At 40.7% G+C, this 65,142-nt stretch overlaps 1 protein-coding gene across 1 annotated transcript; it reads right to left on the reverse strand.

Moving 5' to 3' along the window:
• Positions 1 to 27,333: 27,333 nt before the first annotated feature.
• On the reverse strand, positions 27,334 to 57,265 carry LCP2 (lymphocyte cytosolic protein 2 (SH2 domain containing leukocyte protein of 76kDa)). The gene is made up of 21 exons (XM_010154341.1): positions 57,188 to 57,265; positions 53,550 to 53,612; positions 49,868 to 49,914; positions 43,360 to 43,425; positions 42,404 to 42,435; positions 41,548 to 41,582; positions 40,001 to 40,199; positions 39,067 to 39,167; positions 38,205 to 38,274; positions 37,915 to 37,998; positions 37,123 to 37,148; positions 37,023 to 37,042; positions 36,682 to 36,786; positions 35,885 to 35,915; positions 35,222 to 35,234; positions 34,132 to 34,252; positions 31,871 to 31,920; positions 30,928 to 31,031; positions 30,020 to 30,097; positions 28,747 to 28,902; positions 27,334 to 27,456 (listed from the first exon to the last, which is right to left on the reverse strand). Exons 1-21 carry the CDS (start codon positions 57,263 to 57,265, stop codon positions 27,334 to 27,336), a joined length of 1,602 nt encoding a protein of 533 aa, XP_010152643.1.
• Between the last annotated feature and the right edge of the window lie 7,877 nt (positions 57,266 to 65,142).

A 65,142-nucleotide genomic window follows, 5' to 3' on the forward strand; every position in this document is an offset into this window, starting at 1 on the left:
TGATAAAAGGTTATGTGCATAGCCAGTAGAAAGTATTGTATGTTCTCCCTTAAGCTGTTATGGGCATCTTCCTAGTGAGGTAATAAGGGAAGTTGCTGTGGTCCTTAACCACAAGCAAAAGGCAGGAAGAACCAAAATATGTTTGCACAATCAAAAACAGTTTGTCTTGGAAAGAAGGTTCTGTCAATGAAGAAAAATAGAGAAGGTGCTGAGAAGATCTTACATAGAGAACTTGCCCTATGGATTCTTACTCATTCGTGCTGCACTGAGGCATGAGAGTAGTTGTGAATTTCCATATAAGGAATATTCAGTACACATACAATACTGAGAAAGTCGAAGCATTGCTTTACTCTGAAAACTACTACAAATTGTACTTCCTTATCAATCAGACCTTCACAATGTGCATTTTCAGTTGTAACTTCTTACTTTAGATGTAGAAAAAGGATTAAAGAAATATTGCTTCAAACAATAGTCCCACAGACCCAACTCAGCTAAGAATTTAGGGAGCTGGGTTCATTTCCTATTGCAAGAGCAGCATTTCTCATGAGGTTCTAGATGGTAACATGTAAGCAGAAGAACCTCTCATCAGCACAGAGGTGATGGAATCACTGCAGCCTGCACATCTCTCCTGGTGTTGGTGTCAGGACTATAAAGAACTCATTTGAACTGGCAGTCTACACGTGTGTGTGACATAGTCATAGTAACAATTTAAGCACTTTAAAGACGCTGTTTGAAACAGAAAATGTGTTGAGTGTGAAAAGAGTGCTAACAAACCTGATGCCTTTTCAGAGTCTTGAGGAAATACATTATACAGACTGCATACTTTTTTTCTCTTCCCTTCTAGTTGACTCTCCATTCAATTTTTCCTCTGTGATTATGAGTCAGCCTTGGCTCAAGTGTCCTGGAGGACATGTCATGGTCCTTAACAGAGACAGACATCTAACCACGATTTTAGGTAAGCATTTGCAGTCGTATAGATAATCCACCACACAACTTAGCACATTCATTATTTGGGCAAAATGGAACCTATTTACATTAAGATTGGATTATTAGTTAAAACCTTTCTGCAGTATGAACTTTGTTCACGCTTCATGACAAGTAAAATTTAAAGTTTTAAACTCAGGAAAATCTTTTGAAAGCATGAAGTATTTCTCCTAAACATATGTTTCAAATATTAGATCATGATGAAACATCATCTGTATGTGACCTTCTGAAGGTTATGATGAAGAAAAGACTTTTAGGTTGTTTTGGTAACAAGCGTATCACCAACAATGGCAAAACAGGACATACTGAACTGATAAACATTACATCAGAGCTGTTGCTAGAGATAACATGTTTGCTAAACTTCTCAAAATGAGCTGATACCACAAGTCATCTCATTGTGATCAGTGCTAGGACTATTTCCTGCTAAGACTGGCTAGCAGACTGGTGTATTGTTGCTTGCCCAAAATATTGAACTTACGGAGTGAGGCTGTCTTTATTTTGTGTAAATAAGCACAAGCGTTCTCTCCTGGAAGGACAAAAAGGTTGCTAGCAAATGCAAATAATGAAAAATACCAGTATGCTAATGATAAAGATGTTTGAAGTTAATATATTTTTAAGGAATTATTTTAAGGAATTTTAAGGAATGTAATTATTATTACATTGATAAGTGGAAAATTTATTCCTTTCAGTCTTTTCAAACAACATCATGTTTATATTTTGAATTCAGCAAAATTGGTCTTAGATATTTAAATAGGTTCTCTTATCATGCCACAGGATGTATCTTAAATTTTGGAAGTTCAAAACACACTAGACTTAGTACTCGATGAAACAGGATAGACATTTGCTCAGGTTTTACTGTGTGGTGTTCATTGTCTTCTCAAAGATGCCTTCACGTTTTGGAAGTTTCCAAAAGCTAGGGAAAACAGTGTAGTCCGCTTAATTAGGGACAGAGTTAAAAGGAAAGTGGAGAAATAAATCTCTAAAACTATGTCAGAGCATTTCCTGCATTTCCAGAAGGAAATAACTTGAATTAGTTAATGATATTTTTATAAAAATGTATAAGTATTAAAAATATCCTGTAGATACTCGGGCCATTTTTCAGTGGGCTGTAAAGTCAGACTGTACTGTTACAAGCCTGTATGGGCCGATGATGAGTCTGTGGGAATAACATAACTTGGCAAACCAAACAGTAATCATGTTGCAAAAGTTGTTCCAGAAGAGAAGTGTCCCTATTCCTTCCTATTCTTGAGAGAGACAGCAGCACGCAGCGTAAACGCTCTGTCTTGGTTTGCTTTACTCTGGTTTTAGTAGACTTGCACGGCAGCCTTCTGTACAGAGCCACTGAGCTTCGCAAGCAGCGGTTCTTTGAGGGGTTCCATGGTGACACGCTGTCCTGCTGCAGAGCCCCAGTTTGACAGTGGCTCCGTCAGCAGAGAGGGACTCACAGAAAAACAGCACTGGTTTGTGGATAATTAAGAGAGGGCAATTAATGCAAGTCAAATTGAACAGATCTTTCAATTTTTATTTATAGTGTATGCTGCAGTCTGTTGGGATCCTGATCTGATTGTGGTTCTACTTGTCTGGCACTGAAAACCTGCAGGGAAGACTAGTTTACTGAGAAGCAAGATAGAATTTTATTCTCTAGGCTCTGTGCCTAGGTCCTATCCACTACCTCAGCCACCTCTGAGTTAACACGGGTGATGCTTTCATTGTGCCTTTCCCTTGGTTTTGTTTCACAAGTTGGAAGCTTTCTGAGCAAAACAAATGTCATTTCTAACAAGCAAAACCCATATTTTGCATATTTTGGATGTAAAAAGCTGCTACTGAACAAAATTACAAGCTAGACATTAAATTGAGCACTGCTTCTGCTGAAATTTATGACATATCTCTTCCTCACGCCATGCACAGAAGCTCTCTGCACTGACAGCAGAACTGCTGCTGTGATGCAGCAAAGCAAATGAGTACTTTGTGCGAAGGCTCAGGTCAAAGTCGGTGGTGGCTCGTTGTGTGCAAAAGGTGTTCCGATATGTGATTAGGCAGCGCTGTAGAATGGAACAGGTAGCCTGAACGCGTGCTCATATTTGTTTTCAAATTTCAATTGGGTCATTTTGGAAACCATTAGGTGTAAGGATCAGCATTATTAACATTTCTTATGTTACAACAGAACCTCAGCTACACAGAGAGCAGATTACCTTTTCTAGGAGCATATGCTAAATACCTTTAACATCTTAATTAATTTCAAATAAAAAATGGATTATATTAATGGAGTTAAACTAAAAGCAAGATAACTATTTTTCATATCACAGAGCAGAACTCCTGAGTACTTTGGGAAATGTCAGTGGTAAGCAGGGAATTTTCAAATGAACTTTAAAATGTTGTAAGCAAAATCTTCCCTTCTCTAGGATTTCATGACTCAGTTTTGATTTCTGTCCATATTTCTGCTTGTAAAGAATTATTACAAAAAGTGTTTGCCAAAATTACTTAGAAGGAACATGGGCCAAGTTCAGAGGGTTAAATTTGCACTTAAATCCAAATATTTGGTTCTCTTTGGCTTTAAATTGGAGGAGAGCAGAATTTAGCCATGACCTATTATTACGTATTCTGACTATGTTGAGCAATTACATTTTTGTCGCCAATTGTCATGAGACTATGACAAATGGAAGTGTGTGCTGCATGTCTGCAGTCACAGCAAACCAGATCCTGCCTGCAATCAGTTCTCTTCAGCTTCAACAAAGAAATATTTTGCTTCATGATCTCTTACTTCCTAGTTGCTAGAAATGGTTCACTAAAGAAAAGTAACTGGTTTGAATTGTATAGCCTCGTAATGATTATCTGCAGCATTATGTTGCCAAATCTTGTTTGGCAGAAGGCATCGAGTTGTCAGGAAAGTTGTTTGGCATAATGGAAATAGGACACGTTTTTCCTATGGGGTACATTTTCCATATTGACAGGATTTATGTACTTATAATGAAATGACACCACAATGATCTTCCATGTCTCTAAGCATCAAATAGTTATTTGAATTCCCTTGTCTATGCACAAAGTAGTGTTTCCTTCCCCCTCCTCCCTCCGGCCCCGCCAAGCCCTTTCCCTATTTAAAGAATAGGAAAATAGCACCATCATTTTTTCCCCTGCAACTACAAATAACTGCTGAGGAGAAATGTAGGCATTTTGTCCTGGGTTTATAGACGAACTGCTTTGGGTATTACCCTGAGCCACATGTTAGCACACAGGACTGCACAGCCATAAATCTTCTGAAGTCAACCTAAAGGTGTTCCATATTGTTATCTCATACATATGAGAATTAAGGTTGCACTTATCTGGCTGTTGCTATGATTGAAAACTTTTCTTCTTCCATTTCAGAATTCAAAGAAATAATGCAGTAGTCTTGCAGTAAATCCACTGGTAAAAAGGTTTCACTATTTCAGTCACAGTCAAATTAAGTACTTGTGCATTGTCATATTAAAAACAACATTGCTGGCCTGGCAAAAAGGACATTCTTCTTCTCCTTAGGTTCCTCCAGTTGACCATTTGTCCAAAAATAAGTAAAAATGTTTACAAAGGCAGTTGTATGTTACTTCCAAAGGCAGCGGTGTTCAATCTCCACGTTGTTCTCATGGTGCACACATTTAATTAATTGCTTCCTCACAGATACAAATGCTACCTTGAATTTGTCGGTCCTTACAAGTATCTATTCCCTTTATTTAATTAGACTGTATTTACATTTCAAATCCTGTCATATAACTTAATCCATTTTTCTGGTGCTAGATTTCCATTTCATTCAGGATTTGAATTATTCTCAACCTCATTGTTCCAAGTAATAGAGTTTATTCGGATGGATATACACAATCCTGCACATAATGAAAACGTGAAAAACAGAATGCTAAATTTCAAAGCCAACAGTGGAGGAGAAAAAAGACTAGCAATTCTGGGTGACTCCGTTTTGGAAGGCCAGTGTGTTTCCAAGGCCTCCTCTTCAAAAAGTGTCACTGCTGTTTCCCCCAGTGCCAAGAAGACCTGTTCTCATTTCTTACTAATCAGCTTAAGTCTGAAAAACACACCCTGTATCTTTATTTACCAAACTGGTGTTAAATTCCTTGACTAATTGAAAAGAAAATTAAAATCTTCAATTCTCAGGAATGTTGTGGCTTTCTTTGCATATTTACTACACTAAGATAAGACAAACTGCCCTAGAACTTAATGTTTGGTACCTTTAGGAAACACGTCTCACATTAATAGAACTGTACTAAACCTTAGGAGACTGCCTTCTCAGTTGCTTACACCTATGAAAGATTTTTGCCATTTGGTGTTAAACATAGACTTTGTAAAGTAGGAAGAACAAGAAAAATATCTTTATAAATTATCTAGAAATTGATTCATTTAGTGAGACTAAAAATGAAATGAATGAGCTTTTAAGGCACGTAAAAAAGAGGATGTATTTTTAAGAACAAATTAAATAACCACCAGATGTGGATCAGTATTTCTTTAAATAAAAATTAATTTCTTATTTCTAGATCCGTGGCTTAAGATTGAAGAGAATTTCCAGCTACCTGTCTTATGCATCACTAAAATGTAAAAGTAAGTAAGATCAACTTAATTACACACATATCTTCATGCATTAGAAAACATTTATTAGCTAGAGCACAATTTTCTTGCCCTCCCCCTTCCCATCCTTCCCATGATTTAAAGCACTAATTAGACCAAAATATCTTAAGATTACTTTGCATTAGGAATATTCACCCATGAAAATTACTTTTATGATATAGGTCAACTAAAAAAATCACTTAGAAATAGTCTTCCTGACTTGTACTCCAAACTCATATCCAGAATTCGTGTTGAAATAACCTTCCCATAGATTCAGCCAGTAAACCACATTGAAATGCCATATGATCACCTGTGTCACTGCATGATGTTATCCCAAGAAACAGGGCTTTCTCAAAGTGAGCTTGGTGGATCTTTTCTCTGGGATTTATACAATGCAATAAAAAATGACGAAAAACACAAATGCAAATATATTTTAAAATATAATATTAGCATTGTCAACATGAAAGACTTTATTTACTGCACAGAAAAAAAAATATTCAGAATAGTGTAACTTGTTTCGGGGAATGCACAAAAAAGTTTCAACAACTAACACACAGTGTTTCTTTGCAAAATAGCCCTTTGCATGATGCTGAAGCTGAAAAGGGTTTTGCCCACTGGCATCTACATCCTTGTAAAAGAAGGTCATTAGCCTCTACTGTGACTGGTCCGTTTGGATTACCTGTCTTTGCCTTTACGCAAGTCAAACAATAAATAAAGGTAGTCTGTTAATAGAGATTAGAGGTTAAACTGTTATTTATTGCCACCTTTTACGGAGACATTCGGTAGAGACTGTTACTGACCTTCTCTGCCTACAAAATGAGAGTCATATATTTATCCCAGGCAATCCATTTGCAATGAAAGAGAAATTATGGTCTTCCTGAAAGGAAGAAGCGTGCATGCAGAAACTGAGGTACAGTGATAAATCCTGATGAGGAACAGTTGCTGAGTTAAAGTGCGTCACAAATTCTCATCATGTTATGTCTCTGAGCATATTAAATGAGGAAATAACTGAGAAACAACAGATTTCCTCCTGCGATTTTTGAAGTCTTCTTTTAAACATTGTCTGGGGTTTGGATAGAGTTGAGCATGAAAAAAGTATATAGCACATTTGTATTCCTTGGAGTTCACGTAGCAAAGAGCTATAAAAGTAAACAAAAAAATGAATATTCTCTTTCATGTGTTCCTATAAGTAGAAATAGCTGAAGAAAAATCAGTGTAGCAGCCAGCCACTTACTGTGCCTTAATCACATGAACAGCATACCCTGACATTGCTTTGTGACAGAGCTGCAACATTGCCTGGGTCAGAACACACATCAGAAATAGTTCAACAAGGGTTGCTGTAAGCTTGAAACCACAAAAGTACTTTCTGACTGCATATAGTATGGAAGGTTCTTGTTAGAATTAAAAGAAGCTCCCTATCATCCTAAATAGTGAGGGTGCCAGAAATCCAGACTTAGCCTCCCATAATGCTAAAAATGGAGAGAAAGAAAGAGGAGACCTCATAAATTTTTCTTTTCTATAAAGCCGCAGGAGTCTCCTGTTTCCTCCCCCAGTATGTGTTTCAGACACAGTCCTGACCAAATTCTGACCATTTAAAAGGCTGTAAAAGCCACTTCCTCCTGTAGCCCTTCCAGACTGCCTAATTATCACCTCACCTGTGGCCACACCACAGTATTACAGACAGAACTCAAGGAACCACAGTGCCTCTCTGAAGAAGAAATTATATCCCTCTAAGGCATAGTCTTCTTTCTAGCCTGACTTATCGAAGTGTGGGAAAAAAATGCTCAGAGAAGGCAGCAAAGTCTTATAGGCAGCTGGATATTATCGCTCCACATCATAGGAAACACAGAGCGGGGAAGGGACTGCTCTACAGCCAAGTGTGAGGTAGGTTAGAAGTGGTGGCAGAGTCTAACACTGCTCCTGCATGATGTCTTTGTGAAGGATTACATGACTGCATCATTCCCTTGTTGTCCAGAAATAAACAACCTGCAGAACCCTGGTTAGCTGCTCAGACTAACAGATGTAAGAGGACAGTTGTTTTGCTTATTGCATTTGCCTTGTTTCAAAAGCAAAACATTTAGGAAGATTAAAATATTTAAGGCACTTGAAGAAGTAAGATCATGCTTCATTTCCCAACTGATGTCTGGGTAAGTGACTCTAACGTCTGCTGCATTTAGCTACTGGAGAAGGACTCTGATTAGTTTAACATACTCATTTATTCTTCAGAGTAAACCCCAAATTCTCAAATTCATTAAATAAAAAACAGAGAGAAATAGGTCCTTACATCAGAAGGATGTCGACAGGTTGGAGTGAGTCCAGAGGAGGCCACAAAGATGCTCCGAGGGCTGGAGCCCCTCTGCCATGGGGACAGGCTGAGAGAGGTGGGCTTGTTCAGCCTGGAGAAGAGAAGGCTCCGGGGAGACCTTATAGCACCTTCCAGTGCCTGAAGGGGCTACAAGGAAGCTGGGGGGGACTTTTTACAAGGGCCTGTAGTGACAGGACAAGGGGTAACGGGTTTAAATGGAAAGTGGGGAGGTTTAGATTAGATATCAGGAAGAAGTTCTCCCTGGAGAGGGTGGGGAGGCACTGGGACAGGTTGCCCAGAGAAGCTGTGGATGCCCCATCCCTGGAAGTGTCCAAGGCCAGGCTGGATGAGGCTTGGAGCAACCTGGTCTAGTGGAAGGTGTCCCTGCCCATGGCAGGGGGTTGGAACTAGGTGATCTTTAAGGTCCCTTCCAACCCAAACCATTCTATGATTCTATATCTATCCAATGCTTTCTTCCAAATATCTTTACAAAAAGTATATGAAAAACACTAGGAAACATCACACAGAAAGGAAGAAATTGTAGCATAAAGATATGACAATCGCATTTTCCAGAAACTTCTGAAGTTCTCAGGAGGATGTTTTTCTGGGAACAAACATTGCTGTAGAAGAGAGTAGGTGAGCTCTGACTGTAGTAATCACAGCCCTGGAGAAAAAATAACGTAAGAAAAATGTGAGATTAAACTTCAGGTCCTCAACAGCCCTTTAGTGGTATGGTCCTGCCAAAAAACTTACTCTGCCTAGAAGTTTGTTGAGTTTGATTGTGTTGCCTGCCTTGCAGCATGTATTCCAGGAAGGAATGTCTACACATGGGCAAGGTTTCAATAGTCATGTATTTTGGGGACAAAACTTACCATATCTAGTATTGATATTTTGTTTGTGGATGGATTGGATGATGAATTGCGGATGGATGGATTATGAAATAAGCCTTACTTTTCATTTTTATAACTGCCTTCTTGGAAAATCAGTCATTTTAATGACCAAAGGTTTTCTTTTATCCCCACTGAGTCCTGGAAAAGACTAAAATCTCCAAATCTTTTCATGAGAGCACACTGGTTTGGACTTGCACTGACTATTGTTTTTAGACTCCTCAAAGCATGATCTGATGAATATCTCCTAATTTTGGTTTTGTTTAACATACAACAGATTTGTTACTTCTTGCATATCACACTTACACTTTAAATTGAATCCTGTCACCAAACACCTTCCAGTGTCCCCACAAATTTCTTGACAGTTCATCCTTTATAGATACACCTCTGTTTCTCTCTGAAGTATCCAAGCATTTATGAATAAGTAAATTCCATCCATTTTTCAGAAGTGTATCTTAATTTAGTCAAACTGCAAGTCCTGTAGCTGACAAGATGTTAACTGAAGAATAAAATAAACAGAAATGCTTCGGTGAAAGTGATTACCATCATCTAAAAGTGACAACTTTTTTGTGAGGTGCATGTGGTTCTACATTTCTTGTTAAACAGATGAGTTGTATGACAGCATTTTTTTAGTGTACAGTAGGTGGTGAAGGACGTTTAGTGAAACAGTGCCCCTTGCTGGGAGTTCGGTGGTATTGCTCCTGATTTTCTTGGTTTTCAAAGCTCATGTGGAGATCATTTTATCATCTTACTGAGTCCATTTCTGGAGTGGATATTAAAGACATTATTGCTAACAATAAGCACTAACTTGCTTTTGTCACTGAATTATTTTAGTAATGTCTGTAGAAAGAGGTGGATGAGATTGGGAATGAAAGGAGATAATGGTTTCAGTGACATTTTAACATCCCCCATTCACAAGTATTCGTGTTAAATCTGTCAAAGTGTACATCTGTAAAACTGAGTCTCAAATAGCAGTATGAGCTTCTGCCCTGACTGTGCCACAGCAATCCAGACTGCTTGTATCACCAGCTCCCAAACAAGACCATTTTATGCCTGCCAGCTTGAAATTCAAGAGCTAGAGTGAGTTCTTCTCTGCTTGCAAATCATGAACAGTAAAGACACTACCATACAAATGTTTTCTTGAAATAATTAATCCTGTTGGTGATGCACAAGCTGGCACAGAATCCAGTTTACATGCTGGTTTTGCAGGGAACAAAAAATAGGAAAAATCTGTCTTAATGAACAAAGAGCTGACACAATTCTAAAATTTCAGCAAGGAGCAATTTTGTTGGGTGAGGAAGTATGCTCTTTATATAGTTCATTTCAGATGGCAGCCTTGCTTTAAAGGAGGGTTCTTTTTGTCTTAGGTAGCTTGGATGCACTGATGTAAAGAGGTTTAGAAATTATAATTAATTAACTTTTCCTGCTGTCACAAAAGACAATGCCTACTTCTCATTCTTTCTTACTTTCTTTATTGAGGACACAGAGAGAATAATCACTGCTGTGAGCATGCTTTGAAAAGTGCAGAATACTGGAATAAATGGATGGCTTTTTTTACATAGGAACATAATCCCTGAAAAAAAAAATTAATTTTTTTCCCTGAAATCCTTGAAGAAGTTTAAATCCATAAATCAGTTTAACCCCTTTTCATTCCTGTGGGAGAGTCACAGTGAGCCAGACTGCTATACATACTGTTTCTGGCCCAAGATCTCATTGCTTGCATAGCTATCTACATTGTACTATTAGAGTGAATAGTTTCAAACACAGTCAAATTAACATCTAAACAATTCAGTCCAGAATGCTTCCATTTACTCGTCACACCAGTGAGGCTTAGCGAAATGAATAGGAAAGATAGAATTGCTAATTGTTAATACATGATACGTCCTGGCACATGTATTCCTTAGTAATGTCCATCGTATTTTATGTACTCCCACAGACACAATGAAAACTCTATGTTTTTCAAACCCAGCAAGATCATTCGAATATGGCCATAAGGCTCATTTGTTCTGCTGTCCATATTATATCCATGTCATAGTTACATATGGATTATTTTTTCCCTCAAATATATTTTATTATTTAGTTATTTCTAATATAGCTCAGCCTTTCTTTGACCTCAAATACAGTCGCATTTTCCTGGCAGGTTACCAGTACTACTGCAGTTACTCAGATTGATTCCTTCTGAAAAGAATTAAACAGGTTTTTACTAGGCATATTAGCCAGGTTAGCTTTCACATCATGAGCTCTTTGCACTGTCCAAAATTTTTAGGCATCTGACAGGTGAACAGAGCTTTATTGACAGTGACTTTATGTCACTTGCCCAGCTACTGTATCCTGCAGTCACTATGGTACTAGTGGCAGACTTGCAAGGCCTGCAAGCTCTGCAGAGAGACTAGGTGTGAGTGCGTCAGTGACTCCTGCTCTTCCAGTCAAGCTGCACCTTAGACTGAAGTACATCAGTAGGTGGAAGTTTAAATTTCTTCTGCGTCAGCTGTAATATTTTATCTGCTCATTTTCAGGTTGCCTAAATGCAGCCAAGTGAAATCAAATTTAGGGAGCTTTTTAAAGCAAGATTTGCATTTCTGTATTCCAAAAGCTCCAGAGCTTCACTACACAGAATGTTAAAGATGCTTCGTTGCTGCCAATTCTGCTTCCCAGCAGATGAGAGTGCCTGGCCAAAGTGGTAACTCATGCAGCACTCTCCAGCAGTGGGCAACGCCAGTCTGATTACACACAGTAGACTACATCCAAAACATTAAAAAGACCTAACAGACCTATATTTTATTGCCCCAGCAGTTGCCATCAAATCCTTTCTAATGCGATCAAAGCATTAATGAACAATGACGTGAAAGTTGCTTCTTGCAGCTTTTGCAGAACGTGACCGAGGCTGTGCTACCACGCTGCTCATGCAGGACTGATCACCTGTTGACTGACCTTCGAGTCGGAGGAACCTTCAAGAAGGAAACAGGAAAACAACCGCACATGGATCATCTCGGTGAAGTAAACAGACCTCCTTATTTTGGAATGACTACATATTGTGTATTTGTGAATGTTTTTATGGCACTTCTAGTCTTTTTTTCCACTGGTACAGTTATCAAAATCAAATATGTAATAGTTAGGAGGCAGTCTTCTTGAGAGTAAAACCAACAAGTAAATAATAAAACATTATCAGAGAACTGATGAAGCTTTGCTTCGCCAAAGGCTGATTTGCAAGAGGGGCTCGGATTTGTTATCTGTACACAATGCACATTGCTCTGATGAGATATGATGATTGAAGTAACTGTCAGCGTGGGATTTTACACTTCTGAATTCCTGTCTTTACTGATTTTATGAACTTTCCTTAAACATTTATTTTGAAAGTTCTTGTTAGAAGAAAAATCTATTAAAACCAGCCACTGGAGGAATACATAGGGTGTTATAAAAAGCTTGGGTGGTAAAATGGCATCATTTTTCTCCAAGAAAATAAATGCTCCCATGTCTTTCAGTGAAAGTCTATGGCTTGGTGCAAGTGGAGCTAGGAGAGGCTGTGGCTAGTGAAAGAAGATAAAGTGGTGAGCAGCGAGCAGTGACACTGAAATGAACCTAAAGTTAGTGATCAGTTTAGTTGGTGTCAGCCATGCCAAGGTAGCTAAGACCACATCTTGGGACCATTTGATAAGACATAAAAATTAGTATGTAAATTACTGAGGGATATATGCAGACTAATGTAATTATCTAAGCAGAGCCCTTTTATGCCATGATTCTTATTCTTCCTGCTTTCTTTTTTGATCTGAGACACATACAGTGCTTACTGTTCAGTGGCTGAAATGACACTGCCCTTAGCGAAACTTTGTTGTAGGCAAACCTTTGCTAGCAGAAAGCTAAAGAGAAAAATGCTGTACACCTGTTTGAATAGCATTTTTGTGCTCTCATGGATTTAGTTCAGGTTCTTCTGCTCTTTAGCAGAGTCTGGATTCCAGCTCCTTAGGGTCCATCTTCTCGTAGGCAAAGCCCAGGCTGGAGCCTGGTCCTGGCCTCCACTCTGAGATAGCAGCTGGTTTCCGTAACTTTTCAAGTCAAGAGATTTTGTGGCTTCTTGGACCATTTCCTGATTCAACCTCTGGCTTTTTTGGCCTCTCTCTCACCTGGGCAAGAACTAGCTAGGTTTGTTAAAAGTACCGCTGGACTTGGGTCATTCTTAAAAGCATTGGTTATCCTGTGGCAAAAGACGCTGTTATTTACCCCACTTTTGTGTGATGTTTGCTTCGCTGTCGGTGCTGTGAGATACTGGGCACTATTGAACAGACTGTTGGTTCTGCGCATGCAGCACGGGGTGCGCTGCAGAATGCACTCAGGAGACCAGCAGTGGACAGTTTATTGCATAGCTACTAATTTTTTAAATAATCTCCATTGCAGGGGTTTAAATTCACAAGAAAATGTGTGATACTGATTCAAATGAAAATTACAGGAGGGAGTATGGGAATAAAATACTGAGATCAGTTTGCTCAGAAAAAGCAAGTATTTACACAGGTAAGGAAGTTTTCAATTTCATAGGTTACTTACTTGTTTAGAGTTAGGTCTTATGATTGTCAGCAACAAAAAGCCTGCAGTATTATGCATAAATTGGCAATTAATGCCATAATATTCTTACCATTTCTGTTTTACTTAATTCCAGTATATCTCATTTAACTTTAGAAGGTAATTAATGGTGATTTACGTGTCCCAGAGGTATCAAAAGAGATATTAAGTAGCATTTAGGCATAAGGACATAATCCTGCTTTATTTTCATTCCTTCTGCGGACCGTGCAGAATAATAATGTGAATGGTGTAATACCTGTCAAGTAATGTTATGTGTGAACATGTAGGAACTCTCAGAAGTTAAACTGACTATTTTATATTAAATTCCTCAAGTGCTTGAGGAAGAAAGGAACAAAAATAACCTAATGTCAAACTGGCTTGTAAAGATCCACTTTCCACTGGCCGCTTTTATTTTTTTGGTGCATACAGAGCCTAATCCAGGGCTTTGTAAAACAGGTTGTTTCTGGCTGCACCCAGAACTCTTTGCTGCATCTTCACTGTGAGCCAAGCAGAAAAAGCAGTAGCTTTGGACACGCAGTTTCAGCCTGTGCAGCCACATCAGAGCGCGAGGGTCTGCAAATGTTTGAGGGTACACAGTTATACGGGCACAACAGTACAATTGTTAATACTGACTTCTTTTTTTAACAGCTAAAGCCAACTCCTGCATTATTTGTGGGAACTGGAAGCACCCACCCTTCCTTTGTGCTGCGATGCTGTTTGAGTGTGTGTCTGTAGCATGCGTCAGTCTGGTAAGCAAATTGCAAGGATCCTTTTTATGATTTATCTAGCTTCCAAACTTACTGAGAAAAGAGCATAATAAAAAAGGGTTGTGAAATATTGCGGTGGTTGAATGTCAGCGCTAATATATCAGAACGCACAGAAATGGGTATAATGTATAACTGTAGACATTTTGCTGCACTTAAATGTGCTTGATTTGTCATAAAATAATTTTTCTGTGCTTCCAAAGAAATCCAGTAATGTCATTAAGAGTTTTCACCCGCTTAGAGTTTACAGGAGAAATTATCAACTCTCAAACTGGCTCCTGGAACAGTCTAAATTCTCATTTTTGTCTTTTTGAGGGATTTTGGGTTCTTTTTAGTTTTCCTTATACAGTTTGATGGTACGTTTGGTTTGGTTTGGTTTGGTTTGGTTTTGGTTTTTGTGGGGTTTTTTGGTTTGGGTTGGGTTGGGGTTTTTTTAGAAAAAAATTGAAGCAATGGTTTTTATGTGAAATGAATCTGAGCAGGATGGACCCTGAAAAGAAGCATAATTATAACATTCATTTTTATTGAATTTCTTAGCTATAAACCAAGTGTAGTGAGGCAATGGAGAGAAGGGCCTCACTTCCCATTTTTGGGAACACGATTACAGAGATATGTAAGTGTTCACTTTACATTTTAGTTTGTGTAACAACTTCAAGAGAAGCCTTGACTTTGACATGTACAAGCATTTGTTAAACACAAGCTGCCTACTAATGCTCATCACTGGAGTCTGAAATACTGGGAGTATGATATTATCATAACTTAATTGGCCTGTGAGCCAGACAGAGTTCTGAGATGTTAATGAGTCCATTTGTCCTTTGCAGGAGTTGAAGCTTGATTAGGCTTTTAAAGATCTCTTTTGTGTCTTATTTCAACTGTTTTTCATGTTGACATCCTTTCAAAACTAACCAACAATATGGCACACTTCCTCTCTTGTGATACATCCAACCAAGTTTTCCTCTTTGCTGCCATCTAGACCTGCCAGGCCTTGTTCCTCACGTGTGAAGTTCATTCAGTTGGCACCCGCAGCTCAGTAACGTTAATCGTGCAGTAGCACAGTCGTTCTCTTGCTCAATGATGCCAGGTGCCAAATGCAGGGGAGACAGAGGCCATCGTTGTTATTTCTTTTCCACGGTCCCTCCGCTGCTAAGTGATGTCCATGCAGGTACAACCCCCACAGCATGTGAGGGCTTACAGAGTTTCAGGTATTGGGTCAGAAAAACATTGAGAGTGGTATCTACTGCATTTCTACAGTTATGTCACATTTCTGTCTCCACTTCTCACATACCCAGTGCTCTCTCTCACTGAAAGTATTGCTAACATACATACTGACTTTTATTTCTGTTAATAAATTCTGGGTTTATGCTCTGTTTTGCATATTTGTTTTCAGACTAACGTTCATGTCCGAACTCATTGAACAAAATGTGGCTGTTGTCCTGCTGTAAGGAGTCCTGGCCAGGACTTGGGGAGGTAAGGTCTCAGTCTTTGATGCTAAGTAGTTGTGATAAAATGAGAACAGCTGATAACTTGTTAGCTTATGTCATAGTTATTTCAGAGCAGTCTGGTTCGTAGTTGAAAGGCTCCAGTTGAAATAACTGATTTCACACTTTCGTCTGATAAAAGAATCCAAACAAAACTGTAGTATTTCAGTTTACTTACTTGTTTCAGAAGATACTGCAATTTCATCCATGTGTGCATGTACAGTGGTAGGCACATGATGATTCTTGTGCAGACACAGCCAGGATATGTAAATATGAGATTTTCCACAAGAAAAAGGCAAAAACTGGATCAAAAACTATCAACTTAAAGTTTGTTACAGGCAGGAGTCCTCTAAACTTGGTGCTGTTTCCTGCAGTTTTATTTACACTGTAAACACAGATAAAACACAGCAAAGCACCTTTGTGTGTGACATGACACCAGGAGGAGTTACTCTTCAAGAGCTAGCTCTATTGAGGGGAGGTCCAGTTCTCTCAACTCCCCCTCTAGTCAGCAGAAAGGAAAAGGGGGTTTTTTGAATAAGCCGGAATTACCTACTGTGGATGGCACAGTGAGGGATCATGGTGCTGGCAGTACGGAGGGAGCCTGGTGTGAGTAGCTTTTGTCAGTGTCTTCTTTCCCCTTGCTACATCCCTTCCTGCTGTGTACTTTGGCAGTTCAGCTGTGGGAAGGAGAGCCTCCAGTGACCCGCCGTTCTACCACTCCGAGACTGTAATACCTAACCGAGGGGGCACTATGTGGGATTTGTGACACAGCTGTATTTATACAGCTCGAACATCACTGCAAAAATTAAGTCTTTTGTGTTTTTTCATTCCAGACAGCCAGTTTATGAAAAGCCTTATTTACAGGGAAGTGCCCCAGTCGAACTGCGGAGACAGGAATTGTTTCAGGATCTTTTTTTGTGCCTCCTACTGGCCATTTCCATGAGTTAATAAAAAAAATTCTTCTGATAAAGCAACAAAAGCAATCAAGCCTGTAATTTAGAATAATTATAGAATTTCCCTGAGCAGATTGTTATTCTTTTGTTCATTTTAATTTTCATTTCTATACCTCTAATGCTTAGAGACTATTTCATGTAGTAATGTATGCAAGTTGGCAAATGAGAAATAATGTAGATAATTATAATAGGAACAGCTAATAGAAGCTGTAATATCTACATTGTGTCCCTAACCATTACATTTTATAGTAGCAAATGAATTTAAGTGAAGAAGGAATAATTTGTAGTGTAGCAAATGATAGACCTGACTTACTGTTATTAGCATTCTCCCTCATTTCTCTCAGGAGAATTTCAGCCAGTGTGCTCTTACCGCTGTGGAAATCTAGGGAGATTTTCCAAAAGGCAGTCTGGAATCTCTGATTTCTTAGGATCCGATTTCACAGATGATTTCACAATTCTTTGCTTTATAAACTTATTTTCCCTGTGCAGATGAGAAAAACCTTACTGAATGGCATTTGGTATGTGAAAGGAGGCAGCGAAGTGTATGTGAGTTTATATAAGAGCTGGAGACTACAAGCAAAAATTCACCACCTAATCACCTGACTTCACTAAGAACCTGAATGGCACAAATGTTATATATGAAAAAACTGCAGGAAATACACTTTTATTTTTACATAAAAGTTATTCATACCAACTAAGCAGTTTCAGTGGACAGTTCTGTCTGTATTAGCATTATACATGCACTGGTCTTCAATCACTGAATGTTCACATCTTCAGCATCCCATACAGTGAACTTAAATACTACATTTAAAAACTCCTTAAAAGCTATAGTTCAAAACCTATTACCACATAAAAGAACTTTCCAGAACACCAAGTGGAGACCTTCCAGAGTATCTACGAAGCATAAGCTTACGCTGCTTATTGTTTAAAAATATTTTTCTGAAAAATATTTCAGAGCAACAGGAAGCACCTTGTGGATTTAATACAATAATTTAAACTGTCCATGCAAACAAACAGAAGATAAGAATATCTGAGGTGTTAAAACCTGATGTGCCATGAGTTTGAAAAACATAGCAGTGACCAGAAAAGTATTTATTGGTCAAGCAGCAGAAGGAAACAGGGCTCTATATAGTGATGTCCATCTTCCACTCAGATGCCCCTGTGTATTTTCTCAGTGCTCTGCTCACTGTAGGGAGGGTATTAAAGCAGATGCTCAGGTAGGCATCCTCATGTATCACCTTCTATAATCTCTTGCTGTTCAGGGTCTCCTTCCATGAAAATTAGGGTCTAAAATGGAAGGCTGATATGTGCCCCTGAGTCTGGTAATGGTGTGCACACAGCAATCAGCAAACCTAAGTATGCAGGCAAGCACTTCCTAAATTAAATGCAGGATTTTACATGGTCTGAACTGTCATTTGGGGCTTTTTAAATGCATGCATCTAATATAATCAGTTTCTTAAAAGCAACACAGACTTAATTACATGGCTGCTGTGAAATGCTGTAATGGTGCTTTCTGTAGGTGGAACATTAGTTTTTTAATGTTTCTTAATCAAGTAATATTAAAACATGACCAGAAAAGTATCTTATGTGTTACAGAATTTCTTGCAGTTTTCTGGCTAAAAACTCCTTAAGAAAAGGAGTTTCACAATCCAATACGCTATGTCACAAATTTTAACTCAGCATTTATTCCTCCTGGCTCCTGAGCATGTGTTACGGCGAGTCAGTTCACTTTGCAGTCTTTTCTACCTGTCACTCTTTGCCTCAGCTAATTGTATTGTAAATTTTCGAGGCAAAGTCTGGCTTTTGCTTCACTGTTTCGGCACCGTGATCTGCTCAGGCTTTCTTTGAGCTTCAGCATTTACCAGTTACCATCAGTGAAAATCCTGCATGTGCTCTAAAGCTTTTGAAACACATTATTTCATCAGAAATAACTGTCATATGTTGAGGTTGCATGATTTTCTCTGTGTGTTCGTTTGGTTTCTATTTGACTTTCCTTGCAATCCGGCTTCACACTTTTTTACGCTCAGACAATGGTAAAAGAGCACTTCCTCTTTTGTTAGCGCTTTTTGGGTGCGAGTTTAGTAACATGCACTGAAACTTCAGACTCTCCTATTAGATCCGCTAGGAAATATTTAATAAACCTGAAGCTTTCAAAGTAACAGCAAATGGTTATATTTTCAGTAAAAGTTTATTTCCTCATATCTCTTGTGTATTGTAGTGTTTGCAAATATAATTTATTAAGAAGACAGGTTCTATTAATGTTTATTAAGCCGCTCACTAAAATATTGTTTGTCCTTGAAGTGAATTGATTTTTTCCTACTTCCCCTTAGAACAAATTCTTTAAAATATTTCTGAGGTCACAGTCTCTCACTTTTTACTTCATCCCTGATTATACAGGAAAATAAATTTGGATATGCTTTATTTTGAAATCCTCCCATTCAGTGGTTCGGTGTTGAATTGTTTTATTTTTGCCTAAATGATATTCAAAGTAATTTTACTGCGGGGGTGAGGAAGGCAGTTCTGTAAGTGATCTGCATGGTTTTAGTTCCCTGCAGTGCTTGCTGATTCACATCCTAATCCTAAATTCATGACCTCAAATATATTTCTAGCTTTCCTGAACTTTCTTCCTCCTTAGAGGACTGGTTTGGTAGTAATTCTGGCTTTATCTGAGATTCATAAATGTGGCTGAACGGCTTCACCTCCCCTAAGCGAGAGCGATCCCAGGAGGACTCCAGGGAGATGGCTGTTTCTTGTGCTAAAGTAGCAGGCACAGCCAGGTCAGCCTGTGGTTGAAGAGAGTTACGATCAACTTCAGCTGCATGTGTCTCTGCACATAAACCTGTGGGTTTATTTCAGGCAAAGCTGAAACTGCAGCTCATAAACTGACACGCTGAGATGAAATTGTCAGCAGCAGCTATTGAGAACACTCCTCACATAGAGGTGAAACTTAAATTAATAATTTCAATATTTCATTTTGAAATCTTACCGTATAAAGAAATCCAGAATTTTGTTTACGTTCCAAGTAAATTTAATTGTAAAAATTAAAGTAATCCCTTAGTATCTTTCTTCTTGAAAGAAAATGCCTTGTACAATCAACCTCCTACACTGTTGGTCGTCTTGCTTGTTAATATCTCAATTTATGGAAGAACATTTGTAGAAAGGCCTTGCCTTAAAGGACCACTCTACTTGATTCCTCCAATTAGTTCTGGAAACTCAGTTTCTTGTTCATATTTTGCACCTAATTTTTAAGGTGAGAATACTATATTTTTCTTTCTCCATTTAGTTGGCAGAAGAACTTAAGTGCGATGTGGGAGATTACTTATAGGGTGTGGAAAAAACACAAATGTAGAAAGTAAACGTAAATACATTTGAGCAGAGGTCAATGTGGAACTGCCTCCCCTGTCTCAAAAAACTCTCCATTACTTGCTAGTTCTCTTATGGTCAGCTGTATCTTCCCCTTGCCTACTACCATGCTAGGACACTACACCTGCTTTTCCTAGCCATCTCTACAGTAAAGAACAGTAAAGGAGTAGTAAAGGGTGCCTGTTTATCTTCATTATAGCTTCCTCTGCTAACCCCATTCCCGGCAGCCGCTGAAGCATTCTCCTTTACAGGTTATTGAAGAAAATAACTTTTGCTTATACTAACACAAATGTTTTCAGCAACTTGCTAGGCTACTGGTTTATTTTTTTTGTAAATATATTTTTATACACTTTTATATATTCTTTTATTTATCGGAGATACATAAAACCACGCTGTGGGGTTTGGTTTTTTTTTGTACACACCTACACTCTGCTATTCTGCTAGCAAAATCACCAGCTTCTGCAAACCTCAGAGGACTTTTTCCTTAGAGACGTACAGAAAGGGCACAGCTAACCTGCTTGCTCTGGGGTTCTTGCAAGACCGTATAAACTGAAACGCTAGAGTACAGGAATTAGTGCACGTGTAAAGTGTTTCCTGCTCTGCATTTCCCATCCTCAGAAAGCCTGGTCTAAGCAGCACATCAGGTTTTCTCTTTGAATCACAGGTGAATTGTGCCTTAACAGAAGATGCTGTTCTGAGTTGCAGTTTAGCTTCACCCACAGTCACAAACCAACACATTTAAAACGCTTTATTTTAAAGAAGCAGCTTTGTGAAAGCACACCCTGAACAAGACAGGAATGGAGGAGTAAGTAAATGGCAGGCCACTGACTTCTCTGTCCACCTGTCCTTTGCTGCACATCCAAGTAATTCCACTCTCCTCTGGGGTATCAGTAACCCCTCTCCACTGATGCCAAATCACAAGTTCAAAGTACAGATGAACGCTGAGCAGCAGGAAGAGGCTGTAGTAAATTAAATAAAAGTGCTGACAGCCATTTCCTTGCCTGGTGTCCCTGGCTTCAAGTACTGCAGGGCACACGCTGGGGAAGAAATGCCCAGTTCCTAACTCCAGGTCATTATTTAGTAGTTTCTGTTGATTTCAACTCAAGTCAGATGTGTGCAGCTGAGGGAGGCGTTCTTTGTTGTAGTCTAAATTGATAAATCTGTATAGCAGAGTGCCTTTATTGCCTTCCTTGAATTTAGGTTTAGATCAAATAAAGATCTTTACTCATTATAAATTACTCCATGTGCATTTAAATTGATGACAAAAAGGAACTGACTGTTTATAAATTAGTTGCTGCAACGTGCAATAAGCACTCCACATGCAGGGCCTCAAAGGACAAGAGGAAATCACCACTCCCCCGTTGACACCTCAGTCCTCTGTTCTCCATTTCTTCTTCAGGTCTTGCAACACTTGTGGTTACTTTTCACCTCCTGCTCCTAAAATCACAACTCCTACAAGTCTCTTGCAACCTACTGACAGTTCATGTGCTGGAAGAGGGACACATCATGGGACTTTCCTTGCTGAGCAAAGCAGCAGGCAGCAAAGCGCTAGGGCTGCCTGCGCAGGGGCATTCGATTCCCCCTGCCTGCCCGGGCTGCTGCCTGCCCCAGGCCAGGGCAGCTGTTGGCAGCGCCCCAGGGATTGGTGCCTTCCAGGGCCAAACTGGAGCGACCAGCTGACCCCGCTGCCCACTGGGAAGAAGCCATGGCTGTGGTAATGGCGGGCTCCTCGCCTCTGGTCAAAGGGCCGTGCTCCTGCCTGCCAGCAGGGCCCACCAGCACCTGCGCAGTGGTGGGGCTCAGCCAGGCCGCAGCGTCCTTGGGGACAGCACTGCTTGTCTTCATGGCAGCAGGGGAGGAAGATCAAATGCTTCCTGTGGTGTGTGGTGCCCTGCGAGCTCTGCTGCTAGCCCCGCTGTGCCTGCTGGGGAACGGGGGAAGCCGGGAGGCCCAGCTCTGTTACTGCCCTGGTCTTCAGGAGCAGGGCCTCAGGCCTGTGCCTGGGCCTAAGGCCTTGGGCACCAGCACCTTGGGAGTGCGAGGCCTTATCCGCCTGCTTGCCAAGGGGATTAGTGCCGCTGGTTCTGACTCTCAGCAAGCGTACCTGCCTGCGAAGCTCCCCAAGAAGGGTACGGTCGCCGTGGCCTGAGCAAGCCGGGAGGGAGCTGCCATGGCTGTGTCTCAGTTCCTGGGCCTTCCTGTGAGGCGCCCCTTCTGCACCCAGCAACAGGGACATCTCTGGCCTTGTGGAGCTCCTCATCCCAGCCTCGTGGTGGCCATATGGCCCGCTGGCGGGGGTGCTGTGCCCTGAGCAGCATCCTGACCGGAGGGCTTGGCTCTCGCTGCAAGCCAGTTCCGGGCCGGGAAAAGGGGGACAATCCTTCATCCGGCCTTTTAAAAAAAAAGGTCTTGTTCGCTTCATTGCACCCTTGCTGAACTCGCACACTACCCGCCGCAAATAACCCATTTTTTGCCCTTTTAGTGTCAAAACAGCTCTCCAGTGACGTCAACCGTGCCCGAGGGGGTCCTAAGGTGTAAGGAGAGCACAGCAGGGAGGATGGGGGAAGAAAGAGCCCAGGGATCTGGTATTTACTCTCAGCTCTGTTACTGACCAGCAGACATTTAACACTTGACTTTTTGTCTGTGTGCTGTAGATTTTGCATCCCTAAATTGATGACAGAAACCAATTGCAATACTTTTTTAGATATTTTGTAAAGTTTTCTATTTAAAAAAATAGCATTCTTTGAGGAATTCTTCATTACTATTATAAATATGCTTATTCACTCTTACTAATTCCGTTTTTAACTGCTAAAAAAATTCTGAAACACTGTCTCTAAAAGAAAGTAAAATAAGTAAAATCCAAGATTTTATCCTGAATCAGGAAGAATTAAATCTATCCGACCCCTTATACTCCACTTTCAAACAACACTAATGAAAACAAGGTCTACTCATGGTATTCGTCAAATCTTATTTTATATTTGATATGAGATATATATATGTATTACACATATTACTCCGTGATAATTTGGAGGTTCTCCTTTTAGGATCTTTGGCTGATGATCTCAGTGCAAAGCCACTGTCTGAAGAGAAGACAGACTTGGACAAAGAATTTCCGTTAAATGTATGTTCAATTTTTTGGTCACATTTCTCAGTGTGCTGAGGTGTTCTGCACTGTGAGCATTATTTATGGATCACCCAGTGTTTTCCCATATTTTATTTTTAGAATGTCTGAATGATAAATAGAGAGCTTATAACGAGGACAGAAAACATAATATGTGCAATATTCTTTAATATTTTTCCTAAGGGAAAAAAAAATCCTAAAAAAGAGTGTACTATAAATTTAAAAATTCAAATTATACTTAATTTCAAACACTGCTTAGTGTTGTCTCCAGATTTTGGTTTTCTGATTATATGTTAAAGATAAATAAGCAAAATAAACAAAAATATGTTGATTATAAAATGATTACCTATACAGACATAAATGTTCCTGGGCAGGTTTTAGCAGATTCATTAATATTCAGTGCTAATAGTGACAATAATTTCCTTTACCGTGGGAATGTCACAATACCTCCATCTTGTGGCTGCCTGAGAATTACGTGAGAATTAATTTTCATTTAGATTCTGTAGGAAAAATAACATTGAAAACAAAAATGAAAAAAAATGCTGGTGAGGAGAGGAAATTTTAGATAGGATTAATTTCATTGCAGTTGTTTGTTAAAAGAAAGAAAACAGAATAGAAAATGAAAATAAAACCTGAGTGTTTAGTAGTTGCAACTTGCCATATCTAAGTGTGTAAGTATAAAGGGGGGAAGTTTGAATAAGGATATTATTTTAGAAAATCAAAGGAAAAATGTCATGAAGATTATGATGAGCTTCATTACTGAGTTTCTGACTCATATTTACACTGCTGTTATGTTTTGTTTCTATTTCATACAGCCATTCAAAAATGCTGCTGCTGATCAGAAGTTTAACCTTGAAACTGTGATTGAAAACGTTGACAAAATGTCCAATGAGCTGAAGAAACTAAATGGTAATTCTGAGTTTGTCATCCAGCTGAAGAAGCTGCTTTTATCTGTACGCTTTATACAAGTGCACAGCTGTGAATGGCTTGGTTTTCTGTCATACAGCTGGTTTTTAAACTAATGAAACAATACAGCTGTGTGTTTGTTATGAAAAATGGATGAAACAGTAGTTACGTAGACATGGAATCATGTTAGCTAACCATGGAAGTGTGTTAGATAGTCAAAGTCATTCCTTTGTTGGAACAATAATGGTCTCCCAAGAGAAATATTACCATTATGTTAATACCAAACTTTATTTAACTGTCTTGAAGTAAACAAAACAAGGCAACCCTTCTGATTTTAGGGTTGATAGATGACCACTTCAAAAAGTGCTCTATATAAATTGCCGTTCTCTTAGCATCTACTGTTAATAAATACCATGATGATACACTGCCCTTTGTCTTTCAGTGGAAAGTCAGCTGCTGCTTTGTGACCTTATTTTGAATTTCAACCATCCTATGAAGGCCAAAGATTTAAGAGAAGCTGAAGTAAAAAATTACGCTCTGACAGATTAAGTAATAACAGCCATTTTCATGCATTGTCTTTTATTAATATTGCTGCTGTTTGAACTGTTAAATGACAGTCTGATTTCCTGCAGTTACACTATTTTTATTTTAAACTGAAAATGTGGAGTGGAAAAATGCTCTAAGTAAGTTATTGATTTTGAGAGGGTTTTTTTTTTTAACCCAAATTTCCCAAATTGAGCCCACTAGGGTTGGAAAGACTGATGCAATTACCTAGAAAGGTCAGGAAACTGGGCATGAAGTTTTTCACGTGGGGTTGTCTCCCTTAAACAAAGCCATACCTGAACAGTAACCAAAGATTGTAAATTACTTTGAGCCTGGTCATTGCTCTTATCTCAGTTGTGCTCTGGAAGATGGGGTAAGAAACAGTCAGTAAAGGAGGAACTGCAGCTTGTCATTTGATCTGCCTTCCTCATTCTAAAAACGTTGCTGCAAAAGGGGGGCAGAGAGCAGATTGCTCCTGGAAAACCGAAAGTGCTTTCAGTCGAGTTTCTGTAGTGACTTTCTAATGCCCCTAGCTATGAAAGAAAGAGTTAGGGGCCTACATACTCGCTCCTGAAATCTTCTTGGCCCAAAACTTGAGTAGCCAGTATTTTCATGTAGTTCATTACGATTAATGTTCAATATACTTTATTTGTGGATATGTTTGCATGTTGGGGTGATTCTTTTTGTTCTTCTACAAAATTTATTAATCTGAATAATCAAATCAAGATTTACTCTGCTGAAAAATACATGCAGTGTTATAATTTGTTATGCTGGTTTTCACTTTATTTCCCTTTCTCTAATGAGATGATTTAAAACAAATAAAACACAATTCCATCGGTGGTATTTCTGGGTTGCCAGACTTTTCAAGGCAGAGCAATGGAACAGAATTATGACCTCCAGCTCACAGGATCCGAGGTAATATGGGGGGTGTTCTTCATTTTAGCATGTTTTTGGTAAACATACATTATAACTGCCTTTTATTTCCCAAGATTAGTAATGAGCTTTTTAAAAAATATTGGGCTACAAAGTGGTTTCGTCAGCTGAAGAATTTTTTTAATTTCCTTTTTTTTTTTTTTAACTCACAGTTGCATGGAGATGAAATTCACCAATTAGGAATTCCATCTCCTAGTTAAATGTGTTAGAAAGGAAGATAACATTTGCAAAACATATATATTTAAAGTAAAATTGCTTATGAAATCTGATTATCTTATCTGAGAAGCTGTGTAGATAACATGCAAGATATTTGTCTGCCTTGAATTTTGGTTCAAGTGTTTCAAGTGCTGTACACGTAAATGGCTTTAAAGGAGAAAAGGTGTGACAAAATCTAACAGAACTACCAAACTATGGCCTTGTCAGAAAACAAGTTACCAGGAAACTGAGGGATAGGTGGCTACTGACAGGCTGAGAGAGTTGGGCTTGTTCAGCCTGGAGAAGAGAAGGCTCCGGGGAGACCTTATAGCGCCTTCCAGTGCCTGAAGGGGCTACAAGGAAGCTGGGGGGGACTTTTTACGAGGGCCTGTAGTGACAGGACAAGGGGGAACGGGTTTAAATTGAAAGTGGGGAGGGTTAGATTGGATATCAGGAATAAGTTCTTCCCGGAGAGGGTGGGGAGGCACTGGGACAGGTTGCCCAGAGAAGCTGTGGATGCCCCATCCCTGGAAGTGTCCAAGGCCAGGCTGGATGAGGCTTGGAGCAACCCGGTCTAGTGGAAGGTGTCCCTGCCCATGGCAGGGGGGTTGGAACTAGATGGTCTTTAAGGTCCCTTCCAACCCAAACCGTCCTGTGATTCTATGGTTCTCTGAAATCCCAGTAACAAAGGAGAGGGAAGAACTCTTGACATAATATGCTTCACTGGTCCTGAGTTGCAACTTCCAGTTTGGAACTTGAGAATGTTACTGTTTCTCGGGGCGAGGGGGGTGGGGGGAGAAAAAAAAAAAAAAAATTGTGTAAGAGGAACCTGAGTGTAGCTTGATTGTTCCTGTCTGCTTTCGGAGAGAGCTGGCTGTGTCCTGCCAATTCAGAATCACATGAGGACAGTCCTGCTGATGTGCCTGCTATAAAAGTATTCGTTGCTTAGAGGCAGAAAGACACAGCTAAGGGAGGTCTGTGCTGAGGGGGAAAAGCTTGTTTCTGAGAGAGGTTAGAGGATTCCAGGCGAGACATCATTCCAGTTTGTAGGCGCAGACGTGCCCTCAGTGAACCATCAGTGGCATGGCAGAGAGAGCGGGATATCTGCAGACACTTTATTTTTCTAGAAAACCATGAACAAAGACAGTTTCGTAGGTGAATAACATGGACACAGATCTTGACAGGCAGCTGCTTAGCCAAGGTTGGGGGTTTTTTGGTGTCACTGAAACCTAGGTGTCTAGGATCCAGGTTGGAATCCCAGTCTTTTCTAGAATTGGCCACAGTTAGATTTATTGTGGATTGTGGGAAAAAAATGGGGTTTTATTGTCTTTTGTCTAATCCTCACCTTTGACAGGGTTTGGGTCTACTGTGTCCCTTTAAACAACATAATTGCTGCTGTAGTTCTGATCTGAAAAGTAGCTTATTTTTGGTAGGGTTTTTTCCTATGAAAGCAGAGGCTTGTACTAGTATTTATTTCTGGGTCCTCTAATTTGTCGTGGAAATAATTTCAGAAGATACACATATGTTGGAAGATACAAACTTGTCATGTACTGGATGACTGGTGAACAGTAATAAACACATTGTAGGAAACTCACATTTAGAGAGTACTGCATTTAAGCATAATTTAAAAATAATATTGTCCTTTCTCTGTAAAATTCAAAGGATTTTTAATGACTTCATGATTTTAGTTTGCTGAAAAAGAAAATATCTTGAACTTCACAAACTTCAGTAGGCTTTGAAAGTCATCTTCATTAAGGTCTCTTTTAAATATGTCCCGCAGCGTATTTTAACATGCACTGGTTTCTTGAACCTCTGTCTTTTCCATCAATCAGAAGAAGAGGTGTTCTTTGGAAGTAATCAATGATATCTGCTACAGAAGCAAAATCCTGTGGGATGGAGATAATGAGAAGGCTATGTCAAAAATGTTAGAATTATTAGTGATTAGTAAAAGCAATATTTTTTTTTTTAATCTCTAAACATTTCACAGACTTCTAAGGTCCAGTAAATACTATCAGTTCAGCTGTTTTCATTCCTGCCATAATCTGGTTCAGTAACTGTTAATCTGGTGTGTGTGCAACCACTGCAATGTTGTGTAATTACTTTATGCACTCTTGGCCTGTTTAATACTCTGCTCTGGTGAGACCCCACCTGGAGTGCTGCGTCCAGCTGCGGAGCCCTCAACATCAGAAGGATATAGACTGGTTGGAGTGAGTCCAGAGGAGGCCACGAAGATGCTCAGAGGGCTGGAGCCCCTCTGCTATGGGGACAGGCTGAGAGAGTGGGGCTTGTTCAGCCTGGAGAAGAGAAGGCTCCGGGGAGACCTTATAGCACCTTCCAGTGCCTGAAGGGGCTACAAGGAAGCTGGGGGGGACTTTTTACAAGGGCCTGTAGTGACAGGACAAGGGGTAACGGGTTTAAATGGAAAGTGGGGAGGTTTAGATTGGATATCAGGGAGGAGTTCTTCCCGGAGAGGGCGGGGAGGCACTGGGACAGGGTGCCCAGAGAAGCTGTGGATGCCCCATCCCTGGAAGTGTCCAAGGCCAGGCTGGATGAGGCTTGGAGCAACCTGGTCTAGTGGAAGGTGTCCCTGCCCATGGCAGGGGGGTTGGAACTAGATGGTCTTTAAGGTCCCTTCCAACCCAAACCAGTCTGTGAGTCTGTGATTCTGATTCTAATACACAACGCTGCCATTCTGCTTGGCATGATGATCGCACTTGAAGGTTCAGAAAGTCGACTGATAACTTCAGAGAGTTCTGACTCAGTCTGCCCGTCAGTCCGTGTGCTGACCAGTCTGTCTGGTGCCAGTAAATCCAGCGCAGCAGTGCTGTAGGTAAGTAAACCAGTGGTCTGGGAGCAAAACGGTAAAGTTGGCAGATACAGATTTCCTCCTAACTGTGCATTTTCCTTATCTGGTATCTTAGCAGTAAACAAACGTTCCCTAACCAGGTATATGGATTTCTAGCAGATGTATTCTGTGGCTCTCCCTTTAGTCCCTGAGTGGGAACAAGAGAATCCAGTTTTACTTCCAGCAGCAACATATTTATCAGGAAAAACTCTAAGACAACAAGCAGAATTCCACTGGAGTAAACCAGCTGCCAGGTTAAGCAGCCTGACACTTGGGAACGAGACAGGAGTTACCTTAAAAAATGCTAAGTAGTGTGAAAAACACATAATACCTCTTTTCCTTTTAAGCCGGTTCCTAACAAATATATGTGGTTTTGCTCCTGGTAACGAATCTGGATGTTGTACACTTTATCTCTGTACAACACCATCAGCACGTATGGATGAGTAGCAGTTTTTCTTGAGCTGTCTCTTACCAAGAATGTTCCATCCTGAAAGAGGAAAAAGTGAAAGATAACAAATAAATGTCACTTCTGGGTTTGATCAGCATAACAGCCTTAACCAGGGCACTTATGTTTTTACGTGGTTTTGTTTCTGAAATCTCTTTCCTCCTGGTAAGAGAAACTGTGCTATTAAAGAGTTCAGGTCATTTCTCGGTTGTTTTGTCTTTCAGTTTGCTGCTTAAAACTTCCCAGTCTGATACAAATGCAGTTTTTTAAGGGAAGGGAGGAATGGTATTCTATGAGCTTCCATTAAAGGAGGAAGTAAAATCATAGAATCACAGCATCACAGAATTGTTTAGGTTGGAAAAGACCTTTAAGATCACCGAGTCCAAACGCTAACCCAGCACTGCCAAGACGACCACACAGAATATCAAAGCCCAAACCACACGTGACTTTGACCAGATGGGAAGTTCATTTCTGTAAGTATCAGTCAAGATTCCTATGTGATCCATTTACAGACAGCCTAAAATAATGATAGTGTCTGTGTAATTCTGGTAAAGGCAGTGATATCCTCTCTCTCTCTCTCTGCTTTTCTTCATTTCAGACCTGTTTTAACAAGTCTTCCCTTGAAATACCTTTTCTTAAAGGCATTGATTCTGATCTCATAAGATGGATCTTCGTACAAGTCACTGAAATAATGTGCATGTCATCTGCAACTCACTGCAGGTAGTGTGAAGCATCATAAACAGATTTCCCAAGGTGATGGGATACAATTTGGTTTATCTCCACATGCACAGTTAAGTCTGTGTTTTGTCTGCTTCATTTTGCTGGTAAATATGGCCTAGAAAAGGATGGGATTCATCTCATGGCAGGGAGGTTGGAACTAGATGATCTTTAAGGTCTCTTCCAACCCAAACGATTCTGTGATTCTGTGATTCATCTAATTCAAGATGTCTAAAACTTGGAATTTGTAACACAGCCTTCGTGGCTGGTTTAGACTAGATGTGTAACTTTTATGTGGGTAAAGATATTCAAGGTGAATCCCCTACTCTCAGAATCTATGCTGGGGCTCCAACCTCTCCATGTCATGTACTTTCACTTCCCCTATGACTGCAGGGGCACCTGGCTGGGAGATGGTGAGAATCCCCAAGGATTTAATGAGTACCTTGTTTATTTTTCGAAGGGCTGCTTCTGCTTCTGGCCGGCTGACGTAAGCAACATACCACTCATCGTTGAGTGAGTCCTGTGGGTTTTGTGAGAGAGGAGAAAGGAGAAACTCAGCTGTCAGCGAGTTAGCTTGTGATGGTAACAACACACGCATAAGTAGAGAACATGTGGTTGTGAGGGTATTTGGGGTTATGTGCAGAACCTCTGAAGGTGTGAGCTTTGGGATCATACCAGTATGTATTACTGTGTGCTACATGGCACTGAATGATTTTAAAAGTATTTGCCCTCTTTGATAAATCCGGAAATATTACAGACCTAGCTATGTCTGCAGGTATGCTAGGAGAACAGATATTCCCAAATATTCTTAGTAAAATACAGATACATTTTCTCTTTTGTCTGCCTGGGACACCAGCATCCTTTGCCTTCATTTCTCTGGGTTATTTTTAAATTATTTTATTTTTTCTTTTTTAGCTCTCTGAGACAATAATGCAGACTTCCTGTGAACAAACCACGTATGGTGGCCCAGCAGTGTTATCGCCAGGAGAGGGTTGCTCTAAACTTGTCATATTTAAAGAAATGCGACACTTAAAGGGTACGAATTCTTTACTCACCAAGGTTCTGTGGAAGGGGAACTGAATACATAATGCTAGTTGAAGGCAACTGTGCAAAACAGGCAATCCGGCAAACAAGTAGTTTTCTTATTTTGTTCTGCTGGGGTTTTGCTATTGTTTTTATTGGTGGAGACAAAATAAGGCACTGAAGTTTGACACAGAAAAGGAAACTGAAAGCACCTACGAACACCCTGTGACTGCTAACTAGCAAAACAACTCTGAAACATGTTCTCGCTCAAAATCAGAAAATGTGCTGTGTTTAGCAGTGACAGTTAAGGCTTGCAGTGTTCTGTACCTCATCTTCCTCCACGTTTGTTTGGTGAACAGTCTGTCTGCTAGGAACTGGCAGTGGAGGTCTTATGTCAGCTGGGCCTCTGGAAGGAGATCTGCTGTTGTTGCCTTCAAAGGTAGAAGAAGTGTTAAAACCGGAAGAGTAAGTTCATCTGTGGAGTCCATACAGAGCGTACAATCTTGATTTTATGCAGCATGAAGAGTTTATATCACTCTGACACTGAGACATTTTGAAATTATTTGGAATCAGATTTAGGCTACTGTATGAGAACCAGGTTCTCTACACAACTTCATCCTTGGTGCTCAGGGACTTTCACTGAACTCTTGCTGCTCAGGTTTCCTTAAAGTCAGATGAATTTGAGAAAGACCTTACATCTTTTTAGCTTCTGGACCATAATTACTCCACTGAGAGCATCTCTGGTTTCTTTAGAGACAGCTGTAATGTTGTCTCTTTGCCTTCTTAGCACGTAGGGCCTGAAAAATGTCACTTAAGGCATTGGCCACTGTCACCTTATGTGAAAGATTATTTGTAAAGCAATTGATTTCTAAGCTGCCCTTATTTTTTACTTGTTATTACAAGATAAATAGGCTTCATATTTCACCTGGAAAGTGTTTTCTACCTTTTTCAAGAGTGTCAGTATACCACAGTGACTTGCAGGTAGTGCTGCTGAGCTCTCAGCAGTGTTACTTATATTGAAAATACACTTATATGAAGTTTTGACAAGTTTTAACTAGACAGTAATCCCAAACTTCATGGGAATATATCATCTTAGATTCAGACCAAGTTACACAAGATGCCTTTCAGGAACTGGATAGTTTTCTCTTCACAGTCCCACAACTAACATCTATGGAAAGAAAAGAATCTATTCACCGCACTGAAACCACCTTTCAACCTTCAGCCATTTTTTTTTTCCCCACAAAAACACACAGGAATGCACAACACAAACCTAGATGTAAGCGTGGTGGTAGTGAGCCGCCTGAAGACAGGTTTCTAGCACTGTTTAAAAAATGAAAAGAAAAATAGTCAGGATAAATCAGACATCGTTATCCAACGTTTCGCTGCTCTGAAGAACTGATCTGGACTTTGTGCCTGTTTTACAGAAGGTGAGGTACTGTCAAGACCTAGGCAGGATGGATAGCCTTCCCTTTCTTCTTTTTGTTTTCTTTCCTTCTTTTTATGCAAATAGATCCATAACAAAGTTTATTTGAAGCTTAGTATCTGGGAATAGGGTAGAGGGAATCAGTAATAGGCCACCAAGATTTCAGAGTGAGGGTCAGTGCAGAAAACCACTTCAGCTCACTGAGTTTTCACAGAGAATGGCTGCTTTGTTCCCCTAAAGCAACAGCGTGAGAGATGTTTCTTTCTGTGGGGTTCCACTTATACAGTCATTTTTCCTGTGGTGTCCATAGCATCGTTGATGAAAGTGCAGTTTGTCATCATTAATGTTGCAGCTATGGATGGGGGCCTACTGGTGAAAGAGTCCAGTGAAGGGCCACTCACATGGTAAGGGACTGGAGCATCTCACACATGAGGAAGGGCTGAGGGAGCTGGGGCTGTTCAGCCTGGCAAAGAGAAGGCTCAGGAGGGACCTTATTAACGCACGTAAATACATGAAGGGAGAGTCAGACTTTTCTCAGAGGTGCCCAGGGGCAGGACCAGAGGCAGTGGGCACAACTGAAACCCAGGAGGCTCCCTCTGAACATTAGGCAACAGTTTTTTACCGAGAGGGCAGCTGAGCCCTGGAGCAGGTTGCCCAGAGAGGTTGTGGAATCTCCATTCTTGGAGATACTCCAAAGCCATCTGGAGATGGTGCTGGGCAGCCTGCTCCAGGTCACCCTGCCTGAGCAGGAGGGTGGGCCAGGTGATGTCCAGGGGTCCCTGCCAACCTCAGCCCTTCTGTGAGCTGTGAGCTGGCAGCAGCACAGAGCTCATACCCACAGTGCCATAACACTTCCATGTGCCCATGCTTTCCCTCCTGTGGAATTTGTATGCTTTTTGTTAGAAAAAGCCACATCCAAAACTTCTCAAAATGAAGATTTCCAATCTTCAATTTTTTTTTTTTTTTAATTTCTTTACTTAATTGGGAACAAGCTGCCTGCACTCTTTTCCTTTACAGTTCACATTTCTCTTCTGCTTAAATGAACGGTACAAGAAGCGCTGGGATGAATATGTAAATTATGACTGCAGAACAAAAGCACCCTATCATGACTTGTGATTCATGGGAGAGAATCAGCCAAGTGGCGGCTTCTGGTGTAGCAAAATTTGGCAGTTCTGTTTGAATAGAAGCAGAATTGTTCAGCGTAGGAATAGTTCCTATTTGCATATGACCTTGCTATTGCAGTATTTGTTCTACTGGCATGTCAGCAGTTCCAGAGAATGATGGTAAATGGGAGGAATTCATCAAAAAGCCATTAAAATAATACAGAGATTAGAAAATGTACTTCAGCCTTAGACTCAAGTAGCGGACAGTAACTCATCAAAGGCTAAGTCCATTGCACACGACATCAGAAATCAAAATTTAATTAAGGGCTCTTCCATCTAGCAAAAGAATACAATCTAATATTTGGAAGTTGAAGCTAGAAAAAATCATGGTTGAAGGAAGATCCACAATTTTAAATAGGAATTACTAACCATTAGAGTAAAGTTTAGTAAAACAGTGGTGAAATTCTTCCAGGTTCAACTCTAGACAACTGCGGTTGTGAGGGTTTTTAGTTTTGAAGCACTTAGTCGTTGCGGGTCTAACACTTAAGCTCCTAGAGTGGGCAGAATCCTTTTGAAGAAGGACCTCTTTGACCTACATCCTGCATAGTTTTGTAAAAGATGATCTCTTCCCAAAAAGGCTTGTCATTCTTATGGATCCTGGAGGTAATGAGAGAAATGTCTCAAGAACGGAAGGACTGAACCTAACCTGTAGGCCCTAAATATTTGTCGTAGAACTGAGAGATTTGCATTGTTTCATGGTTGCCTGATGTACACTGTCTGCTTCACCAATTACAGAACTTCAATGACATGGAGGATTCTCCCTGATAGTAGGGACAACATGAATTAGCATCTAGTGGGGGCAAAGGTATGGCCTGAAGAATAATGGTCTACTTCAAGTAGTTACCCCTGTGTTCGCCTGAGAACCCTGTGGCCACTTACATACTGTTATTTGCTAAATTGCAAGGAGATCCAAAAAGGAATGGCACAATAATGGGTGAAACAAACCTTTCTGCACCAGGCATACTGTTGGATCCTGGCTTAGGTGGAGGCTTCACAGATTTGGATGGGAATGTATTGGAGCTGTATGGGGGCAAAGATAGCTGTGGCACTGGTCTTTGGGGTGCAGCTGTGGAGAGGAAGAGAAGGAAACTTAAAACCTATGTGAGACATTCTTAAATGAGGTAGGATGAAGGAATGCTGCCACATTACTGCTATTTAATTAGATAAACATAATGAAGTAAGCTGTTTTATCAAAAGTCCTTCGTATGTTAGTTACAGACTGTAAACTCATATGGTCAACTGAGAACTTAAAACTAAGTATTAAAATTAAAAATTAACTGGAACAGGCTTGAACAACATTCACATTTTCTAACTTTTGTTCTGGATAATCCGCAATTCAGATACTGTAAGTGCAGTAGAGCTGAAGGTTGTTTGTGTAACCATGTGATCTCTGTTAAGTTGCTGCTAAATAGTGGATTTGAGGTTACCTTTTTGAACTTTATTCCTTTGTGAGATTTCTCCCATGTCATCATAAACTACAGCATAAAATGAAACGTTTTCTTTCTGCAGTGTCCTCTGTCCTCAGCTACTGATAGGGGAATGGATTAAGCGCACTCTGCACAGCTTAAATAGCTGTGTTCTTTTTGGAGCATTAGAGGCAGTGATCTTTTGTGGAGACTTGGCCAAATGTTCTGCTTCTGTTATGGCGTCACTGTACCAACTTAGTTTTGGGAAACAGGATACTGAAATAATTTATAATTAGTGTTATTACATGAAACAAGTTCTGCTTGTTAGAGTAAATAACACTGCGGAGAAGAGTAGTACGGGCAGGGCTTGACCAAATGCTGTATTGGTAACTGGGAGGGTACCAGGTTTACAAGCCAAGCTCTTTGTGTGCAGATCACAAATCTCTTAAGATGTAATGTGTTTCAAAATAAGAAATCCTACTGCCTTGTACCTGGCTGACTGAAGGAAGCTATTACCTATTGATTTCCTGTGGTTTGCAGCTTTGATGTATAGATCTACCTGAGGTACTTTATAAGCATTCTGCAAAGAAAGACTTCTAAGTTTTAAAAATCACTGTAGAAATACTTACTGTCGTCTTCTTCCTGGGGAGCCAGAAGAAAATAAATATTAGTAACACATTATAACACAGTTCTTAGGAATATTTTACAAAACAGAAACCTGGCCATTGGCGAATCTTGAGTATACAAGGACTTTAATATCTATACTGTCACTTCCATCTAAAATGCTGGGGTTTCTATCTTTATGGAACACCAAATAATTTTTAAAGTTCTTGCATTAAGGTGCAGCTATTATTTACACATAAGCTGTGAGGTAGATATCCCATAACAGATCTTGACCAAAAGTAGCCAGAAACTCTCAGCAGATGTAAACTTCCCTCATTCCTTCAGGAAGTGTAGGCTCTCAGAGTTATCTGCAAGTGAAATCCTTAGGTCAGCTTAAACTGAAAAAACCCACCATTAACACCAAAACCTAGTGTAAGCAAAATCACTTCTCCTATGTCATTAAAAAATTCTGACCTTATTCTTCCTGTTATCTCAGATAAAGCACTCAGGGAATAAACTGAGCTTGACATAAATGTGTTTAAAAAGAAACCACAAGCTATGAAAGAGCCATGAGAGTCCATTATAATTGATAAAAGAAACAAGTTTACCTTTCCCAGAATTATTATACAGATAGTTAATTTTACTGTAGTCCCTAAACCTTTAAATATTTGCTCTGAGATTATACTTACTTCATTTTTTTTATGCGATGGCCAACCCTGCCTGAAATGGAGCAGAGAACACAAAACATGAATCATAGGTGGAATATTACTCATACACTGTGGGTGAATTAGGCTATATTTTCAACTAAAAATGAATTTATAATAAGTTTTACAGACCAAATGAATACAGAAACATTTTTTTCCTCATAAAAATACCTACGATTCTAATTTTCAGCCCTAATCTAAGACTTTATGCTAGTCCTTAGCCCATCTTGATTTTATCAACAAGGAAAATGTCTGATGAATTGATTATGAGATTAGAGCTTAAAAGTTTTTACAATGATGAAACATTAGACTTCAAGTCTGGAACTCATTGATCGTAACAACATTGCTAAAGCGCATGATAAGCCTTCCAGTCTTTGTTTCTCTGATAGATTGTGCTGGCCAATTAGCAGATCTCAGTTACTTTCCTATTTCATTTTAGGATCAGTCACACTGTTCAGCCCACAAGTTATCTGGAAAATGCTGGAGAAGGATCTAGTTCTGTGAAAGAATGCTGCTTGCTGTTAAGAAGGAGTTCTGCAGGCTGGTAAGATCACCGGTAGGAAAGTAAAGCTTTCTTTTTCTGACAGCCTAAAACCAAATAGCAATAGAACTCATGAAGGAATGTTCCCTAGAGCAAGAGCTTGATCTGGTGGAAAAAACATGGATCATACATTTCTCTGTACGTTTTGGAAGTGAGTCATTGTACCATCCTGTGTTGCTTATCCATACGTTTGTTACATTTCCTTTATCCTTTACTGAATTTCAGCTAAATGAACACTTACTTTACAGGGGTCGGCTTCCTTAGCGGAGGTGGATTGCCTCTTTCGTATCTGTCACTTTGTGGGACAGGAGGTTTTGGCATCATTGCTAGCTGTTCCCCCAGGGATCTAAAGCAGGAGCAAGACGATGAAATAAAGGCAAAAAGCTCCTTACTAAGAAATGATTGGGTAATACTGGCATCGAGAGTCTCATTTCCAGAAGCAAAACTCTTACCTTAGCTGTGAAGTCAGAGGCTGTAAAACAACAAGGAACATTTAAGAGAATGTACCAAAATAGATGAAAAACATCAATAAGCACAGAACAAAAAAGACCTTACCTTCATTTCCAAAAGCAAAACTCTTACCTTAGCTGCGAAGTCAGAGGCTGTAAAACAAGGAACAGTTAAGAGAATGTACCAAAATAGATGAAAAACATCAATAAGCACAGAACAAAAAAGACCTTACCTTTTCAGGAAAGCTTGGCTTCCTCCCTGAAAATGGTAAAAGGTCACAATTAGGGGAGAAGAAAGTTAATTAAACTTTCTATTAAACAATCAAGTTTTGACCATCATTGAAAGTGACATGTAAGCCAGAAAAATATTTTAGCTTTGCAAGAGATGGCAAAATTGCAATATCTCTTATTAAAGGAGAATTAAAAAATTGTCAAAGCGGCACGTTTTGCAGTCATAGTTCCTGTGGTTCAGCTCTGGGTTACTGGATAGTTTTATGCCATTATGTAGCAGATGAAAGTCGTTAGATAAGAAATAAAAATCAGAGAGTAGTCTCTTTAGAATTTTTGCAAAGTATGGTTTTTGGTCTGAAACAAATGCCTTTTTTTTTTTCTTTTCTTTTTTTTTTTTTCAGCTCTAGACATTCTTTTAAGCCTGGGTGCCAAATTACTTACAGTAGTGTATGCTTAGCTTTGTTAGCTTCGCACGCAAAAGTTATTTCTTCTTTTAACATACTAAATATTTCCTTCTTCATTCATATAAGTGTTACATCAAAACTTTATTGCACAGGGATCTGATACTGTCTGTCTGTTCAACTAGTCCTGAGCTAGGGTTGCTGCTTTCTAGATACAATTTCTCTCAGTTTATGAGTACTGCTCACATTATTTATTCATAAACAGATCCACCTGGTCTGTGACTGGCTTACAGCATGTTCGGCTGAGCCTTGTTCTTGTGCCTAAATGATATTCAAACTGATCCTTTTGAATAACTAAAAATACCCCATGGATTAGCATAAGCAAATACTGACCTGATACTGGGTTTTCTCTTTCAAACGGCGGAGCAAGGCGATCCAGTGGGGGCTTTGTGCTTCTGTCTATGGAAGGAGCTGGGGCTAAACACAAAAGCTGTGTAAGATAACTTGCTAGTGTAGGGCAATATGCATTTGTACAGCCAGGAACTGGTGTTACTTCTTACAAGAACGAGTGAGGCTTCTGTATAAATAGTAGAAGCGAGTGGGACTGCAGAGATACAGGCAAAAGTGAAGGGCTTTATGGCCCATTGGAAAAGATTTGCAGAGACAAAACCAGCCGTACTTACGTTTCAAAGGCTTGATATTTCTGTCCCTACTCAAGTCATTGTTGCTTGGTGGAGGAGGAAAAGCTGGCAGCTAAAACAAATATTTCATATGTGGTTAAAGTGTGTCTTCACCTTTTTGTTTTCATTTTTGTATATTAACCCCACCACATCACATCTGCCAATCTGGTACAGCACAAGGTCTCTACCCAGTGCGGGAAGGAGAGGAGCCATTAACAGTCCTGACGAATGACCTACATACACGGGGTTTTGTCAGGTGCAGAATTGCCTCCATCTGCTTCCTCTCACAAGGAATACTCCAGTGGGATGTTATCTTTGGGGAGGGCATGAGAATTGTCAAAAGAAAGAAACAGGAGCTTCAGCAATGCTGTTGTAACTTCAGTGCAGCAGGGGTTGGTTTTGATCCACTAATTTCAATACCATTTATGTAAATTTGAAGCTGAGAAATACATATCAGGCCTGCTGACTGCTGCTGACTGAGGCAGAGGGAGAAAGGGTTGTTCTTTAGTACGGTGGGAGCTGGGGCCAGACAGCATTGTCTTGTCAGCAGCTGCAAGAGATGGTTGCATTTCTGCAGACAAATGCCTTCCAACGTTCATCTTTATTCCAACAAAATAGAGCAGCAATTTAGGACAGCTGTCTTGAGAGCTCATGCCACCTACGAGTCCTGTGTGTTTTATATATACAGTCTATGACTCTGGGTCAGACCAGGAGTTCCTCTATCACATCCTAAAATTACCTTCACTTGTGCACATGGCTAGGTCTAAATAAAATGGCATTACCCTTGGACTTCAATGGCATTACCCTTGGAATTCTAAGAAGGTACTGGCAAAGGGATAGGCAAAATAGTAAGAAAGAAACATACAGAAGCACCTCTTCCCCCAAAGGAGGCTGGTACTGGGGATGGGCCAGGTCGCTGTGGTGGTACTGGTGGCTGATGTGATGATCTAGTTGCTGGAGGTCTGTCTAAAGAAAACAAAAATCCCAAGCTAAACATCTACACAGAGTTTGGTTACATTATTCTCATTAGGTCTCCATGAAAAGGAGCTCTTGCAGTAACCTGCATACTTAAGTTAATGTATCATAAAGACTTTGGTTTAGTATATAATGGGCAGCTGCTTTAGGATCCGTGTTGCACTGGGAGTTACAGGGTCATCTGTCCCTGTGGGGTGAGGTGACTCCAGCGGCCAGGCTGTTGGCCCACACTATTGTTTTCATTCGGAGCAGTGCAGTGACGGCGTGAAACACCAGCCAGTCTGAACGGCAGGGGGGCGTTTTTCTCTCTGTCGGAGCAGTGCAGTGACGGCGTGAAACCCCAGCCAGTCTGAACGGCAGGTCTGCTTTCCTCTGCTTGACCCCACAGCTGCAGGCTGCTGAAGAGTCAGACATAAAAACGTGACAGGCAGAGAGAGCCCATCTCTTTCTTTGCCCAGTTTTCCCTAGTTTTTTGCCACTGTTGTGACAACAGCAGCCTCTGTGTGGGGTTGCACTACCGAAGCTAATACAGCATGCACATATGTTTAACTTCATGCAGGTTCAAACCAAAGGCCAAATAATGCACGCATCATGCGAAACTTGTCGTTAATCCAACAGAGCTTGGCTGAAGTAGAAAACAGCTTCAAAAGTCCCAAAGCACCAATGTGTTGTAAATCCATGTCACTAAATCTTGTTCATGAACTGCACTGTTGACTTCAAGGAAAAAACTTCTGTATTCCATTACCAGCCACCTAAAATGTGGCTGCTAATGAGTGAAAATATAATGTACAAAGTATTATTAACATTTAATTTTTAGTAATTACCTATATAATCTGTGTTGTTTGCAAGTGACTTGGCAGGAAATATGACGTTGTGGTGTGCTTCATCGTTATTGGAAGGAGGTGGCTCATAGCCATCACTGTCGTGTTCTGCTTCCTCGGGTTCTTCTGTTGGTGATTCATAGTCAGCCTCATCTTCCTTTTCCTGGTCATCGTCAGGGCTTTCATAGTCGTCATCTTCATCCTGGCAAATGGACACAAAAGAGCAGTGCTGTAACAGGATACTACACACCAGTGCAGTTTCCTTGTGGCCTTCCACTGTGCTGTTTTTCACTCTGGAGGGTACCAAGTTTTTTAAACCAGTTTGAGTAAGTTCTCTGTTGAAATAAAATGGGGAAGGGAAGCAGTATTTTATTAATGCATACAGCACTCAACAGCTTAAGAAAGGAAACGAGTGTCATTTTATAACAGTAACTGCAGTGGAAGTTCAAGGTAAGGTGATAGCTTACTGAAATGCACAGTGCCTCTCTTTTAGGCAACAGAGAAGGCAACAGCAACCAATTCGGTGCTTCCTAGAAACACACTGGAATAGCAGTTGATGCCAGCTGATATTTGTTCTTACTTAATAGCATGTACTCTGCAGCCTGCAACTCAACTGTTCAAAAATGCTTCAGAAAAAAATGAGCTCTGTGATATGGGTCTGGGTGCCCTCCACAGACCAGAGCCACAACAGCCTCATACAGCTTGCAGGACCTGGTAAGATCACAGTGGAAATACGGTAGCGGTCATCGCACGTGTCTTCTCTGCGATCTGCCAAGGCTTACAAGTAAAAGAATATTCAATTTGTCATTGCTATCTTGGCTGAAATTTCCAGGCTAGCTCTGCATCAGCAGAGCCCCAGTACTCTATAGGTGGTTATTTTTGCTTTGTGTGCTGCTAAAATAGCAGCAAATCTCCTACAAACTTAGTAGCAAGTGGTTTTAAGTGTCCCTCTCCATTTTTTGCAAAACAACATGGGCACTGCTCAGATTAAGAGATCTTTGTAAACCTGGCCCGTGCATCAGTCAGCTTATTTGTTCAGCTGAGTTGTGCATGCTTCATCTAATGATGTTCACCAATGCTTTTTCTACACTGAAAGGCAAAAGGAACTTGTCTGGTTGGCTTCAAAAAATTAGATTCTTCAAGAAATCAACTCTAAATAATAAAATGGCAAGAGTTTGCTGTTGAATATCATAGTCACCTCTCCTTTACTAGTCACCTCTTTTAAGAGCTTGAAATAGGCATATAAAATTCAGCTAGGATTCTGCGGAGACCTGGTGACAGGCTGAGAGCTTTGACTTGAACCAGTGGCGTAGGACTGTCGTTCGGAAGCTCTGCCTGGCATGACCAGGGGAGACCCTTTTCTCAGTGAAGACATTTGTATGCAGCTACCCAAATCACTCATGCTCCTGCTTCTCTTTCTCCTCATCTGAGCACCCCTTGCCATTGCTCACACCATCCGTGCTGCTCCAAGTAGATAATGCAGGAACTGATAGACCTTACAGAAGAGGTAATCCATTCACCCAGCAGGTTTTGGTAATCCTGATACTCACAAATGAAGACCAGCCACCGTCTTCTTGACTGTATCCTGCGTAAAGAAGCATAACCACAGGCTTCTTAGCATGTATCACTTCAAACTATCAAGACATAACTTGACAAAAAGGACACCACAAATCCCAGATCAGTTCCAAACCACAACGCTATGCCAGAGGAACAAGGCAGGCCTTCATGAAAGGGACTGTGAATAACATTCTGATCCAAAACTCCGAGTATAGCTATCCTTGTGTGCGATAGTATATGTGCTGTCACTTCAAGTTTGTCCTACACTTCCAGTTTTAAATATAATTTGACATAAAATGCTTTCAGAATGAGCACAGACTTCTTTTTGTTTAGCACTATTTTAGCTTTCTTATCAAAAGGTTTTTTAATGTCAGTAGGACTGGATGCCCGTAGTAGCTTGCAGAAGCTGTAAATGCTTGTGGCCTGGTAAGAAAATAATTGCAGGAACAGTTCAGGACAGGCCCAACATCTAGCAGCTCACCCCTCTAGTGTAGGGTGCTGCTAGAGTAGGGGCAGGGGGCAGGTGTTGGAACACACATCCACATACACTGATACTGTGTACTGGGTTAAAGAAGGGCAGTGTGGGAATGCTCCTGTAAATGTCTCTGCTCTTGCATTTCTTCACCATCTTTTCTATTATAAAAATATTATTTCTGCCTTGCTCTCGTGTAACTACTCTTTATTCTTTATACAATTTCTTTGTGCCTCATCTATTCCTGTTTGTTGTTCTCGGTCACGTGGCCATGTCCCCCCTGCCACCATTTACTCTGCTCTGCAAGAATTATCTTAATATTTTAATATTTTTAAACACTTTTTGTTGTGAGAGACTATCTACCAGTACACGCTTACCTGGATTTTCAGGACTTTTTTGTGCTTGGGCCCTACAACAAAGATACAAACAAATAAACTCTTTGCATTTGCAATTCTTAAATATTTTAAGCATACTGCAGTCTGTTGCAAATAAAGGCAATGGTTAGCTTTAACAGGAGAATGAAGTGTACATAGGTGACTTCCCCTCTGCCCACAATGCCCAAATCACACTACTTCATATTTCACACACGGGATCCTAACGTAATCTAAACTCTTCTGAGGGCAGCAAGGTCCTGTGTTTAGAAACAAAGGGATTCAGTAAATAAATTTACCAGGGGCCCCAGTCCTGAAAATAGAAACTTTCTTTACTAATTCCAGTCAAGCTGCTAAAAGTTGAGTTCATAAATGTTTGTAGGGTTGATAAACATTTGTCGTGGTTTTCAATTCTAGTTTTTCACTCCAGTTAATGCAATGGTATAAAATCATGTTTTCGGTTGATGCAAAACCACGTTGTGTAGACTATACTTACATTTTCATTGTATATGAATAGAAATTGTTCTTTCCTCATGCAGCGTTCTTGCAATTTTTGCTGGTGTTCTATTGCAAGGATATTATATTCAATGCTAAGTCATAAAGTATTAAAAAGTGTAATGGTGTATAGGTCTGTGAAATTAATTAATGATGCTTTATTAATATAATAATATGAATCTGGGCTTTACAGCATTCCTAAAGATTGATTTACTTAGGTGGAAAATTGTATGTAATGTATATGTTACTTGTTTCCAGACAAGGCAGAAGAATCCAGGGTGTCCATGGGCTCAGGCTTTGATATTCTTAACAGGTTATATTAACAGAATAGAGGGTGTTTTCTGTTTTGTTTTAAATAGAATTTCCAAGCTGTCACTCTGACCCAGGTATTACTGATCAAGTGGAAAACAGTCCAGAAAAGACATATCTGAAAGCTTTGAAAAAGGAAGCTGAATTGGTTTACTTACCATTTTGGAAGGAAAGATAGCCTCCCTTCATTTCTGTTTATTTCTTGACTTAATTTACTTACAATGCTATTTAAAAGAAACACAAAAATAGTTTAAAAAAACTCCTTGAAACTTGTTAGTCATTTTCTTAACTGCTGTCCCTCAACATTTACTAAATTAAATCTGGTAATTCAGAATTATTATTTACTATGTGGTAAGAATATTGAATTTATCACCTTATTGCAGAGTTGCACTACAACATATCTAATAGAAACCTAAAATATTTTTTTTAACACAGATAAAACCCCATATTGCTGGATTAAGCTTAAAAATAAGCATTAACCCCAGGAAGCCTTACAAGCTCTGGGTGTGGTAGACATCACTCCCTAGATCGCTGCTTTAAAGATGGTGATTACATTTGTATTATTTTGCATGGGAGAAGCAGATAATGTTTCAGGAAGCAGCCTCTACCAAGTTTATGGCTGCAAGAGCAGGGATTAAACGTACCCTGTGTCTGCCTCCCTCTGCAACCAAAATACACCTCATCCAGAATCCAGTAAAGAGGGCGAAATGTGGCTCCATGTTATACCACAGTTGGAGGGCAGAGCAGCAATGTCCCAGGAAGGTAAGAAAACTGTAGCTGTATGTCTAGAGAGATTTTTCCAAGTTGATGTGTTTGGCATCACTCACGCACAGGTTGTACACAGCAGCAGGAGGAATAGCAGCCAGTGCAATGCTATCCTGAGTTAAACTGAAGTCAGGAGCTTGCCTCTGTGCTGCTGATACTGCATAGCCAGCACAGACCTCTGTGACCAAGAGCTGCTGTAGTGGCCGACTCCTGCCAACAACCCTGAGGTTACAGGACACTCGTTACCGAGATTAGCAGAACTAAGTCCACTGAGAGCAGCAGAATTCTGCTCTGATAGCAAAGAAGTTTGCCTCTGTGATTATTTGTTTCAAGTACATTTTTTGTTTCAAAGAATGCTTATGATGAGTCATGGTCTGATTCTTAATTCTCATTATTTCTTTCTGAGGAAAGTCCCACCGAGAAAGTCCTGTGATAACCAAAGCAAATTGGTTACAGACATCTAGTTAAAAATATCCCGTTTAACTTGTAGCTTATATTAAGTAGGACTATCAGACACCAAGTGTGGAAATAAAAGTAGTATGAAAAAAGATCAGGAACTCAACATGTCTGTTTTCTGAGATTCTAAATTCTGTAAAATCCTAACTTCACTGTTTGGTAGTGAAGAATTCTTTTCCATAAATCTTAGATCTGGTCAATCGAACTTTATTTCAGTATTGTAAAATCTGTGTTTATGGCCAGGCAATTACCACACTGTTTTGTTTTTCTTCTTCTTTCATGTCGTTTAATGCTACTGAGCAATAATTATCCCCTATTCTTTTCCAAATAACCTCATTTGGGCATCTTTTTCATGTCTAACTCCCTTTCTGGACTGGGACTTGAGAAAGACAAGCTTTCGAGCAATCTGATATTTTAAAAAAGCCAACAAAACCATACTTTTATTTTTTGGAACCTGAACCATGCACAAGATCTTTCTCTCATTTTAAATACCCTTTCTCTTGCCCTTGCTGCTTTCCTAATGCTTACCTTACTGTAACTCATAGTAAAGGATAAATTCAAGGCATAGTGTGGCTCTGTTTTATTATGGAAAAGGCTATGGGGACAGATCAGGCTGGCAGCAAGTATCAGAGGACAAGCAATTTCATATCAGTGTGATCGTGCTGCCTGAAAAGGATGAAGATGGGTAATTTGAAGTTAAGGGTACTCAAGGATCCAAGTATGAACACAGAAAGGCAGAGCAGGAACATTTTGTTGTTCCTCTCTTTTATGACAGTGCCTTGCAATTTTCTGATTTGAAGCACATATTGTCATACTTGCCCCTTTTGAAATAAGCACTTGCACCAATGTTACTGATTTAAGAAGGATTCATGTCTAAATCTGACATCGTTACACAAGCAAATTATATAAAGCAAAAAAAATGCCACGTTATAGGCATGGGACTCCTTTTGCTCTTTTTTCCTATGCAATCAGCTCTCCTCTGCACAAGAAATTTCCTGCTGCTGCAGATGATAAGGAAGTTGTTGTGTGAATAATAAATTCCGTGTGAAACGTCAGGAAATGTCCCGGGCTGAACAGTGCACTGCCTATGCTGGCACTTGGGTTGAAAAGCGGATTACGGAACTTGTGTGTGGCTTACTCTCTGTTGTAGAAGAGGTGGAAGAAGGATATTTCATAATATTGGGTTTATTTTCAGCTAAAGAAGTAAAATGAAGATCAGTGGGGTTAGAGCTAATGATTCTTTTAGTTCAGACTTCCGTGGGAATGAATGAGACCTGAGTGTTTGGAAGCTTTCCGGACTAAACCTGTGCCGGCTGCTATGAGGATTTACATCAGCTGGTTTTTGAGGAAAGACTGAAAGGAAAAGGTTGCTTATTGACTCTTGCTGCCAAAAAATTATCCATTTGCTTCTTCAAATACAGTGTCTAATCTTTACTTCAAGTGTACTTGAAATGCTTCAAACCCGTGGCTCGGAGAGGTTATTAGAAGAAAGGAAGGTCAAGAATGGCCGCACTTCACCAGGGCTGTTATTACAGAAGTTGGGTGCACTGAGCAGCGGAGTCTGTAGCCGTGTGAGGAAGGAAGTACCAAAACCACACTGCTTTCTGAGCTGTGGGAGTGGATGATAGGAGAGGATAAGGCAACTTGCAGAAAATGTTACTCAGACTTCTCTTTCTCTTTCTACCTCCTCAACCAGACAGAGCTTAAAACGGGCAGGAAGTTGAAAATGAAAAACCCACACAACCAACGCCAAAGCAGTACTCCAAAACTGGCTTTTGTTTGCTTAACTGCAGAAGCTGTTGTCGTGGGTAGAATCCATTCTACATGTATTGGGATAAAGGACTTAAGGTGGGTGAGAGAGGTGGAAGGCAAAGCCCTCTAGGGCTGGGGAGTTCCACAGTTGCATACTGAACACTGTCACGAGCACGGTTGGTGATGAAGTCTTTGTTTTGGCTTCTAAAAAAAGCCTGTTGGGTAGATGCAATACTGTTAGCTTAGCTTCAAAACTGACTGAATATCAGTTATGTTCTGAGCCTTTCCACAACCTTTAGCATCCCGCCAGAACACACACGTGTGCACACGTTCACCTCTGCCAAGGCTTACCTTTGTAGAAGAGAAGGGCATTACAGATTTCTTAATTTTTAGGTTTGCATTTTGACTTGCCTGAAAAAAGAACGACTTTCAGACTGTGCCATGTTTGTAGGCTCTGAATGTGTCCCATTCAGAACTCAGCACAGTCACCACATTTGAGCTGGCAGATGCAATTATGTATTTTATGTGCAGTGATGCTCTTTTTATGACTGGAAATCTTCACGAGTGCTGTGGGACATGCCATAAGCTTTGTGTCCAAGGCTGAGCATTTAAAATCTCAGGTTTACTAGCAACCTGCCACTGAGGAGAGCCGAAGGGGTCGACAGCCTGGATTGGTGCCCTGACTTACTGAGAATTTGGAAATGTTTTATCTCAAGATAGTAAACAATGAGCAAAGACTACCTTCAGTGTTCAGATCATGGTTCAGTTATCAGTCAACTACCAAGGTTATTTGGAATAAGATCTTTCCTTTCCTCGTTTATTAATTCTGACCACACTAAGTAAGGCATATTCTGTTGAATGCACTTTAAGATGTTCTGCAAGATGCACATTTTTTATCCACAAGCATAAACCTTCGTGACCTTCTGTAACTGCCAATAGTGATAATGAGGAGTAAGAAAACTGTGTGTCTTTTAAGCTGTATATTTGCCTTTTGTTCCATTACATTTATAATCAAAATGTGAATGAGACCCTCATGAACAGGTCTGAGTTTCATTTAGTGCTACAGACAGATATTCAGTATCTCCTCTGTGTAAAATGTACCACATCCTTTCCCTGTTTCACCAATGTACCACTTACTCTTTCAGGATGCAGTGTGGAGTTTGTGACGCTTCACGTATGTATATTAACCTAGTGGTATTAATATTAACTTAAATGGTTCTTTCATAAGATAGAGCAAGTACAAGAGTAATATGAATGAGCTCAACAGAAAACACTACAGTTCTTAACAGTTTTTCATAATGTTAAAAAAATGCCAAGCGTTAAGCAAAGTGTATACTTGATGACAAGAGGTTGCAACTGAGCTAAGCTATTAATAACTGAACAAATTGTTAGGTCAACCATGGTGCTCTCTCTTACTCAGGATGACAGCTACGTTCATGATAACCCCATCTCTAAGGCTGATGGTCATGCCACAATTATTTGTTTTAATTTCTCAGTGGGAAAAGGGAAAAAATGTATGTGTTAAGTATTCCTACCAATAGGTTACTTGGCCCAAATGTGGCTTTGTAATGACAACTGTTACCTAATTAGACACTTGAAAGATTCTTGTAGAAGTCACAAAAACCTCCCCAAGTAATGGCATGGTTATATCTAAAACTCGATGAGTAGATTTGCTCAAATCTATTTAGTAAAACCACATTCGCACCCAGGAGGTTTGTATGGATGTAGGCTGTGGTTTGCAAACGTTGTGTAGTTGCAAGTGCTGGGTTCTGCTCTCGGTACATGTAGGTCAGCGTAACTCTGCTGAAGTTACTGGAGAAAAATCTCTCTTGTATATGTACTTTTTATTCATTCCACTGGTCAATTCTGTAAGTGTGACACTTGCTTACAGAATATGCTCAGATTTTAGCACTGTTGGGTATCGGGTACTATAACTACAATATGCTCATGTACTTCAGCATCGAGAAAAACTCTTCCTACTAGGCGAGGTTTGCATTAGGCTATAAAAGTAAGAAATGAATGTGTTCCGGTAGAAGTCAACAACCAGCACTTTGCATTTTGGTGAGAGCATGGACATTCTGAATATGAAATTCTGAGTAATAAAATCAAGGTTAAAATGAATGGCAGTTTCTTCTACCCATGATTTTTGATCTGTTGGTTCATTGTCATTTTTTAAATGGCAACCAGTTCTTTTCCCTAGTAAAGCTCTAAATTCTTGTTTTAAACAGTGGCATTACATGGAGGACCCCGCATCACAGCAACCTTTTTCCATGTATATTCACAATATTCTAGTGAACTGCTTCCCTCTTTGTGAGTGTGGAGAAAGCTGAGAACAAGGGCATTAGTTCCAGAACTTTCATGCAGATTTATTAATTTACTTATTTATTCAGTTCTTCAAGTTGTGCACCAAGCTTTACTTTTTTTTTAAAGCTCCTGATTTCAAGCCCTCTTCTTGCTGAGAAACCCCGAAGATCAGACTGAAAGGCTGTTCACCTCCTGCTGGAGTGTTACAAGATAAGTAGACTGTGAAAATGTTGGGATATCTGGGCATTTTTTTTAATAGCATCTGGGCCCCTTAACCAACACATCATACACCACCAATCCCTATTATCAGGAAATTTATTGGGGGAAAATAGAGATATGTTCTTAAGAACCATGTCATGTCTGAGGCTTTCAAGTTCAAGTCGTTGCATATCTGATCCAAACAGAGATCTAGCCACCATCTTACCCTTGAGCGCTGAATGTGACAGATCACACAGGAATTTCAAAGTTGTTCAGTATTAGCTTCACCGAAACATCTTACACAAGCTCTGATGCACCAGAAAAGGCGAAGCAGACTGTATCTCCCATAGCAAAATCAAGATATGCATAGAGGGAGTGAGTCTGGCACTGGGAATTGAGCAACAAAGAAACAGCCATGCTGGAACAGCTTGAGCTCCTTTTTTTTTTTTTTCTCTCCTTACTTTCTTTAGAAGACCATGAGGAGCTCCAGGTATCTCATGGTTAGGAACCTTCTAACCTACAGTTTAATTATGTACCTGACAACTCATAGCAAAATAAAATCCTTTGGTTTTCACCATGAACTATTAGAAGCAGCCAGTTTCTGTTACTCACTGTTGACTGAGGGGGAATATTGTTCTTCATTTAGTAACTTGTATGAAATTATGGAAGCTATTCAGATGAATGCAAAACTTTGTCAAGGCCTAATCCACAGGAGCTAAGGAAAGATATTTAACACTGAATCAAGTGTTCCAGACTGATTGATCTTTAACAGCTACCTGAAGGAAAGGCACGTGATGAAAATTGCTTGAACTCTTCAACTGTTGTCTACATACCTGACATTATTTTTCCTTTGAGTTAAAGTCAACAGTTGAGCACTGAACAGTTAAATCATACTTTGAAAGTGACACTGACAAAAAAGTTTAACCTTTGTGTAGCTGCTGTCAGTCAAAGAATGTAAGAACGACTTTTGAACGTCCCCAAATGATTTTTTTTTATATCATATCATTGTGCCTGAGCAGTCATGATAACAGTCCTTTTATTTTGGAACATTCTTCTTTTTCTCTCAGTACAGTGCAATGAACAGGTCTCTAACTAATCACTGGCAAGTCATTTGCACAATATTCCCTATGAGTTTTCCCTGCAGACCAGCTAAGATTATGTTTAATGTTAAAGTGGATTGGCTTTACTTACGGCACTCTGAGTTTGGGAAACTTCTGAATATCATTTTCAGACATGTTCTGCGAAGGAAACACATGGCTTATATCAGAAAATTGTCCATGGCATACCGTGTGACTTTCAGAAGTTTGCATATTCAAAAATGTGGCATAAAGTTTCAACTGCTGGGAACATAACGTGGATAGAAAAGCTGTGCAAGGCCTGCCCGCCCCATGGCTCGTAAGTGAAGCAGAACACTTTAATAAAAAATCCTCTCTATTTTGTTTGTTTGTTTGGTTGGTTTTTCTGGATGTTAGCTTTTACTTTATGGTGCTGCCAGTTGTATTAACTACCTAGGAGGTTAATAAACATCAAAGAAATACCACAAAACAATACAAAGAAATTCCACAATCTAACGTCAAAGAAAAGTATTTCTGTAGATAGCATCTCATAGTGATCGATTGTTCAAAAGATGTGTGAGAAGAAGTAAAATCTTAAACCAGCTCTTACCAGATGGGTGTTGGGTAAATCTATTTGTTTACCAGCAGATGAGCCATTCTTCCGGATTATTATCAAATTAATGGAGTTCTTTGCAAAGTTAAAGTCAGGTCTTTTGCTTTTCTGATGTGGGTTCTAATCTAGTTCTTCATGGGTGTTATATTGTCATACTGACTTACAGGCAAGGTTAAAATCCACCCCTGCTCTACTTCTCAAAAGAACTGGAAACACAACCCTCTTCTGCAACAGCTTCCTCCCTAAAGATTGCCAGTGATGCTGAAGGTAAAGCAGGTGAACAGACAGTAAACCACAAAATTCCAGAACTAATTTAAGTCTCTTATTTTTTTCTCTTTTCTCTCTCTTGCTTTCTGGGTATTGCTTATCATTGTACGTGGCCATCACCTACTGTACAGGAAAACATATCCATTATGTGTTTGTTATTAAAGGCTTGAGGTACTATAATTCAGCTCTGGGCACAGGGTCAAACAATGAGTGGAGTTACATCCTGGTAACATTCTGTGCTACTGATGACTGGTGTGAGCTCAGCGGAACATGTGTGTTCTGCTTGAAGTCATCATCGGTGGCATTCTTCCGGGCAGTTTTGGAATTAGGCCTTTCACAGCGAACATAAAGGACAGAATAATTTCAAATGCTTTTTTTCAACCCTTGTAGTTTCAAAGTAATGTGCAATGAAATGCCCTTTCTCAAGAGCTGTTCCTGGTAGGGAAGGCACACTTCTACCATAGATTCTAATTTTGTGCTATTTTGCTTCGTATTTTTTTAGTACAGCTGAGAACTATGATATTTAAGTGACTGCAGAAGCTAGATATATTGAATTCCTTCATGTCGGCGTGGTGAAATTGCTCAAAGTTGTACATGACTGCAGAGGTCCAGGGAAAACTGTAGATTTTAGAATAGAGCACCTTTGCTGGAGCAAAGGAGAGGAGAATTTTGTGGGAAGAACCTCATCTGAAACACCTTGGTATATGTAAAATCACATGCCGTAGTGGAGATGTAGCTGGAAAACTCCTTGGACTTCAGAGCAGCCTTGGCAGCCTAACAAAAATCTTTCTAGAAACTGGGATGTGGGGGAGAGTGTTTCTTCCCCTTTCAACTGTAATGCAGCAAGGAGCTCGCAGGTTACTCCTGCCCTGAGCTAAGGTGTGCTAAGGCTTGAGAGCTTTACTGGTGCTCCTGCAGAGAGAGTCGCCCCCCTCCTCTTCCGTTATATGCCACTCCAGGTTCAGGACAGATGGGTGCACTATGAAAACTTCTGAGGAAGTGTTTTGTTCCGTTAATCACAATCCTCACAAGCTCTCCGGAACGTGGGTGATAGTCTGGCTCAGACTGCCGACAGTAAGGGCTTTCTAATTGCACCTTGGTTCACCATGCTACCAGTGATTTTCAGAAAGGAACAAATCCTCTCTGTGTTTTCCAGCACTGTTTTGCCTCTAGGAATCCTCACAGGAGTAAACAGAAAAATGTGCTCCATTTGTGGAAATGTCCTGCAGGATTTACTGAAGAATCGTAATTTTTTCCTAAGGTTTTTTAAGCTTCTCTCTGGAATTCTATTCTGGCGATAAAACTGACAAATATTATGGGTTTAAACTCTTGTAAAAGGGCCTTGTTGCCATTTTAAGTATTAAGGAATTTAATTGGAATAATTTATGTGGAAACCCTCTGGTTTTATTCCTACTGCATCGCACCTGGACTTTTCTTGTGGTAGCCAGTAAATGCAGGAATGTGATTTTGAAACTAGGATGATACTCTGGTGAATAAGGTAGCATTATTGTTGCAGTCAGGTTTACCATAGAGGCCTGACAATAGATGCAAAACCTGCAAACACTCAATATTAACAGTTTCTTCTGTGTGAATGTAATTTGGCAGTTTCCAATAACTTACCAAATGTAGGATGGTATTTCTTAGACAAACTGTTCATACAGAGAAGCAATTTTTTTCAAGTTTGCATTTACTCTGGAATATTCTTTTTAAAGTCCGCTTTTGGTGTTTAACAGGTGAACTTTTTTTGTATTATACAATTGACAAGTAGGTCAAAAGCTTAAAAAAGAAGTCTCGACAGGCGTGAGCAGCTGCTTGCTTCTGAAGTGCTGCGCTCTGAGCTACGTATGTACAGAAACACTCTGGGAATAATAAAAATTACAGAAATCGCTTAGGAATCACACTGTTATTGCTCTTGTTATTTGTACCTCACAAACTTCCAGAATTTCATAATGCTTCCTGAGCCAGAACTCCCACTCCAGCCACAGATCCCTAGTGCTTGAGCTAGGGAGGATCCCTTAGGGGTTAGTACGGTAAGTCCTACAAGACACATCTGACTAATCCTGACTCCACCCAGTAGGAGGGAGGTGTAATATCCTGTTCCTACAAAGGGCATTTGACACCCTGTATGTCGCATTTCAACAAAATGTCAAAAAGCTTGATGCATTAGGAGGAGTAAATAAAAACAAGAAGGCTTTAGAAGAGGTACGCATAGATTTCCTCACTTCAGCTAATCATGCAGATGATCAAAAGTTCTAATTTGGGGGAAATAGAATAGTTAATATATGGAAACAAAATAAAACAGGAGTAACAGTGAAAGCTCTTACATGTCCTCATGGATGTGTATTTTAAGACCTGAAAACAGCAGCTATGTCAATGGAAGTTGTCAGCTGAAGTTAAGCCAAGTTGTTGGTAAAGCCAGGAGCAATGTTGATTTAAACCCACCAGGACTCTGCTTACTAGTTTTGGTGCTCTTAAAGTTCATCGATTTTGTGTGTTGCTGCGGAAGAAATCTCCTTTTAACTGCAGAGGCATGAAATACTGGTGGCAATAGAGGGCAGTCATGCTGGCCAGCTCTGTGCCTCCTTTAGCAGGAGAGGGCAGTTAATAAATGTGAGTTTTCTGTGGTTAGTATTTGAAAACAAGCACTTCCTATAAAGGAAGAGATGAATTCAAGACAAGATTGTGGCTTTGTAACTTCTCTGTTGGTTTAAAATTATATTAAAATATGTGCATATTAAACAGCATATTTGGGCCCCCAGCATTCCATATTTAAAACAAGATGCCTGGCTGATTTCAGCAAAGGCGGTTACTTCTCATATTTATACCTCAGTAACCATCTGCGAGCTAAGCACTTTGCATCTGCCAACGCAAAGGAAGGAGGAGTCAAAATGATCGCTTGGTGGGAATTTTACAGGAAGGATTTTACAGCTCTACTTACCAAAAACCTTTGTCCATTTATGCTGTGCTTTCTCACGACTTTCTCACAGTCCTTATACTTCAACTGCCAATGAAAAGAAGGTGATTATCGATTGCACCCTTAATTGTAGGAATGGATTAAGACAATTAGACATATGGCTAGCTTGGAGTAGATGCTTCAGGTTACCCTTTTGTATGGTAGAGCCCGTCCAAATGGCTCATTTTGTTCGGTAGACATGGATTTTTAAGACAAAGATTCTTCAGTGGACCTGAGGATTTTCATCCATTTAGGAACACATAATTCCTCACATTTAAGAACCACCTCACAGTTGCCTGGCCCAAAAAACATATTTGGAAAAAGGATAGTTGGGTTACTGACTGGATGAACAGTCAAGGAAAACAGAAAGTACAGCAAAAACCTTAGTATCTTGGAATACTGAAGCCCTGATCCCAGTCCCTGAAGTCATTGTTGTGAATGAAAAGCTTCCTCTTCTGGATGGAAATGTTAATCCTGGAAATTATCTGTAATATTTGGAAAGCTTTTCTACAATTTACGTTTTACAATAGCATCTAGGACAAGGACATGCATTTTAGGTATTTATCATGTACATAAGAAAATAAAACTCCTGGTTGTACCAGGCAGAAATTTAACAGTAATTTGGGTGACTCAGAGGGAAAGGAAAAAACAAACAAACAAACAAAAAACCTAAACCCCTGGCCACGCCTAGCAAGACATGACTCTTAAATATTTCCAGTGGGCATCTTCAGGGGTTTTTTTTTATTTGAACAGCAATAGCATGACGAGAGAACACAGCTTATATTTTTGATCTGCCTAGAATGCAGTCTTTCTGTCTCAAGTTGCTCAAGTCCATACCAGAAGGAACCCAAAGATTGGGCAGACAAAGTGAGCTTTTGTGGCCTTCAGGACAGAAGAATGGCTCTGATCCTGCCTGAACCTTCAGTTAGCAGCTGTTGTGCAGACAGATGATCCTGTGGTGCTAGGATAATTCCCCTAAAGCAGAGAACACCTTATAGAGAGGATTACACCCTTTCTTAGTTCTATTTATTCACTTTAAGGAGTAATGCTGTAGCTTGGTGTTATATGAGAACAGGTCCTGAAAACATCTAACAGCTGAGACAATATTTTTAGGAGGCTCCTTCAGTTACTCATGCAGAAACAGACCTAACTGAGGTAAATACTTAAGGGTACAGATTAAGGCTTTTGTGCAGACTGAGGCCTCATACCTGTGAATAACCCCTTTCATGCAGTGAGTGCTACATGGCCGTACCAGCCCAAGTCTGTATGCAGCAGTGTCCAACTGCTACGCTGGGTAGAACGTATGAGTGTGGCCGAGACATCATCTCTTTCTTAAAGTAACTGATGAAGAAGACGGTTTAGCTACTAGAATAACTTTTGGGATATTAGAAATAAAAACATCTTTGCTTTTTCTAAAAAAAAAATTTGAAGTCTTCAGAAATTATTAGAACATTTGGTTCTTTGTTGGTCCTTCCCTATTTTGAATGCACGGTTTAAATTAACGTAGGCTTTAAGTTAAAACACCTAGAATCATAAATCAGATGTTATTACTGTTAAGTATGAAGAATTCTTATACGACAGAAACTGAGGACTTTATTGATGCCAGTAATACACCACAGTGTTGATACATAAATTATTGATGTCTACGCTGGCCGAACGTTGCTAATATGAAGGTGTGAGCTAACAATTAACTGATGAAAATCTTACCACTGCCCTGTGTCCTGACCCATCACTTCACATGAGAAAAGATTTGAATGTGATTGTCTTTTGAAAATCAGCCCACAGTTATCTCAGTTTAGGAAGAAAAAAATTGCTTAACCCTCTTGGACTTAAAACCTGGACTTTGAATACCTGGCTGCAAGCAAAATACATTGGTCAGAGGCAAGTGGAGCATTCCTGAGGCATCAGGTACAACCCTGTAATGATGCGTGTGAGGGAAATGGTGTGAGTTTATTTGGGGAGGAGATATGCGCACCTAGGGCAGTTGTCCAGAGCTGGCTGACCAAAGCTGACATTGTTGTCTTACATGGATTTCTTTAGATGGCATTAAGCAGCTTTTGCCCTGCTTCACCTCCCCAAAGTGGAATGTCAAGATTATTCTGCCTAGATCAGTAGAGGGGAGGTACTCAAAAATTAATGTAACGGGCCTATCCAGTTATGGTAGAACTTCCAGTTAATCCTTTTATCACTGTTAAGAATATCATTAACACTTCTTTCAGGAAGCCATTTCTTAGTCTCTTGGAAACAGTGATCCAAACCACCACCTACCAGTGCTGTCATGGGTTTTGTATTTGTCTGAAGTTGCCTGTTGATAATGATCTCATCTGTTCCATCTCCAATGCTTCACTTGCCTGTGCCACTAACCCCTGCACCCTAAACTGGGGGTTTGCAAGTCGTTGGCAGTTTTGCTTCTCTGGTGTTTGGTAGACACAGACTGTGTGTTTGATCTGCTTATCTTCCTTAGCTGGTTTTGCATTCTAGTATCAAACTTGCCTCAACTCCCCAGAGAAAACTCACGGAGTTATAGGAGCTGGTGAAACGAATTTCCATTGTTTCACAAAGAAGCCCAAACTGTTCCGGGTTTTACAAATCTAGTCTGACAGCTGACTTGAAAATTAACCAGCTATGCTGGCATTACGTGAAAATCTTCCCAGATCTTCTGCTTGTTAAATTCCCAGATCTTTGAAAGTTAAATTCCAGGCCGACAGTTTTGGACTTTGGGAGAAATGTATTCAGTTGCAAAGGAGATCGAGCAGGCTCTGTCTCCAATGAGAATTAAAAAATGGGCAATTCACAGAGAACACACAGAAATTAAATTTCACTAACGTTCGCCCAGTTACACATTCCTGGGCAATTACAAAAGTGTCAGCATTGCTGTGCAGAGGATACGTAGTGGCACTGAACTCCTGTATTGCCTTTCAGAGTATTTCTGCAGTGTGGAAACTCCTCTGCATTGTAAGATGAAATTTATAGATTGTCACAAATGAGGAAGATGTGAAAAGAAAGAGAAGTTCCAGCTAGGCACACAGGGTAACGTTAGGAAAAGTAACAGTGACAGGAAAGAACCCGTAGCTGATAATTTGAGGAGTGACTTTTGCCCAAAACTTTTCAGAAATGGGAAGTCAAACTGAAAGGCAAAAGGTTTTTCCAACCGAGCCTAAAAAAATTAGTAGGAGTCTGTGTGTGGGCACCTGTTCAATTCCTGGCTGGGCTTTCATGGATGGGATTAGCAAAGGCTTTCAGAGGCTCGTTTGTGAACACTGAGCAATTTGAAAAAAACCCATCTTTTCTGAAAATCATTGAAGCAGACCTAGAAAGCTGGTAACCTTCACACATTCTTGCCTTTTGCAGCTGTTAATATAGGTATTACATCAACGGTTGCACTGAAGTGCACACCTTCTCTGAAAAGCCATCAGTTTCTTTTATACCCCATTTAAAACACACTTTCAAGATTAATTTATAGATTTCGCTGGCCAGTTTAGCACAGCTTCCCAATTGTGAGCGGTTTTGCTTTTAGTTTTGCAGCAAGCTTTGCCCATTATAAAAATGTGTAAATTTAGCCCCAACAGTGTTACAGTAGCTTCCTCCTCCATCATACAAAGGCAAAGCACAGTTAAACTTACCGTCCTAAAATACTCTGCTAAGTCATCCGGGTTCCACGTAACCACGTCTGAACGGTAGGGAATGTTTCGCAAATCCATTGCAAGTTTTCTCCTCTAGCAGTTAGAGATCGTTCATAGCAGTGCGACGGATGAAACAGCCGTATAGTCCCTCCCTGTGACCACCTCCAGCGTGCCCAGTGGTTCCTGGCCTAAGACCCAGCTGCTTCTCTTTAAGACCTGGGTTTTTTCAGTTGAGATCTACGTTGTTAGGACATCCAGGAGAGATACTGCTTCCTCTAACACAAAATGGTCTCTTCTCAGAAAAGTCAGCTAGTCAGCCTTACCACTTCCTTTGTCTGAATATAAATAAGTAAACAAGGAAGCACAGCAAAGTGTTGAAAATGTTCTGCCTGCTGCATATAACTAAGCTCCTGTGGACCCCATTTGCTTGTATTTGCATACAGAAATATTTATGTATTTATGCACTCTGTGCAGTGTAAAATATTGGCATATTATCTGCGTAGACATAGGTTACTGCCCCTCTGCGAATCCAGCCCAGGCAGACCCCCTCGAAGCAGAAAACGTTCACTGAAGAAGAACTTGTTCAACTTACCTCACTCCTGAAGTGTCACATTGTCTGTCTTCGATTTATACGACAGTGAGGGGTGATTGTTGGGGTTGTGCACGAGGCACGCGTGAATAGGCATGGAATTACAGTCAGCATTCCTTCAAATAAGGAATTTCTTTGTGAAACTGAAAACTGGGCAAGCTTACATGAAAAATTATTACACTGTCATTGTTTCAGTGCTCTGTTTTCCAGCTCCCTCTAATAAGGATTTTTGCATCTGAAAAAGAATACACAGAGCCATGCTATTACGCCAGGGACAGGCTGCTTCTGCCACGTGTAGCCGACTGAGGCACCATCCTATCAGGGAGTCCCTTTGGAGAGACTACATTTAGCAATTCCAAATGTGCCCGTGTTTTAAAAAAGACGGCACGTCCATTCCATAGCACCTCTGCTATGACGAAAGGCTGCAAGAATTGGGCTTGTTCAGCCTGGAGAAGAGGAGGCTCCGAGGAGACCTCATTGCAGCTTTCCAGTATCTGAAGGGGGCCTACAAGGGTGCTGGGAGAGGACTTTTTACAAGAGCCTGTAGTGATAGGACAAGGGGTAATGGGTATAAAATGAAATCAGGGATGTTTAGATTAGATATCAGAAAGAAGTTCTTCATGGAGAGGGTGGGGAGACACTGGGACAGGTTGCCCAGAGAAGCTGTGGATGCCCCATCCCTGGCAGTGTCCAAGGCCAGGCTGGATGAGGCTTGGAGCAACCTGGTCTAGTGCCAGGTGTCCCTGCCCATGGCAGGGGGGTTGGAACTAGATGATCTTTAAGGTCCCTTCCAACCCAAACCAGTCTGTGATTCTATGATTCTGCCTTTTCCCAACACGGAGCTTCCTCCCAGAGCTGTCCTGGCAGGGATGCTTGGGGTCACTGTTCACATCTGCTCCATCAGACTGCACGAGAGGTGCTGGTTTGTGAGCTTCCTATATTCGTAAGAATGGATGCATAGCTCTGGAAATGAAAGCTTCTCTTCTTCCTGATGAAATGCATCACTTCAGTCATCGAAGACCTTCCAGCCTCGTTCTGTAACTTGCAGGTGCACCGCACACGAGTGCGTGTCTTTGAGATCACATCTGCAAGACTCCATAGCGTCGTACCTTACAAGTTTTCCTTCTGGAATTCACAGCCTGATTTAAAGTAGCTCACTTTTTCTGCAGAAATTTTGGTAAATGAAGGCCACATGGTATTTAAAATTCTAAACTGCTGTAACAGCTGTTCTCGACAGCGTAGTGTTTGTCAAATACATAATCTAGCTGTGTTTTATGGGTTTTTCTCTGAAATGGCCTGTATGAATCATCTGAGCCATGTACTGATGGTATCACAGAAATATCATCACCTCTTCTTTGTAAATCCAGGTCTGGGGCCGAAATAGGACCGAATGAAATTGTGACAAAGAATACCCAAAGGAGATATCGTTTTGAGGGTGTGTTATCAGCGGTGCTAAAAGGGAGATGGCAGGGCATATGTCTCAGACACCCCATCGCACGCTCGGCCTTTCAATGGAGAAGCAAGTTGCTCACAGTACAGAGACAGGAAGAAACCTGTGCTGTAGTTTCTCATTGTTCATTCCGTTACAGTATTTCATTACCTTCTAATCTGATTTCTATCCCAAATCCAGCGTAGCAGCTCTAATTTCAATTGCGTTATTCCCTGTTTGTACTAATATAAAACTAATTAGTCTGGTCAAAATTTACTCTGATGATGTTACAGAGGAATCATAGCGTCATTTATCCTGGTGCTGAGATAGGAGAAAAGCCTCAAAAGTCAGTCTCCTAGTCCAGAGAGCAACTAACACAGAGATTCTACCACACTTACTAATCATTATTATTAGCTGGGATGCTGTCTGTGTCCCCGTGAGTACATTGTAGCTACATGCATATGTCATGGCAGTTGCAGAACCCAGCTGCACACATACTTGGGCTTGTCTTCGTCTGGAGTTTCTGCTGTAGAGTACAAAACACATAGGATGTGGTGGCCAAGTGAGGCTCGCTGAGCGAACAGCGCTTTGTATTTTCTACACTTGAATTTTCAGATACACTGCTAGATGAGTGTAACAACTTTAAATTCCATTCCCAACCTGTGCATGCGTTGGAGCATATCAAGGGAGAATGTTGTTCAGCCCGCAAATGGCCATGCGTGAGTTGTGCCCCCCGTGCCAACCAGGCTGCCGAGGGCTGTTTTGAAAGAAGCTTTTCCATGTCTGCCTTTGTAGCCCAGAAACGCACCACGGCAAATCCGTATGCACAAAAGGAAGATCTTGATCCTGGAGAAAAGACCCCACATTACTTCCTCACTGTTTTAATTGTTCTTCTGTTCACTCTTCCCATATTTTCCCACTTGATTATTATCTCTCCTTGTCTCTTCACTCACTGTTACCTCCAGAATTAGCGCTTTCTCCCAGGTTCTCCCGTTGCCTTCAGTGTCGTTTGCTCAGAGGCACTCGGAACACTGATGGTCACCAAGAAAGGAAATTCAAAGAGAAAAAGGGGAATGTCCACACTTGTGCAATGTCACGTGGCAGAATCTCTAGTCAGACTTGTGTCTAGCCAGAGTGTAAGAGAGGATGTCTGGGAAGCCACCACATCTGATTTTTACGGAGGAAAACAGAATGACTGCAGAGATAGCATTTGGGTAGTTAAATGAACTGCCACCGACAGGCAGGGCACCGAGACTTCCTGGGGAAGAATGTCAACTGTCACAGGCTGCATGCAGAGTTTAGTTGATAACTGAGTACATACCAGAGGTGACAATCCTAACAGTCTGCTGGGAATGATCTCATGCTTTGAGTCCTAGTCATTCAACCTTATATTGCAAAAAATGAAGGCACAGTAAGTAGGCAGCACAAGATACATCTCTTCCATGATATAATCTGTTGTGTACTTCAGTTGGCAATATTCCATAAAATGGATTTTAAGCTCTTAGGTTTTCAGATGCTGAGAAACACTGATGTTACAGCTATCAACAGGTGCGAACCTTTTCCATTGTGACCTCTTTTTCGTCTTTTTAAAGAATTTGGTCTTTTATAGTTGATGCCTGCAGTGACACAACCTTCACATAAAAGATGTGTCTTCAAATAACAGCTGCCAGTTCTTTCAGATGTAGTGATGGTCTGGTGCCTGGTATTTGAAAATGTAAGAGTTTAACTATTTTAGACAGCGCAGGAGGGAAATTCACACTGCCCACATTCTGCTGCCTTCAAAGGGTGTCAATATTTTCCATTTTCTCTCACCTCTTTCTGCTGGTGTTCTGTCCCACAACGCCCTGCTTCAAGTAGAGTCAAGGGCTTACTTAGAAGAGCTTTCAGAACAGCTTTCAGAACAGCTTTCAGAACAGCTTTTTTTTCTAGAATAACTCAGTTTACATGTCAAACCTCGCAAGATTTTAATCTTCACTCTCATCTCAGTCCCAAAGCAAAGTGCATTTATGCAATGTTTTTCTTTTGCCCTGCACAAATCTTCTTTTAAAAAGACTCAGGTAATTTCTCGTTTCATCCTGGGGATATTTAACAATGCCAGCCTATGTTTCTGCTTTTAACATTGCATGCCCTAGTCCCAGGCAGTATGCCTATCTATGACACAGAAAAAGTGATTTTATCTTTAAATCCTTTAAAAACCACCACAGTATTGGTATTCCTTGCTGTCTTTAGTAATAATCACTGTGCTAGCTTGTATTCCTCAAATGTCCTTGTAAGTTGTTTCCTTATTTCTACAGTCAAGTGTTAACCTTGACTTTGCAACGTCTGTGCATTAATACGGGACCCAAAACCAAGTCCTCGCCAATCTATAAAAGCTCATTTGTGGGAACTGAACGACGAGCCTTCCTCACCACCTCGTGGCTAAGTCACAGACCGACACCAAGCTGGTGACTGCTCTTTTCCGGAAGAGGGGTGGGCGCTGAATTGCTGACACTGTGCACATTTGATACGTGGGTTACATGCACGTGATGCTGCAGTGGGACTAGCAGTCAAGGAAGATGCTGACCAACCTACCTGCATCTGCAGTATATGGTTAAAAACAAACTCTGTCTGAGATACTGGCTTCAAATCCAATTTCACAGAGTTTTCTGCATGCTCTTTCTGAACTCAACCCTCAGCAATGATTTTCCCAGATAGAAAAAAAAAAATGTGTGTACTTGAAGAAGCATATTTTCCACTGCTAGTGAACTGTGTTACTTTGAGTATGTGGAAATACGGCGTTTAGGCATTTGCGAAATGCCTGAAATCCTAGAAAACAGCCACTAGAGTGCAGCTGAGATCTGTTCAGAAAGCAGAGAGAATCCAATATCTATTAAGGTGCTGTGAAAAAAGAAAGGAATATCTCACCAATTAAGGTGCTGTGAAAAAAGAAAGGTGAGTACTCCAGCAAGAGTACTGCTTTTCCAGGTGCATATCTTGTTCTACACTCTTAGGGTCATAAGTGGCATTCTGTATCTAGTGTGTCCAGAGACACTGCAGATAAATGCAGGGGAGAGCACCCAGCAGACCTTAGAAAGGCTGCCTACTGAGGAAAGATGGAAAATGATGTCTTGCTTAGTCTGGGAAAGGGAAGCAGGAGACGAGGGAAGGACAAAGGAGACAAACTTTGGGTGGTATCAGTCAGTTGTTCTCATGCCAGGAGAAAGGCTCTGCTAACAAGAAAAGCATCTGTGTGCTTGGAAAGTAGGTATTGCAGATGGAAGACCTCTCCTGCTCTGTTCAGTGCCATTCAACAGCTCAGTTCATCAGCTGCCAACCAAAGCTAGCGGTGCTATGGCTCGGAAGGCAACCAAGAAGGCCAAAAGGGCAACTGGAAAGGATGTTCGGGTTTGGATATGACATTCCAGTTTAGCACAGGGTCTTCGGGGTACAGAACTCTACCAGCAAACACACAGCTTGTAATTGAATATGCAAGTTTGACAGGGATACCAGAGTCATTTAAGGGGAAGATGAAGAAAGTCAGAAACACACCGTTTAGTCTGAGGTAAGCGCTCAGACCCTTTCCACCTGTGCTGTCAAAAAGGACAGGTTTTCTCCCACCAGCTCCAGACATGTCTGCTGCCAGGGGGGCAGTTGCCAAGACCCTGGCTCTGCAGGGCTCCGGTTCTCCTCAGCGCCCTCTTCCTCCGGTGCAGCTCCCTTTGGCTGTAACCCCGCTTTCCGCTGCGTTGCTGCAGATTGGGCTGTGCTGTGGGAGCCTGCCAGCTCCACAGGCCTCACCCAGTGGCAGTCGCACTGAGCATTTTGAGTTTGCTTAAAAAGGAAAAGTGAACCAAGGCTAAATGTTGCTATTACGGGGAGTAAAAGCCTGCTATTACGGTGCAAATATAAGGAGAGGTGATCAGGCTCAAATTATTTTTATCAATGCTCCATTCAGAAGAGGTGAACAAATGAGTCCCTGAAGAAAGTGATAAAAGCTGGGAAAGGAAGAAAAAAGGACAAAAATGTACCCAGCTCAGGATGTTTCCGTGCTGTGTCTTGTGTCCTACATGCCCCAGTTTCCCTCTGAGGGACAGAAGCGGGTCAGAAGGTGCTGTGAGATGACCAGCAGCGTGCCGATGGCAGTGGCCAGCCGTGGTGAGACAAGTGAAGTGTGCCCGTTTCTGCAGCTGCTCAGAAGGCTGGAGAAAAAGCCTGGCTTCGGGTCTGTGGCTGAAGTATACCCTAAAGGATGGTGGGTTTGACCACTACTGGACTTAGCAGATTGCTTTGGGTTTTTTTTTTTTTGGATGTGGTTTCTCCTTTCCCTGGGAGAAATCTGTTGTTTTAAATCCTTTGGAGCCTGTGAGTGGGTTAATGCTGCCTCTTGCAGAGTGCTCAAGGTGGGGAGTATTTGGCATTCTTTGATTTCTTTGCTATGGAACGGCAGCCGGCGGCCGTTGCGTATGGCTGTGTGACTGCCGTGCAGCCCGAGTTGCATACAGCCTGCTAACTGCATGCTGAGGGAGCAGTGGGCTCCGTCCAGGCTGGACCCTCTCGTGCCATGTGAGGAGCAAGCCCAGGACGGCAACGCAGGCCCTGGGAACCCACGGCAGTACTCTCAGTATCACACATCATGCTTTCCAAGTTAAAACCGACCCTAAGCCGCGAGGAGGAGAAGCTTTCACTGCAGTTGGCTAAAATCCATGTAAGACACAGTTGCTTTGGGGTTTTATTTTTGGTTGAGAGTGTGGCTTTGAAAGGAGCTTCCAGGAGTGCAAAGGCAAGAGAAGACATTTGTGCACACCACCGCAAGGACTGTCAGCCCGGCTCCCCTTTGGTGCTGGGAAGCAGGAGCGGTTATCCCTAGATGGCGTCGGAGCCCGAGTTTTCCCACTTGGCACTTCTGTCGTAGCTTTCCATTTGCTTTGCTTTTTGGGTTTTTTGATACGTGATTATTTAAAGAAAAATAAAATTAAATCTGTTCAGCAAAGACAACAGAACAGTGAGAAAAGGTGTGATTTTTCTTTCATTGAAGTCTTCTAAACAGCAGTATTTCAACTTTATCCAACTATTCTGACAGTTAAAGATAAGATTATTTCAACTCAGCCCATTTTACTGTTTTTATCAAATGAACTATTCACACCAATACAGATCTCATTGGCCTCATGTGCTGGTTTTAGTTGGAACAAAGTTAATTTTCTTCACAGTGGCCGGTATGAGGTGATGCTTTGGATTCACCCTGAGTACTGATAAGGTGGTTTTTAGCTGGTGCTGGGGAGTGCTTGCACCAATCCAAGGCCTTTCCCAGCTTCTGATACTGCAGCTGCCTTCCCAACTTTCTCACTATGAGCGGGGGGGGCACAGTTCAGACAGCCAACCAGAACTGACCGAGGAGTGTTTCAGTAGTACATCATGCTTGGTGCGGGAGCCAGGGGTGGGCCGGGGGGCTAGAGCTTGCTTGTTTGTTAGCTCAATAGCTCATTTGCCCATGTGTTTGTTCATTGTTCAGTTTGCTCATTAGTGAGCTGGTGGCTCGGTTGGCTTTCCCGGTCGTGCTGTTGCTCGTGGGCCTCACTCGGACTCTGCTGTGATCACTCCTGGGCTCCAGCTCTCAAGCTCTCTGACCCTGACTCTCACTGCTCAGGATCTGGCTGTGTATCGGTCGGTGGGTGCTGAGCAATTATATCATATGTTTTCTTTTCATTACATGTTATTAGTAGTATTGTAAATATTATTAGTATCACTACAATATTCATTTACATTCAGTTATTAAATAGTTCTTATCTCAGTCCATGAGCTTCCTTGCCTTTTCCTCCAATTCTCCTCCTCCACTGGAGAGGGGTGGGAGGTGAGTGAGCAGCTGCGTGGTACTTGTTGCGGACGCCCCATCCCTGGAAGTGTCCAAGGCCAGGCTGGATGAAGCTTTGAGCAACCTGGTCTAGTGGAAGGTGGTCCTGC

Source organism: Eurypyga helias, unplaced genomic scaffold (genome assembly GCF_000690775.1).
Source record: "Eurypyga helias isolate BGI_N326 unplaced genomic scaffold, ASM69077v1 scaffold7156, whole genome shotgun sequence".
Classification (NCBI taxonomy): Eukaryota; Metazoa; Chordata; class Aves; order Eurypygiformes; family Eurypygidae; genus Eurypyga; species Eurypyga helias.

Bases quoted from the DNA above. Each gene is read 5' to 3' on its own strand.
- LCP2 (XM_010154341.1), bottom strand. From the start codon at position 57,265: ATGGATTTGCGAAACATTCCCTACCGTTCAGACGTGGTTACGTGGAAC. The intron at 43,426-49,867 runs GTAAGTAAAGCC...TCTTTTAAATAG, and splicing joins TTTCCCAAACTCAGAGTGCC to CATTGTAAGTAAATTAAGTC. The intron at 31,921-34,131 runs GTTTGTTTCACC...TTTTTTAAACAG, and splicing joins AGTATGCCTGGTGCAGAAAG to TGCTAGAAACCTGTCTTCAG.